The sequence below is a fragment of the Rattus norvegicus genome, chromosome 9 (genome assembly GCF_021556685.1).
Source record: "Rattus norvegicus strain SHRSP/BbbUtx chromosome 9, alternate assembly SHRSP_T2T, whole genome shotgun sequence".
NCBI lineage: Eukaryota > Metazoa > Chordata > Mammalia > Rodentia > Muridae > Rattus > Rattus norvegicus.
This window is the reverse complement of record NC_141542.1, coordinates 60057533-60129188: the sequence shown is the minus strand read 5'-3', so window position 1 is coordinate 60129188 and position 71656 is coordinate 60057533. Positions and strand designations below refer to the sequence as shown.

Here is a 71656-nt window from a genome sequence, read left to right as displayed (position 1 = left end):
TTAAAGACTGGGGGAGGCCCTAGAACCTAAATTGTCCGTGCGGCCCCTCTCAAGTCCCAGGAGCTTTCGCTTTCAGTGGGTGACCCTCTTCCTGCGAAGGGGTGGAAAGTGAACTTGGTCAGGCATTTGTTCGAACTAGCGAGGCAGTTATTTTCTGTTTACATTGAGTTTCTTCTTTACTTCTCAAGCACGCACAACGGCCAGCGTCTTCAGGTCTATCACACACACACACACACACACACACACACACACACACACACACACACACACACACACACATCTCATCTCATCTAGAGAAATTAAAACCTAGATCTATAGTGTTTATTCTTAGTGTAAAAAAAAAAAGCAGAGAAGATGATGTGTGAGACAGATGTCTTCTTCACTCTGCCTTCTACTGGGAAAAGTTGGCTGAGAGGGAGTAGCTTCCCTTTATGGGTTCTGAACCACCTGTATTTTGCCACAAAACTAAGTTGGGTCACTAATAAAACACCAGTTACATGGAGCAATGAAACCAATTATAACTTTATTACTATGATTATAGTTGAGAACTTTAAACTCAGACAATACAATCGTTATCTTTTAAAATCGGCTAAGATTTTTTTTACACCATCCCTCCCCCTTCCACTCCCCACCCCGGGTCCCCAGGAAGTGAGACTGGAGATGGTATTTCGGGAGTTCGTATGCGTCCATCCGTGCTCAATGCTGTATTTGTTTCTTTTTAGTGAAGTTTGTTGTTCTTTCTGGTACCTAATGGTACCTTGATTCCTGATTCTGTCAAATTATGGAGAGCGCAATTGAAGATGCCAGTTACAACCGCCTTGGTTTGGATATGGAATTGGGGCAAGCACCCCCTTCCAGTACTCTTGTAATGCTGAAAACCTATTTAAAAGAACAAATTGTTTTAACTTCTATTACAGGTGGGGTAATGGCTTTGGGGGTGAGAGGAACAAATGAAACTCAACAGCAAAGGAGAAAATGGAGAATTGGCGCCACAGTTTACGTGCTCTTTTTGCTTGTGGGTTGGCATGGCGTTGGTGAGTCATTCCTAAGACCGTGGCTGTCTGAAGAGGGGAAAGTATCAGAGTTTCATCAGTCTAGAAGCTACCTCCAGGAGGCCATCTGCCACTTCCCTCTCTCTTGGCCAGCCTCTTGCTATCCCCAAGTGGAAGTCCCGTGCTCAGTTGTGTGTGGGGGGTTTGGAGAAAAGGAGGAAATTAAATTGCTGTTCGAGTCCACAGTAAGAACAGCGGAACAACTCACAAAGGCTCCTTTACCTCTAGGAAACAGGCGAGCCAAGCAGTGGGGCAGTTGGAAGGGACCAGTTATTTTATATGTCACCTCTGCTCACAGTCCTGGCTTTCTAGAGCATTGGAGACTTCAGGGTAATGAGAATGAAGTCTGTCTTGCTCAAGACATCTACCCAGCTGCTCAGCTCCTGGGTGGAAGTCCACAGCACCAACGCGCATCTCCTTCTGATTTACCTGCCAGGCTGGTGTGGACATAGATGGCTAGGCTGTGTGGCCCACACTTGACCTGCTTGGGATTAGCAGCCCCTCTGCTCAGCAGCCTTAAAGCTTTTGATTATTTCTGAGCACTGGGTGGCCTCTTCCCTTATGAGAAGCCCACGGACCTCCTCCCCACTTCTATTATGTCAGAGTTAATTGCCCTACAGTGGGGTGTCTCTCATGGTGGGATGGCCAAGAAGTACAGCAGGGAAGGACAGTGTCCTCCACAGGTAAGGTGTTGACATGGAATTCTCTTTCTGTTTGATAGCCAAAGGGTCCTGAAACTGAAACTTCCTTTGAATGGGATGGGGCTCCGGCAATTTTTCTTCAGTGGTTCCCTAGGGACAGTCCTTTTTTGCCCTGGCCTAGGCTGTTGGCGCCCTGTGTGAGGTCCTGAAACTAAAACTAATGTTGCTTTCACTGGGTAGCTCACCCCAGTGGCACAGCTTAATAGGAGAGCTTCCAGGTCAGCAGCAAATGTCCTCTTGTTGCTAAGTATCCTAAGAACAAATCCCCTGTTGATGCTATGAAAGACTGAACATGAAGCTAAGACAGGACTCCTCACAGCTCTAGAGCTTTCTTACCCAGTCCATGGTAGAGTAGAGCAGGGCTTGGGAAGAGATGGGGGGAGGGGGGGAGGCGGACAATCACTTTCTCTTTGAGAAATCTTGTAGCTTTAGACAAACTAGAAAGCAGTAATATCCAGAGGACAGGAAGAGGGAGTGATGCTGACCCCAGGCCTGAGGGCTCTGTGGTCTAATCCACTTGTACTGAGAGTTCTAGGATTCCACAAGAAAGGAAAGGTCAGAGCTCCCCAAAATAACCAGGAAAACTGATCCTTATATCTGCCCCTGTCCCAAAGAGGTCCACCACAGCACTGGGGGCTGAAGGATCTGCCTTTCAGGGTACCTGGTTTGAGAATCTGAGGGTTTTTTTTTTCAACGTATAATTTGCCCTGGAAATAGATAAGGAGGAAGCATCCTTCCTTCCCTCAGAGATAGGAAACCTACTCACTACTAGGCTATCCTCCTCGCCATCCTCATAGGTAGCCTTTACTTAGTGTTCAGTGTGCCAGGTAAGCTAGGGGAGAAGCTGACCTGTTCCCCCAGAAATCTCAGTATATGAAAACGAATATTTTCTAAGAAAACTTTCTATGACTTTAAAGATTTCCATTGCTAGAGCCCATCCACTTTTATCTGAGTTTCTTGTAAACCAGCAAAGCTAGCTTCCCCTCCTTTTCTTCTTTGTGGTGTGAGGTTGCATATTGTGGGGAGGGGAGGTGGCTTATTTGATGTTGGTTGAAGCCAGTTCCTCTGACCCTGTCCTCACCACCGGGCTCTTTGTAAGGAACCGCTGTTGGAAATTACACATTTAAGATCCTTAGTTTTCTCTCTCCCCCCCTGCTATTCTAGAGAAATCAACAAGACATAGACACATTAAGTCACATGAAGTAGACTGGCCTGATCATCCACAATGCATCCCATTTGCACTTGGATATAACTAGGGGTGAGGTGGGTGAGGTGCTCTGTTACCCATTGCCTCCTGAAACCTACCAAGTCTGTCTGACTGGCAGGAATTTCTAGAAGTTTCTACAGAAGCCATCCCTCAGGTACATGAAGTAGACTGGCCTGATCATCCACAATGCATCCCATTTGCACTTGGATATAACTAGGGGTGAGGTGGGTGAGGTGCTCTGTTACCCATTGCCTCCTGAAACCTACCAAGTCTGTCTGACTGGCAGGAATTTCTAGAAGTTTCTACAGAAGCCATCCCTCAGGTATCCCAGAGCAGTTTAATCCTGTGAGAAGAAGGAAAAGCAGGTGAGGAGTCTGGAGGGCTAGCATAAGAAACAGGGGCTCCTCTCTGTACCTCAGCAGAGCTGGGGGGCTCAGGCCAGGAGGTCTGTGGCAGTCTCTTTGGGCTTCTTTTTGGTTGAATGGTAACACCGTGCATCAGAGGGACAGTCACTGACTGTATTTCACATACGGTTGTATCCTCCTCTCTCACCTTTCCTGTGAGGAGTGAAATCTGTGGAATTTTTGTACCTGCCCCTGACCTTGAGCACCAGCTCTGAGCTTTGTGTTCTCTGCTTGTGCACTGAGCTCCACTTTGTATTTCCCAAAGTAATGCTTCTACCGCTGACTTGAAGGGGAGTAGGGGAGCTGCACCTGGAGCTCGCTCTGCTCTGTGGAGATGTAGAGTGACTTGTTATTGTTTCTTTTTCTCTCATCTGTCTTATCTAGCTCCTGCCAGCTGCTCAGTGCTAACACGGTGGGCAAGTAACAGGATCAATGGCATGGGAATCCTACCTAGACTCTGTGGGTCCCACTTTATGGTATGGAGAGGTATCTTTTCCACAGCAGCCTGCTCTTTCCATAGGAAGGCTATACTGATGCAGACACCTGTCTAACCTAAGGAACCCCCTCCGTTTGTGAGCCTTCCACTTCCTCAGCAGGGAGGCCTGCTTCTCCAAGTCGGCCTGTAACCCTCAACCTTACCAAGTGAGTCAAGGGTAAGTCATGTTTCTCAGCAAGGCATGGGCCTAGGCCTTGCTGAGCTGCCTGGGAGATCAGCTATAAACAAGTCTCTAAGGACCCAGGCACAATCATGCACCCGAGTCCCTAGAGGCTTGTGGGATAGCAGGGCCCTAGGCTGAGACCCTAGCTAGCCACTCACATACCATGGACATCTTCCTCTCTGGCTCTCAGAATAATCTTGTCTATATCCTGATAGCTAGAGACATGCCTGCTAGGGGTGTGTGTGTGTGTGTGTGTGTGTGTGTGTGTGTGTGTGTGTGTGTGTTTTAAGAGACTTGATAGTAGGGTTGCAGGAAGCCTTTGTTACAGCTTTGTTAGAGCAAGCATTTAGCAGCTCTTACAGATCCTACCCCTGCAGAGGAAAATCTGCCTGGGGTCCATCGCTCTGCTACAGATATCTTCCTACCAAATGCTCACTCTTTAAAGTCTCTCTGCCAGGTCTGGGCACATAAACACAGTTCATATGGCCTTTGGGGCCAGGCTCCCTCTGCCCATCCCTAAAATGTAAGCATTCTGAAAGCGACCTCCTGTTGTTGCTGCATATGATGGCCCCATAGCCTGGTCAAGAAGTAAGCTTCCCTAGCATGGCAGGGGTAACACGCACAGGGTTCCAAAGGGAGAAAGACACTTGACCTTCCCTGGCAAGGATCATGACAGCTGGGGCTGGTGGAGGATGCCAAGTTCTGTACTACCTGGCTTGTACTTTCCAAATGACAGCCAGGTTGCAGGATTTGTGGCTACAATTGCTTTTCACTCAATGCCCATGCTAAGTGTAAATCCTCCTTAGCCAAGGTATAGCTTTAAGTGGGATCCCTGAAGGGCGCTCTGGCACTTAGAGGGTAGAAAAGCAACTGTTTATGTACACACCGGCTCACATGGACGGTATACCATAAAGCTACCCATACCCCAAGCCTTCCTATTTTCATTTTTCTTCCTGTCTCTTTTCCAGGCCTTTCTACCTGCACACATAGTCACTTGGAGAAAATGGAGTGTATATAACTCCCCTCAGATGGTCTATCTGTAAGGTAAGGCATTCACATAAGGATCTCTCCCCAAGTCCCCACCTATCTGTCCCCAGTCACCTGTCTTGGTTTTCTGGCAGGGGTCTGTGGAGACGCAAATTAAGTGGAGGTTTCCTTCTCTAAGGGCTTTGTTTCCCTCTGATGCCCCAGCTCATACTGCAGAACAAAGGGAAGAGGTTAGTGATTTCTCTTTCAGTCTCCTGGTCCCTAATTTCCACCTCTCCTCCACAGGGTTCCTCTTTGAGACTGCAGGGAAGCCTGGGGTGCAGGTGGGGTCAGGTCCAAAACACTATACTACTGCTGACCTTGCCAGCCCCTTCTCCTTGAGAAGCTGAGAACCCATTTTAGATGCTAGCCACTGTGCCTTTGAGTACTTTGGTCACTTCCACTTCCAAAGGCTGCATAGTTGAGGCTGATAGCTTCACATACCTCTCTGGTTAAAAAACATTGAAGACAAGGTCTGGTGATACCTCAAAGAGGTAAAGCACTCAAAGGACATCCCCCCACACCAACCGCCCCCCACACACACCTCAAGCTTATCAGCATACATTGCCTTTGCAAGGCCCTGTATTCTCATCACCGCAGAAAACAAACAAAAACAAACAAACAAACAAAAACCACACGGGTCAGCTATTAAATAGCTCTTGGAAGAGGTTAAAGGTCTTTCCCTTGGGGCTGAGAAATTTTTAAGCCCTTTTGGGTAGATCCTCAGGGGATAGAAATTAAACTTGCTGGTGCAATTTTAAAATTTGAAATAGCTCTCCTCTTAAAACTGTTCGTTGAAATGGTTTTTAGATAACATTTTGTTTGCTCACCATTGTGAGTCTAGAGAGTCTCCAGGCCAAGCCACTGGGCCTTTTGTGCTAGTTTTGGGGTACCCAATCCACTTTCTGATTAGATCTGTTGAATTTGTCTTTAACTCTGCGGGTGGTTTTTCCAGATTTGAAAAATGTAAATGAAAAGTTAACTCCTTCCCTGCCAGCCTATTACAGGAAGGTTCCCCTCCCCTCGCCCCCCAGAATGCCAACTTGGCTTCTACTCATAAAAGTAGGCACTGTGTCTGACCTGGGCAGAAAGAGGAGATTTGACACTTTTCATTTCAGGGCTGACACGGGAGTCTTTGGAAAGCCAGTATCTATTTTGTTTCAGTGTGCAGAGTTCTAGCCAATGACTTGGAAGGGGGCGGGCACCTTCTGCTATGAGCCAGTCCGTGAGGGCATAACTCATTCCCGAGTTCTCTTTCCCAAGAATATCTCTTGTTCTTTAAAATAATAGTAATAAAAAAATCAGAATAAGAATTGAAAGATGTTTGTGCTTTCCTCGTGCAGTGTGTGCCCTATCACTCCGTAGCTATGCCCTTTGTAACTTGTCCAGTGTTAGAAATTTAGAGAGGCCCAGCCACAGTTCAGGTGTGTTCTGTGCTTTCCTTCCTAGACACAGAGTCTCATGGAGAATTTACACTCTGCCTCCCCTGGCCCATTCTCACCTGCGGGGGGCAGGGTTACTGGGAGGAAAGTTAAAATGTAAAAAGATCAGCCTGGTGCCCCAAGTAAGTGACTTGACACAGTCACACCTGCTTTCTGGTCCCCTAGGAAGAAGACAATCCAAGCAGGTCATTCCACAGACAGCCTCCCAAACTCAGAGAGTCCCCCAAACTTGACAAAGACCCTATTCCATTCTTAGCCAATTCCAGTTATTTAAATTTCCCTTGTGTTCCCATGGAAAGCATATGTACAGAGTTATGTTACCCCACTGTCCTTTCCACTGATGGCTAACACACAAGGGAAGAATCAAAGAGGGGGGAAAAAGGCCTCTCTCCGTGTATTTTCGAAGATTATTTCATAGTGTTTAATGTGGCCACAGAAAGAAACTGGTCAGGTACCCACTACTTTTTCAAGGAAAAGGTAAACTGTCCTCTTCTTTTTAAAAAAGCCAACGTTTCCTAAGCAGAAGGAAAATCACAGAGGTCCATTAGTGACTTACATACAGAATGTGGCTTGTTTGGGAAAACTGTATTTGTAAACAAATAACTCTGTGTTTCTCCACCATCTATCTATCTATATATTTGAAAGGGGAAGAGGGAGGTGTATCACCTCCTGAACACCTCCTAGAAGAGAGGCTACCTCACTTTCTTTTTAGTTCCCTTAAACCAGCTGAATCCAGTCAGTTTTGAGGTTCTCTATTCTTACATACTAGGATGACTTGGGGATTTGCCACTTCTCCAGTTTCCAGTTTGCAAAATTTTAAGGGCCACAGGGGGCTGATTCTCTGGGAATGTTACCAGAACCTTTGTTGGGGGGGGGGTCACACTTGCCATCGTTTTATCTGAAGCTAAGCCCCTCCACATTTTGTGAGCTTTAGAAGCAAAGCCACCTCTCTGGTGGGACATTGGGTACACACTTGCTGGATGGACTTTTCTGTCAGCGCCTAAGCCTGCGGACCACGTCGGGTATGGCTCTGTAAGCCTGGGGCTCCACAGTGTAGGAGCTGACACCCCAGCAGCGCTGCAGGTGAACTGACAACAGACTGATCGCCTCCGCATCCTTGTGGCCCCCAAGAGAAGCCAAGGCCTGGTCCAAGTGTCCAGGGCTATTCAAGAACACCACGCCGAGAAAGGCCTGCAAAGACCTGGATAATCCAAAACTCCACCACAAAGCCTGTGGCCCTGACCCTCTCTGCGCCACAGTCCTAGCTGCCAAGACTTCCATACACTCACAAAACAACACGACCTGCCTGCACAAGGTCATTCTCTCGGCTGCTTCACCCTCTGCTTTTGGACTGTTGCAGATGAACCAAAGCATCGCCCTTCATGCTCCGCATCCTTTGGGCGAGGCGCGAAGTGAAGTTTGCTCCTTGGATACAATAAATCTCAGGCTCTAGTCCCAGGCCTGGGCCACAGTCTTTGAAGACCCAGGGGGTCAAGAGTCTTGCTTAGTCTTTACTTTGTCCTGGGCCCCAGGCTTCTGGGCTACAGAGCAGTAGGGAGGGGGTATTTCTGAGAAACCCGGGGTCAGCGAGGCTCTGAATTCAACCCTCTATATTCCACAGTCAGTCAGTCGAGAGGGAGGCAGATGCAAGTCCCCACAATAGAAAAATCCAAGAACAACAGGCATTTCTATTTTACTCTTCGCATGCCTGACCCAAAATATGATAGACCTCTAAACTTAAGGCCCCCAGAGCCTTCAACAACTCCAACCATTCAAGGAAACTTCCAGAACTTTTCTCGTCCGTCCGTATTCTTTTTCTCAGGCCGCCTCTAGTCAGTGGGGCCTGTAGATTAGTTTCTCAGCTGCCACAGTCTTTAAGGTGCCCAAGGCCTGATGATCTCCAGAATAGAAATAATAGTACCGAGTTGGGAAGAACTAGGGAAAAGAGTGGGAATGTTGATGAAAGGAGACATTTCAAAAGGTTTCAGTTGACAATTATCAGTAACCCCGACAGACAACTCCATTTTAAAAAAAAAAGGAAAGAAAAGAAAAGGAAAATTTACTACTGTTCCCGAAAGCCGTTATTTTTTTTTTTTTTTACATCGCTTTTAGGAAGATAGATGAACAAAACATCACGTTTCAAGCCATTTTGATCTGTAATTAAATGGCAGGACCGGTTTGTATTATCCTACAGCTTTTACAGAAGTTGCAGTGATCCAAAGTCGGGTTGCTGTGTCAGAGTGGCATTTTTATTAATGAGAATACAAAAAGCTTGCATATTCTTAGCCCGGCTTGAATTTAGTTGCTAAGCAACCGGTGTATGGTAATTCATCCGCGAAATTTAAATCTTTGAGAAAGGATCCTGCGTTTTGCTGAATGGTCTCCACGAGGAAAACAACTTGTGGGACCCGCAGCAGCTGCCACCGTTCAGCTACTGGGGCCTTGCTGGGCTGAGCCTGAACCCGGCCGCCCCGCGGCCACTGCCACCACCCCACCTCGGTGCCCAGCGCTATCCTCCCTCTGGGAGAGAAGCAGGCTTTTAGCTGCCAGCTGCCTTGGTCCCTCCGGCACCTGGTCTCAGGTGCTCCCTGGTTTTCACCTTCACCTGAGGCAAGCCCTCACCTGACCAAGTGTCCCTAGGGCTTCCCAGTCCAGACTAGACTATGATTTTCCCCATCCCTTACCCTCACGCGAACACACACACACACACACACACACACACACACACACACACACACACACACACAGGGAAAGAGGCGGCCAGGAGAATGCCAGTTGCCCTCTTCCCAGACCCCTCTGAGGTCACTTCCAGAGCCCACTCTTCCTCGAGGAAAAGCGGGCTCATCAAGAACGCAGCCCACAGCCCACCAGAAGGCCAGGCTGCCGCTGCTGGCCGGCAGTGACATCATAGGCTCCTGCTCGCCAAGCTCGCGCCCACATTTTAGGATACAGGAACAAACACGGATGTGAAATCAAGAATGAAAGACAGAGTAATCTAATTAATAGGCCATGAGCCAGGCTAACAAAATCAAAGAATCTGATTACACAAGTACCCCTCTTGCTATCTCCGCCTCCCCCCACCCCCGCTCTTCCAGACTCCTAGCTAATTCCTTTCCTAGGCTGGAAAGTTCAGGAGGTAAACACAGGGCCCTCTGATTTCCTTATTGAAATCAAGATCAAGCCTATCCTGGGGCTCCCGCAGCCAGGAGGTCACATGGGTGACCTTCAGGCCCTGGGACTAGGAGCCCCGAGGAATTGAAATGGCCATCCAAGCAAAGCAACTGAACGCAAGGCGAGCTGGCTGGTCCGGGGAAGCAGGGGGCCCTCAGCTCTCTCACGCACCACTGCTAACAACAACACCTGCACTGATTACTTCTGTCCTCTGCGGCGGGACCTGGAGAAGGGGGGCTTCCAGTCTCAGTGCTTTAAAAGGGTTTAAACATTTTGTTGTTGTTGTTGTTGCTGTTAAACCTAGCACTGCTCTTTTCCACTGTATCACCTGAAAGATGTCACCGAAAGACTCAATTCTCAGGGGCCCTTCCCTTCTTCCCCAGCACAGAAACACAAGCACAGCCAGGTATGGGTTTTTTGCATTGAAGCATCTGCTGTAAGATCCATAGAGCTGGTCCTGTGCATTTCAGGAAAGAACAGGGTATTTTTTTTTAAAAAAATCTTTCCATCTTAACGGTGAGAAACAGCAGGACCGCATCCTAAGTAACTAGTTTCAGGTCTATATCTAGTGCAGGTACCTGTTGCATTTATTTTACAGTTGATTAATTACCCTGGAACTTGAGCAAACTAAACTCCATGTGGAGAGACTATTTCTTCCTTCAATTTAGTTCCATAAGTTACAAGTTATTGTAGGCTCTTGCTATATTTACATACAAATTGGTGCATATTTGCTCATCTCTTTAAATGCATTTTGTATAGATATATAAAAGTGTCATTTTTGATTTAGCTTGAAGAGGTTGATCATTTATTATAAAAATAAACGAATAAATACAACAATATATTGTTGCTTCCAACAGGATAAATACTTTACAAATATATAATTTAAAAAACAAATTTAATTGTTAAAATTATTTAAAATATTACACTTATTGATAAAACTATGAATAGTATATACTGCATTTGATATAAGAACCAATTATTCTCTGAATGTTGAAAACCATTCATACAAAACCAGATCATGAGCATGGTAATGAGCAAACACTGGAGGCCAGGAGGAAGCAGAGGGAATCTCTAAGATCAATAATGGAGAGTTCTAGTGAGAGAGAGAGAGAGAGAGAGAGAGAGAGAGAGAGAGAGAGAGAGAGAAATAACCCTTGGCTAACACTAAGGAGGAAAAACGCAGAGCGACAACAGCGAAGTGACTAATATTTTAAATACACCTTGAATTATTTATTGTACAGACTTGTCAGGGGAAGGTGGTTGGGTGGATGGGGTGATCAAGGCTTGGAAAGTGGTTTAAGAGCCACACTCTACTGTAAACTATAAATGGGCCTAGTTTGAAAGTGGCCAAGCTGATGGACCAGAACTTTGTCACTTTCCTTTGGGTTGGAGGGGGAGGACGGGGTGGGCTGAAATGGAAGAAACAGATGGGCAGTTTATGAAGCACAAGGCATTTGTGCTTCGTAAGAACACAATGACCAAATTCATTTAAAAGGACCTGGTGATATACAACAATATTTTCATTATTTACATGTGTGACAACATGAGCCTTAGCACAAAACCTCTCATATCTTCTCCCACTGCGTTTCACCCATGAATTTCATTTTGTAAATACATTCAAAGGATTGACTTTAAAACAAAAAGTGCAAGTCTCAGCTCACTTTACAAAACACACAGTGACAAGCAAAACTGCCTTGGTTTGCCCAGCTTCTTCCATCAAAACTTACTCTGCTACCCATAAATCAGGGTTTCTTCCAAAGGTTGCTTTTTAATAGAAAGACAGTGTAAAATCTAACATTAGCTCTTTTGTCATGAGCTAAATCAAGTAAGCAGATACCTCCTGGTATTTAAAACAGACCCATTCCCTACCTAATACCTAGTAGGCACCACTATCCAGCATGAAAGCAAAGCAAAACAAAACACGCAAGCAAGCAAGCAAGCAAACAAACAAAAAACCACAAAAATAAAATAATAAAAAACCCATCCCCTAAGAACACAAGCAAACAAACAAAAACTATAAAAACAAAAACAAAAACAAAACAAAACCCACCAAGATTCCTCTCACACGCCAGTGGTGTATACCATTCATTTACAGACAACCTGGCTCATTCCTAGCTTCCAGTGAGGCCTTCTTGGCTTACCTGCAGCGTCCCTCAAACAACCACCACCACAACAAAACACAGCAACAAACAAACAAAAAGATAATGACTCTCATCCTACCCCAACTCCAGGAAAAGTGATAACAATAACAGAAGAAACAGAGAACGAGAGCAAAGAGAAAAAGAAAATGTGGATTTTTCCCCTTCACTTCTCTCTGCTTAATAAATATGGCCTGTTTCAGACTTCTTGAATCAGAATGCTAGTGATTTTTACTACAAGTTGGTGTCTAAAATAATGCAACCCAAACACATGTAGCTGGGCTTGATTTGTGCTCTTGGGTCTGTCTGGGAGAAATAATTATTCCATGTCCTCAGTTTCCCAGAATTTTTTTAACCCTGGAATCAAATCTATATTTGGGGAGGGGGGAACCTTTGAAGGTAACAAAATTAGGCAAAAGGTGAATGGTAGCTGAGATTGGGGAAAACTCCTATGTCGAATCATTCTTTGTCCACCTCAGTACTTTAAAAAACATACATACAATACAAGGACTCAACCAATCAGAGCCTTTCTCCTTTTTAGCACTTACAGGCTGAGGTGTTGTATTTCCCTCTTGTAAATATGGATGCATTAACTTGATAAATGTGACCGTCCTGCAGGGTCTTAGCTAAAAAGTGACCTAGATAGCTAAAGCCTCAGCATCTGTAAAAAAGGTGAAGAATTATACTTCTGAAGGATCAAACCACAGAACTGGGCAGCCTCCAGTTTGAGCTGGGAACAGTCTCAGGACAGAGCAAAGCAGGGCTCAGCACCGTCCTCTTTCAGGAAAGAACTATAAGAAAGAAAAAGCAAATGTAGGCTTAATAATTGAACTTTAATCACACGTAGGCATGGATGGGGAGTCACTGATATCAAAATACTTCATAAATTTATAAACTACCCTTCGCAACTATTGATCCACAAAGGGGGAAAGAAAGAAAAGCAAGCAAGAAAGAAAAGAAAGGAAGAAAGAAACAACAACAACAACAACAACAACAACAACAACAACAACAAAAACAATCCAGGGATATATTGGAAGGCAGAGAGATAAAAAAAGAGAGGCTGACCTAAGAGGAACTGTATTTACTGAAAGGTGGGCATATTTTCACTGGTGATGTAGCAAAACACAGGTACTTTCAAGAAAATGACTAGTATTTATAGATCACTCAGCAAAAGCACTAGAGACACCCATTGAAACTGAGGGTAAGGAGAATATTGTGAAATTTATGGACCAACAAGGAGTGAATAACCACTATTGCTAAAAGCACAGATATTTTAGCAACCCTATCCTGTTCTGGAGGTTTCAAACATACCTTTCCGTGGGGAAGATCCGCTCTCTTAATGCTATGACTTAAGGATCTGCATTAGTAAAAAAATATTTTCTAGAGAACTCTTTTCTTCCCACACAGTGTTTATGCATCAGACACAGACCATTTCATTCTAACAAATTTATTTTCTCAATCAGCTCTTACGGAATCACTACTCAAATTAAATTACAATCAAATGATCACATCAAAAGATACCCTTATTACCTAACAACTGTCCATATTTTCATTTCATTTTGATTTGTGCTCGTCTGAAAAAAACACGTAATACAAGATCTGGGGAAAAATAAATTACCGTTTTGCAGCAGTTCATAAGTATTTTGAATAAAATATTAAAAGAAGTCATTTAATGAAAATATAAAGCAAATATTTTTAGATCAACAACGGATCTAACGATTCTATATTGCCGTCATTTGAAAAGTCTGTTTATTAAAACCTACCAAAAACACTGCTTGGAAATGGCAGTATTACATAATCACATCCGCAGCACCCATTCAATCAAAGTTGGCAACGGATCGAGGGCAGAAGTCAAGGGAAGTGCGCGGTTGGTGCTGTCTTTCCACACCCTTTTATCGGAGTCAGTCCAGAAATAAAAAATAAAAAATGTTAATAAAAAAAATATTAGCGGCGGAATCTTTAGGCATGGTCCACCCCGAGCGGCAGTCGGCAAAGCCCGGGTTCAGTGGCGTGGGGGAGACCTGGCCCTTCTGGGCGGTCTCAAAGGCTGGGCCCTGGCCCCGCTGTTGTGCCCTCTCCGCTGGCGGATTGCGGCTGGACATACCTACCCTTCAGCCTCGCCCAGCCTTGGCTCTTTCGCGATGCTTTTATTCCCAAGTTTACGGCAAGGATGCTTTCTTTTGGCTTTCCTGTTCAGTCTGTTAACTTCAGAAGCTGTGAATCTTCCCTCCCCCCCCAGACTCTGTTTCTCCTTCCTTCCCATTTCTTAGTTGATTTATTTGTTCCCCAAAGACTTGAATATGGCCAAGAAAAACACTGTCGAGGAGCAGAGTCAGACCTGCAGGAAACCTGGTGCGTCTTTCTTTTCAGGTCGCTCCCAGTAAAGAAAGTTTCCATGGATCTTTTAGGCAGCCCTTTTGGAAGAAGTGGAAGAACGGGGAGGGGGTCTCTCTTATCTCAGAGGCAGGTGTTCTCCACTGTCGCCGAGCAGGACATCTCGGTGTGGACAGTACCTCAAGTGTGTAGTTTTGGTGCGTTAGGCATCTTCACCCTTCTTTCAAAACAGGAACAAAACACCACCACAGTATAAACGAGATGTCCTTGTTCCTCCCTTTTCCTCTTCCGGTTTTGTTTGTTATATATGCATATAAAACAGTCTTGGTATTTATTATGCTTAAAAATTTGTTTTTGGTCCCTCCTTCCTTGGACTTCAGAAAGAGTCTCATCAGTCTCCAGCTGTTCTCCCCCCTCCTAGGGCCATGGCACGCCTGTCTTTGGGCGGAGGGGAGGAGGCCTGGTCACCCTGGCACTGGCCAGGTGTTGGGTCTGCGCGGCGGCAGCGGCGGCGGCGGCGGCGGCGGCGGTGGCGGCAGCAGCGGCAGCAGCGGCGGCGGTGGTTCTCGGCGGCGGCTCAGAGACGGCAGCGGCGGTGACCGTGGCGGTGCTGACAGCGGCTGCGGAGGTGGTGGCGGCGGCCCACTTCGCGCTGCGCCCCGGCATTCACTGCACGCTGGTCTGCAGCCCGTGGTGCGGTGGCGGTGTGTCAGCGCTCACGGTCCCCACCTGCGAGTAGACATCGTCCGGCGTCTGCTGCTGGATGCCAGGGGGCGTCATGCGTTTTTCCTTTTGGCGTCGGTTGCAGAACCAGACCCGCACGACCTCCTTTTCCAGCTGCAGGCTGTCGGCCAAGTTGGTGATCTCCTGCGCCGAGGGTTTAGGGCACTTGAGGAAGTGGCTCTCCAGCGCGCCTTTGACGCTAACCTCGATGGAGGTCCGCTTCTTGCGCTTGCGGCCCTGTGCTGCGATCTTGTCAATGCTGGTGGGGCTGCCGGTGCTCGAGTCGGCCTCCTCCAGCCACTTGTTCAGCAGCGGCTTGAGCTTGCACATGTTCTTGAAACTGAGCTGCAGGGCCTCGAAGCGGCAGATGGTGGTCTGCGAGAACACATTGCCATACAGAGTGCCCAGAGCCAGCCCCACGTCCGCCTGGGTGAAGCCCAGCTTGATGCGCCGCTGCTTGAACTGCTTAGCGAACTGCTCCAGGTCGTCAGACGTCGGCGTGTCCTCGTCCGAGTGCGGGTCGTGGCTGTTGAGTCCTGGCCCCGCTCCGCCGCCACCGTGATGTGGGGGTCCCTGCGCGTGGTGCGGGTGCGGCGGGTGCGGGTGCGCGTGGTGGTGATGGTGGTGATGATGCTCCGCCAGCTCGGGCGTGTCCCCGCGCACTAACCCCGGGTGAACCAGGCTTTGGGCTCCACCGCCCGCTCCGCCGCCGCCACCGCCTGGCCCCGGGGGCGCGCTCAGCATGCCGTTCACCGTGAAGCCTCCGGGCTGCGAGTACAGCAGACTCTGCGGCGGCGGCTGCTGGCCGCCCGCCATGGACGGGAGGTGAGCGGCGGCAGCGGCGGCGGCGGCGGCAGCGGCAGCGGCGGCTGCGGCCCCCCAGCCTCCAGGGTGTCCCTGGTGAGGGGGCGGTGGCGGGGGCCCGAGGTGCGGCGGTCCGCGGTGGTGCAGCGCTGTGCCGGCGTGCAGGTCTTCGCGTCCAGCGCCTCCCTTCACGTCGGGGCCCTGCGGCGGCGGCGGCGGCGGCTGTGGTGGCTGCTGGGGGCTGCCGGCCATGCCCACCGCGCTGCCCGACCACGGAGAGCTGGCTTCCACGGCGGCGGCGGCAGCAGCGGCGGCAGCGGCGGCAGCGTGGGGCAGGGCGGTGACCCACTGGTGCGCGTGGCTCAGCATATGGCCGCCGTTGCTGGCGGCCATGGCCCCCTGCATGAAGTCACTCTGGACCATCTTGACGGAGGACGGATCCCCCCGGTAGGCGCCCGAGGTCACGGCGGCGCTTCCCGGCTGCATGCCGCCGCCGCCGCCCCCCGCCCCGCCGCCGCCACCGCCGCCGCCCCCTCCGCCGCCGCCCGCCCCGGCCGCGTCCGAGTGCACAATGGATCCGGCCGCGAGCAGGCTGTTCCCCGGCAGGTAGGGGTTAGAAGCCGCCGTGGCCATGCCGCTCCGCTCCCGCCACCCCACCGCCGCCACCACCGCCGCCGCCGCAGCAGCAGCCGCGGCCGCCGCCGCCGCCGCCGCCGCGCCCCCCCGCCTCCCGCCTCCTCCCCCCGCTCCTCCTCCCCCGCCCCGGGTCCCCGCCGGCCCCGCCGCCTTCTCCGCCGCCTCCTCCTCCGCCGCCTCCGCCCCCGCCGCCGCCGCCGCCGCGGCCCGGGGCTGCAGCTGCAAGGCCGCTTGGCAAGGCGCGGGGGTCGCTGACTGGCCTCGGTCAGCAGCAGCAGCCGCCGCAGCAGGAGCAGTGCCCTGGGGAGGGGGGATCGCTTCTCCGGGCGAGCTCCGTGGCCAGCCCCTTCAGGGGGGGTCGTGGTCTCCCCCCTGGCCGGGAGCAATCGGCTGACTCCAGCGAGGCTCTCCCACTGGGGCGGGGACCCGTACTTCGGGCGCTCTCTCCGGGAGCAGGGGCTCCGCTGCTGCTCCTGTCCTCGGGCGGGTGCGGACTCTGCCCGGGCACAGGGCTCTGTCCACCTGCTAAGCGAAGGTTTTACCGGAGACAACAAAGGACGAAGCGGTTCCTTTCTTCCTTGGCCAAATTGTGGGTGGCCAGAAATCCGGCCTTTCCTTGTTGGTCCGCTGTCTTCCCCGTTCTTCAGCAACACATCTTACTGTTTCTCCTTACTATAGTAAAACTTTTCCGGTTCTTACAGGCGTGGTGATGCTGGCGGCTCGCGTCTGCGAAGTGGGGAGGCTGGCTCCTGCTCTCCCCCTCTGGTTCTCTCCTTTCAAGTTTTGTTTTGTCCTAGGAAAACTTCTTGCGATGGTGCATTTCTCTGAAGTTGTTATTGCAGGAGCTCTCGGATGTTTCTGAAACAAGCGTCCCTTTTCATTTTCCTCGCAACACTCACAGTCTGGTGCGACATCTTTCCTTTTGGGTAGAAATTAGGAAACAAATATAACAAGGCAAAAATTGAACAGGAAAAAAATGTCGAATTGTTCTTTTACCTTGCTGCTGAAGGTTGGGGTTGATGTTTTATTTTTTCCCCGGCAGTTGTCTGGAGAAGGAGGAGGAAGAAGAGTGCATTGGTGGAGGTGGAGATGTGTATGTACGTACAGGGGATCCTTGATACACAACCAACTCCTGTGGGCACGTTGTACCGCTCCTAGAGTACCCGACGGCGGGCGCGGGAGCAGGAGTGCCGGGGCAGAGTTGCAGCGGGAGCTAGCTCTGCGCCCAGGTTCTCTCTGTTTCTCTCTCTCTCTCTCTCTCTCTCTCTCTCTCTCTCTCTCTCTCTCTCTCTCTCTCTCTCTCTCTCTCTCTCTCTCTCTCTCTCTCTCTCTCTCTCTCTCTCTCTCTCTCTCTCTCTCGAGCGCCCGCTCCCGCTAGGATCTGACAGTTCGCTCTCTGTCCCTCCCTCTCAGAGCAGGGACTGTCGAATGTTTACCCTCCGCCGCAAGCGCGCACCCACCACCACACTTTCCCAAATACAAGGAAGTCGAGCACCAGGGCCCCTGCTGATTGGTTACCCGCTGAGTGATTGGCAGGCCTGGAATGACTGGCTTAGGACGCCTGGCCCCCCTTCCGGCCGTTCCGATTGGTTGCTTTTTAATTTAGGCAGAGCGTCGTAGAAGCTGGAAATCTGTCGTCCCCCCCCAGCCTCCCTCCTCCGCGCCACTTTCCCCTCCACGCCCCTCCCCCGCCGCCCCCTCCGTTGCCCCCCCCCCCGCTCCACCCCATCGCCACATCTTAACTCTTAGTGTCCGGCCCAAACGTCTGCGTTCCCTTGGCGGCTCCCTGCGTTCGCGATTGGTCTGGGGGGTTGGGGGAGAAATGGAAGAGAAAAGGAGGGGGCGGGGAGAAGGGGAACCAAAAGGAAAATGAAGAGGGGAAAAATCATGAAAAATAGCAGTCTACCCATTCTACCTAGTCTGCGTTGTGTCGCACCCCCACCCCACGCGAGAGATTTGTAAAGCGCGCGCCGCGGATGTACGGTTCAAGCTAATACCTATAGACAGATGTGTCCCCACTGGTTTCAAAGTTTCCTCTTCCCTTCACGTGTGGGCCCCCATCTCCGTCCTGTGGGAGGTGGGAAAGGAAGGCTTGCCTGGCGCAGAGCTCCTGTGGCCAAGCTTCTTGGAAATTCGCCACTGCAACTTTGTGCAGCCGCGGCGCGCCGGCGGCGACCTTCTTTGTTTAAGTTCTCGGATGCCATCATCTGGGAAACCTGCAGCCCTGTACCAGCGCGGGGCCCGCGCGTGCGAGACGGACCGCTTGCTGCGGCTGCTCGCTCCCCCCTCCCTCCTTCTCCCTCCTTTCCTCCCTCCCACCCACCCTCCTCTGGGATTCTTGCAAGTATCATGCGTGCCCTTGTGAGTTTGGAGGGTGCCGGTCAACGAAGCCACGCGAGGTATTTGAAAGGCAATCAGCCCGACCGTCCCCCTAGATTCATCGTAAGTGTATTCGATCCCAATGCCTTTAGAAAGCAGTGTCTGCCTCAGCTCGCCTAGAGGGCCGAGGGCCGCTAGCTGTCCCCCCCCCACCCCACCCCCGCGCGCCTCCTTCACTGCTGACTCGTGTGTGTGTGTGTGTGTGTGTGTGTGTATGTGTGTGTGTGTGTGTGTGTGTGTGTGTGTGTGTTCATTGGTGGGGTTTTTACTCGCTTGCTATTCTTGGGCATGGGGGCGCTTTATTTTCCTTTTTCTTTGGGTCTCAGGTTTGCGAGGTGGCTCTGACCGCTGGCGACAAGTGCTTTCTCAGCCGCAACCCAGCTGAAAGAGTTAAGGGGCCGGGAGGAGGAGTGCGCCTGGTAGGCGGGAGAAGAGGGGGTGGGGTGGGGTGTGTATGGGGGGGGGGAAGCGGCCAAGCGGAAACGCCGCACAGAGGAACCTCAGCGAACCAAGAAAAAAGAGAAAGTGGCAACGAAAACAAGGGCAAATTAAATCCTCCTTGGGGATTTCCAATGAACTAACCCAATTCGGACATTCAATAAATACACGACTCTTAATGAGTGTGCGTGTGCTTGCACCCCGCACCCTCAGCTGCAGGGCACCGGCCTGCAGTCTGCAGTCCCCAGCCCGAGCTGCAGCCGAGAACGTAACCCGGCTGCCGGTGTGCTCCGAATATAAAGAACTGGTCTGCCTTCTCCCCGATGCATAATTTCTCTAGCGAGCTCACTTAGGTGAACTCAGTTACAGAGGGAGCTCTCCAGCTCAGCAGCAGCCTCGCAGCCTCTGCGTGATCTGGAGATTAACTGTAGATGCGGAGCATTTATGTAGGATCGGGTCCAGCTCCTGCTTGCCGGGGTGAAAAGATACCATCGTAGGAACAGATCTAAAAGGCAGCAGTAACCAAAGCCCCAAACAGAACGGATTCCCCCCTCCCTTCTAAAAGGTTCCTTTTTATATTTATATATGCGTATATGTATATATAAAAGATGGAACACAGATTTCATTGAATAAATCTGAGATCTCCAGGTGCAGACGTTTGAATAGTCGGTGCCAGCACCCCGTGTTTTCCTTTCCTGCCGATTTTGCTTGGATCCGGCTCAAAAACCGAAAGAGTCTCGTGGTTTTGTTTACACTGAATGGGGAGGATAGGAACAGAGCCATGGGGCCGCCTTTCATTAATATACAGTGAGGATTTTGTCTAAATTACTGCTATGAGTTTCACAGTACACGCTTTCAAAAGCCGTCTCAGGTGGCCTGATGAAACGGGATAGCGCCCCTGCAAACAGATCCACTTTCTCTCTTTGCAAGGAGGGTGTGCACGTTCGGGAAGCCCCCCCCAAACACTGTGCTCCTCAATAACAGAAACGCACTTCTGTTCCCAGGTCTGTCCCCTTCTCCCCCCCCCCTACTTAGTTCACAAATCGCTCCCCAGCTTCCCCCCCCAAACCCGGACTCCCGCCCCACCCCATCCGCCCCCTCCCTCTGCGGAGTGTGATTGTTTTGTCTGGAAAAAAAAAATCCAAAGTATATAACAAGGGGAGAACAGTTAGTGCTGATTTTCATTTGCATACATTTTCATATATTTTGGTGAAAATAATAGACGAGTGAGAACCAGGCTTAGAGGAGTCAGTGTAAAGCGAAGGCTAAGGAAGCCTCGGCTCTGGAGAGTAAAGAACATGCCTTCTCCTCTGCCCCTCCAGGCACCTTATTTAAAAAAAAAATTAAAAAAACAAACAAACAAACAAAAAAACCAACCACCACCTTTTATTTAAAAGTCTAACCTTGGGAATTTGCTGGGTAAGTGTTTTTTGTTGTTGTTTTGTTTGCCTTTTCATTTTCTTTCTCTGCTTCCTCCTTTTCCTTCCTTTCTGGTGTATTTATTCGTGTTCTTGAAGCTTTGGAAGCTTTATTTTTATTGCTTGGGAGGAGAGGGGAAGGGAAAGTGTGTCGGAGGGAGTGAGTAAAACAGGTCTGACGTTGCTAAAATAATACATAAAAAGGTGGACTGATTCCAATGGCCCTCACAGCAAGAGCTTTACCCTTCTGAGAGAGAGAGAGAGAGAGAGAGAGAGAGAGAGAGAGAGAGAGAGAGAGAGAGAGAGAGATCTATTAATTTTAATTGTTGATCATGGGAGGGGTAAACCCTAGAAAAGAGTTGCTTACTAAATATGCACTATATAAGTGTTTCTTATTTGGAATCCCCCCCCCCCCCAGAGGATCAGGGCTGAAAGAGGGAGAAGCCTGGCCTGTCGATGGTGGGGGTAACTGATCTGTGAATCTGCCCAGATTAGGGCAGGGAGCTATAGGATCGAGTGAGGAGGGGAGGGGGCTGGCAACCAGAGGGCAGAGGGCTGGAGATGAGGAAGCAATGAGGGAGAAGAGGCAGGAAGTCAATGTCTCCCCCCCCCCCCCCCCCCCCCGTTAAAGCTGCAACTGGGGAGCAGGCAGTGGGCTGCAGCTCTTGGCTCAGTAGTGAAAACCCATCAGAAAGAAGGTGATCAATCAAAACTAACCAGGACATCCCGCTCTCCACTCCCCAAGGACACTGGAGCTTCAGCATAGAGTACCAGATTTTCCATGTTCTCTATTTGTGACAGTCAGCTCTATCCCTCCTTATCACTTTCCCCCCGTTTTTTAAAATTCAGAGGTGTACTTACTTAAATAAATATGGCTGAAAGAAATAGCTATGTTAAGTCCAGGCCAGTGTGATTATCTCACTTTAGTGAAATAGTCAGGGGATGATTTTTAAAAGCTTCTTGGATTTGTTCTTTTGAAGAAAGCCACATTGGGAGGGGGTGTGTGTGTCAAATGTCTGAAATTATGCTGCACTTTTGTATACAGAACACCTTGCAATTTTGAATTGGTAATTTATTTGGAAACAGTTGATGCTAAATCAATGCAGTGGTTTGTAATGGGGGAGGAAGAGGTGTCAGTTGGGGAGGGGCTCAGAATCACCAGGTTTCCTCCCCTTGTTTACAGCCTTGCCTCTGACTGGGGTTAACTCCGTGTGCTCCATTGGACCAGATGCCATATAGAGCTGCTCCCTGAAGATCATTTGTTTCCTTGATGGGGAACATTTCTGAGCAGAGCATATTGGTTGCCATAGAGAAAGAAATAAAAGGAAGAACACTCGTCACATTAAGCTATATGTTTGTGCACTGGGCTTTAGATAAAAGGACCTTGATTCAGCCAAAGAGGAGAAGCCAAACTAGAGATTTCTAGGACCACTAAAACTAGCTTTATTTTGTTTTGGACTTTTACAGTTGAAACATATAAGCTAATTTTATTGGTTGTTGTTAATTTTATATGACACGGTTTACTGAACAAAATAAACTTTGCTTAGCACTACACTATTGACTAGTCAGCAGGGGGCGCACTGACTCGACTTAGCAGGAGCTGAGGAAAATGTAGCCAGTTCAAAAGCAAATCTGTCTTTCCAAACTTGCCAGAAGAACAAACACCCTTACCTTTCCTGTGTATGTTCAAGGGAAGAAAGGAAATGATTGGACAACACAGGATTTTAAAATACCAGGACAGTGATCTCTCCCACGCTAGCGTGGTCTGCAAATGATCCAGGAAGTCAGAGAGTGTTGAAACTGTTTCTCCCTGGAAAGTATGGCTAGGGCTCTTTATGAGAGAGAGAGAGAGAGAGAGAGAGAGAGAGAGAGAGAGAGAGAGAGAGAGAGAGAGAGAGAGAGAGAGAGAGAGAGAGAGAGAGAGAGAGAGAGAGAGAGAGAGAGAGAGAGAGAGAGAGAGGAGAGAAAACATTGAGAACAGTAGAACAGTTAAAGAATTTCTGTTATGGTTACAGTATAGGTTACTTAGGAAACTATCAGGCTGATGATGACAGATATTTTTTAGAATTGAACTAGAAAGCAAAATGAATTCTGAAGCAGTATATGTAAAAATGATGGTTCTTTCGGCAGGATATAATCTCACAATTGGGTATAACAGGGTCTTGAGGATATAGGAGGTGCTGGGATCTTTCAGTCCATTTGATACCTAGTAGCTATTTTCATTCCCACTGTTCTTCAAAGGATTTAACAGTTAGCCTTGAAAGGCTTTGTAGAGAAAAGAAAATGCAATCTAGACAGAGGGTAGAGGTAACCGTGGACTTGAACCTTTTTAAGGACAGATAAAGTGGAATTTTAGTGGAGCATAAAGTTTCTGCCTCCAAGATGTTTTTTTTTTTTTTTCCTTTTGTGTATGGGTGCTGCCAATGAAAACCGTAACAAAGAGCCAAAAAGTTCTGTAGCAAAGTAGGAGGCTACCTAAAACAGCAAAGAGCAAATCCTAGTTGGTTTTGAGGATTTAGTCAGTTTGTCTCCAACAATTTTCCCAAGGAGATTTAGAGAGTTACTAAGAAAGACAAGGCTTGAGTGACTAGGGCGTGAAGCTGGCTTCCACAGTGCAGCTGAAGGCACCTGTGAATAAGAGTCACAAAGCCTGACCTTTCTGATAGCTTCGCTGCTCCTCTAGGGGTGGGGGCTGTTGCCACTGGCTTCATTTCAACACTGCTCCAAGCCAACCAGGCTTCAGCCTTAAGTTTTTCTTTGAAACTAATTTTAGCAGGTCAGGGTTGGATTGAAGGGCGAGCTCATCTAGGTTTGAAAGATTATAGGAATCATGCAAGCAAGAGAGACTCACTCAGATACACTTGAACCATTTGATTTCACCTGGACCTTACACTTAGTCAGGAAATGCACTGTCAGGTTTGTGCTAATAAAACCGAGTGGAGAATTGGGGAAATTGTAATTTGAGCACAAACACTGCTTTCTTCCTCAGCACTGCGTTGCAGACAAAAGACTTCTAGGAGTCCACAGAATGGGACAAGACCCAAAACCTAGCTTGCTTTGCACGCCCAGGGTTGTTCAAAGCATTCAGAATGTACTAGTAGAAAAAGACACTTTTTAAAAATTCATTCATATCGCAAAACATTGGCGAAGGCCTCCCTATTCTTCACATAGCACATTCTCCCATTCTCCTGTGTTATAGTTCCTGGGAGCTATGGTTGTCTAAGCAGCTGCTCCCCCCCCCCCCTTTTCTTTCTCAAAAAACATACTCAAAAGAACAGGGAAGTGGAGGGAACCCTCGTGATTTCTATAGATTTAGATACCTTTCAGTAAAAGAAGCAGAATATAAGAATTTGGGGGTAAAGCAACAAGTTAATTTGAGGTGAGCTGCTACTTTACAGGGACCACGTTAGAATTCTGCGATGTCTTGAGGGTGGGAATAATCAAGGTGGGTATAAATTAAGATCCAAAGTTCTGGGCAAAAGCTACAGACTTAATTGTTGAGGATGGTGAAATTGCTTTTGCCAAATGAGAGAATGCAGAAAATTACCTGAGTCAGATGTGCCCAAGATGAAACGGGCACCCCCTCACTGGCTTCCATTTGGTAATGATAAGGCAGTCCAATAAAGCACAGCACAAAAGCAGTTTCTCTTAGCATTTACACATTAAAATAAATGTTCAACCTACCTACAGTCTGTACTGTATGGCTTATACAAAAGAGGGGGGGGCTCTGCAGCACCGGCTTTTGGTTAGAAAAGGGGCTTTACCTAGTGGACAGTGAACGAGCCATTTCTTGGTATTGCTATGGTTTTGGAGTGTGTATTGCCCCTGCTTTGTGTCCTTTTAATAGCTGGTCTATATGATCTGAAGGAAGGGAGTGAGCACTTAGGTTTTTTGGGGAACAGTTTGAAGGAGTAATTATGAATTCAAAGACACTATGATTCCTTAAAGTAAGTTCCCTTCTTCTTAAACTAGAGGGCATTTCTAATTGTGGAAAATAAACTGAGAAAGCACAGTAACTTGGTAATCCTGTATGTGCTTTTGAAGCAACCCATTTCCAACTGTTTGCTCACTCTAGCTGTGTGCATGGACCTGTCAAGGCTGGTAATGCTCTCTTCCAATTGCTGGAGAAGCTGCAACTAATGGATTATTCTTGGCTGCCCTTCACCACCCTTCCTGTGCTCCCCGACATCATGGTCTCTTTCAAATTTCAACTCCTAGCACTAGGTAACACAGAGCCCAGCTGATAGACTAGAGGTGATGGTGAAAATATGATTCATTTGCAACAAACGTGGATATGTCCTAGCTAGAAAAATATTTCAAGGTAAATTTGGTGTGTGTGTGGATGTGTGTGTGTCATAAAAACAAACAACAATCAAACAAACAAACCAAACAATAGCCCAGTAATATGAACTGAGCTTTACCAGAGGTGTCTGGTAAATTATATTCGTGCACCAGTCCTGGTCCTAAGAGATTGGAGTTACTCTTTGCTTGAGGTCTTCCCCCACCAAGCATCGCCTCTAAGTGTTACAGCATCTTCTCTGAGGCCCAACCAACAAACGGTGCTGGGATGGAGAAGAAAGCTGGTGTAGCATCTTAGAGAGCAATTCTTGTACTTTTGTGCCTTTTTCTTGTTGTTGTTTTGTTTTGACATTTGACCTTAGCTACTGTCCGAGGAGCCTGGTGTAGATCGGGCATTTCGTGCTGATGGTTGCTGCTCTTTTCACATCTGCCAAACAGTGCTTCCTGGCTTCTTTTCTCCTCTGCTACTGGAGCCCTCCTTTCACTGTTCTGCTCCTTCCCTGGGGCCCTCTCCAACTCAGTGCCTGCCTGGGACAGCCCTACTTTATGGTGTTTTCAAGAAAATGTAGTCGTTGCTATCCACTTTAGAAAGCACAGTGGCAAGTGTATTCGCAGAGAGTTGATGCTTCTGATATCCCACAGTTTGCAAGAATATAATTTCAGCCACTAAACTACTTAACGGAAGTCTAGGTGTTAGAATGATGTGACCTTGCTCACAATGGCTTCCTGTGTGTCCAGTATTGCTTTTTCATATTTGCCTTTCTGCCTAAATTTTCTGCAAGGACCCTGGTTAGTAAAGCCCGAGGAGGAAAGGATCCCTGGCTCAGAGCGACAGTTGATAAACATCAAACAATTTAGTATTAAACCAGGGCACACACACACACACACACACACACACACACACACACACACACACAAAATCACCCAGAAGTCGCGGCATATACTCTGTCAAATGCCGAGGAGGACTGTTTTTCTCTCATTTTTATCCCACAAAACCGATCAAGTAAAATTTTGCTTGGAGTACACAGCATTCAAAGTACCCCAAATTAAAAAATTGTACGATTTTATTGGTAGGGTCTTGGCAGCAATTCCCATCCAGGGTTAGAATGCACGATTAGAACTCCCCCCCCCCCCAGGAGACTTGGGTTCCCATTTTCATATGGAATGGGGTTTCCATTCCACGGTGTGTGTGTGTGTGTGTGTGTGTGTGTGTGTGTGTGTGTGTGGTGTCTTTCTCTCCTCCCCGACTCGACTCTACCATTTATGTGATTTGTGGGAGCCGACAGGGACATTTGCCGAATTCGGCAGGAATCTGTTGGGCCTCAGGGCTAAGTCTGTCTTTCTTCGAACTCGTTCTAAGGGCATTTTATTTTATTTAGAGTGCAGTTTGCATAATAAAATTAAAAGGCTCCCATTACCTCCCCCTTTCTGCCAGCGACTGCCCAGAAAGGTCTTTTAGAATGTTATTTGAACATAGAGCTGTCTGCAGAATCCGGTTAACAGTGCTTTTCCATGGGAAAGAAAAAAAGGGGAAAAAAGCTAACCCTCAAAGCGAGAAGGTAAAAGGAGTGAGGTGGAGAGAAAAGCTGGTTGAGATGGAGGAGACTTGAGCGGGCATGAGAGAACAGCAAGGCTGCTGAGGTGGCAGGACCAGATAGATAAGAGCTGAGTCACCCAACAGGTCTTTGGGCACACAAGAAAAAAACAAAACAAAAAAAAAAACCCCAAAAAACCACAGACGCCCAGAAAAATCTGGGTGCAAATTGTACCCATCTTTGGGGCCTCCTTCTCGCCCGGCCATAGGAGCGCTGCCTTGGAGCTTGGCACCGCCTGCCTGCCTTTGTCACCCGTTCTGAGCGCGGCCACGAGCTCCCGCGGCGGGCTTTGTTCCCGCGGAGCGGGGCAGGACCCCTAGCACCGCCGCGCGTCCCCGACCGCCCCTGAGCTGGGGACCGTGGGGGTGGGGAACGCGCTACAGAAAGGGGGACCTGAGAAGCTCCGGTGGGCAGGGCGTTTGAGCCCGGGATTTCGTTTCTTTGCTCCCTTCGTAATTGAGCTGTTCTCCCGTCGCGGAGGGGGTCTTGGTTGAGCAGGAGGCAAGAGAGCTGCAAAGGGGGCGCCCGTTTTCAGCCCATAGCTGGGCAAAGAACTATCCGCGCTTCTGTCCACCGATTTGTATGGTATGCATGCATGCATGCATGTATGCATGCAAGGATGGATGGATGCATGGTTGGATGACGGATGAGGATGAGGAAAACCGTTGAATTGGGTCCCAGGGTCTGGGCTTCTGATTCGGGTTTTGAGGACTTCAGGGCGTCTCAGGTTGGTGTGGTTGGTTAACACGGAAAACCTGTTCTCTAGGTGCTTTGGGGCCGCGGGTGGGCGCTGTGGATATACCCTTGGGGTCAAGGAGCTGCACAACCACAGCGTGCAGATCTCTGCAGTGGAGGCCTGTGGCGAGGGACAAAGAAGTAGATACTGGGAGCGAGCAGAGGAGAGGCGCGTACTGGAATCTACGCACTCTTTCGCACACCGAGGCTCGGGCCCTACCCCAAGAGCCCTCCCTCCCCCCCTCCACCTAAGTACCTAGGGCTTTGCGTCTGTAAAGTTCGGCTACCACAGAGCCCTCTCTCTTTCCCTCCTTTCCACGCTGCTTTTAGCTACTTGGGTGTGAGCGAGTGTCACCCTCTTCCCAGACATCCCCAAAGGTGTGGGCAGATTGCAAGAGTTGCGCCTCTGTTATTGTTTGTCAAACAGGCCCTTTCTCTTGGGAGAGGGTCGAGGGGCGTGAGGCGGATCCTGGGCCAGGATTACATTAATCAAAGCATTATTTCCCCAGAGAAGTCGAGCACAAATGAGAATAAATCCTAATAAAATTGGATCGCAGAAAAACGGAACGCTTTGAGTAGTCTGTGCTGCCTGATGAAATTCTCATATTTATAAGATGGGGTGTCTCTAAAAATTTTTCTGCACACCTCTGGCCTTGGCTTGGCTTGGGAAAGGCACCGAGAAGGGAGGGATGTCACTCTCTCAAGCTCAGTTGAACTTAGGCAGTGAGAAGGGGACAGAGCTACTAGGGTTTGGAGTGTCGCAAAATCTGCTCTCAGTTTTAATCAGACACTTTCCTCCGGTTCTGTTCACTAGTCCTTGCAGAAGTCCAGGGTCCAATCAAGTCTCGATCGATGTCCTTGTGAGGTCCTGAACTTGTTCCTTTGGGAACGTGGCTCTCGCTTTTCAAGTGATCAAGGCTGTAGGGTGGGCAAAACCCCGTGGTTGAAGGCACGTGGTTTACAGGGCATTTCCTCCTCCAGCCTAAAGCCCAGCCTGTTTGCGGGGTTCCGAAGAGAGTGCCAGTCACCCCGCGTGTGTCAAGCGAAAGAGCTTGCGTGTCCGCGAGATTTCAAATACTTTCTGGCCATCCCTAGGAAGCAAGGTTCATACTTCATCTTTCTGTTCCCCACCCACCCCCGCCACACACACACACACAAGTGGTAGAAAACTTTTCTCGCTTTGCGAGGCTCTCCTAGGGAAAAGACATCCCTCGTCCCCCAATACGCAGAGGAGATGTGACCCTGCAGAATCACTTGGTCAGCAGGCTATCTCTCCCTGCATCCCGCACCCAGGCACCTTTTAGCTACTGAGCATAGAAAACAAACAAACAAAAAAGGATTGAGAACTGTGACGTCTTCTGGTCCTAGATGGTGACTAATGTGACCGTAACATATCCCGACCCCTTCGGAAGGAGCTAGCCCTAGTGCTCTGGGGATGGCGGGTAGCCCCGCGGGCGCCACCGTGAGGGCGCCCTCTGCAGGCGGGCTCGGAGAGGGCTCGCGCTTGTGCCCAGCTGCGTTGGGTCCCTCAACTGCCCGCGTGCCAGCCAGGTTCCCCCACGCGCGCGCGCACAGCCCCAACTCAGGCGGTGCGATCAGTCACTTAGTGCCCTCCCCAAGGCGAGTTCCCAGCGGCTGCAGGAAAGAGCTACCAAAAATGCACCCCCCACCCCAGATCCTTGTTGTCCCCTCCCGCCACTGCTCGCCCCTGCAGCCACCTGCCCGTCACGTCTCTTCGGGGCCTCGGCCCACGGGCTCCAGAGCCCGCAGTGCCTCTCTACTTCCTTGAGGGGGCTGCGCCAGGAAGGGCAGGGCCGTCGCCCTTAAAGGGGGACGTCGCCCCACGGTCTGGCCAGAGACACCATTGGGAATAGTGTGCGTGAGCGCGTGTGTGCGTGTGCTAAGGCGTGTGCGTGTGAGTGAGGCGCGCGCGCAGGACAGCGCGGGGCAGGGCAGGGCTTGGAAAGGCAGGACAGGAGGCGCAGCAGGATGCTCAATGCTAGTTGTTTTCCTCCTGTGTGGGTACCTATAGTGCAGAGCTTAGAGTCCTCTGTCTGCCCCAGGCTTGTTCTCTATCCACTGTGCGTCCCTCTCTCTTTTGGTTAGGTCATCTCTGCAGATCCCCAGAGATCTTCCTTGTGGTACCTCATGGTCCAGGGCTATTATGGACAGCCGGCTCCACGTGAGCCAAAGTAAAGCCTAAAGGGACAATACTAGCTAACAGGCAGCATCATCAGACGGCTTGGTTTTGCTTTAGCCTAAGGCCCACGCACTCAGAAGCTGCGTTTCAGGGAGTTTAGGGTAGTGGTTTTCTCTTGCTTTGGTCTTAAGGACTATGACTAAAAGGTTTTTTGTTTTTGTTTTTTTGGAGGAATAGGGAGGAGGGCTTCAGCCTACAATCGTGGTCTGTCTTGCACCGTTTCAACTTCCTGGCTCCTTTCCAGTAATGGGAAATTTTAGGAGGAAGTAAAGACACCTACCTCTTTTCAGTTGTGAAATAATGACTTCCTATTCTTCTAGGCTGCGATTTCCATAATTTCATACAAAATAGGGGCTGTCAATTATCTCTCCACGAGAAAAAGGTGGACTAGTTGAAGGAAAGTTGGGACAAAATAAATTCCTCTCTCTTAAATCATTAACCAGGAACTTTTCCCCTCTCCTGTGTCCAGTCCAGTTTGTTCACTTCTCAAGGGGAGACCGGACAGGATATTTATAAACACATGAAAGGTTTTCTTCTCCTCTGGGCTGTGAACCTAAGTGCTTTTTTATAACACTAGATTTCTGAAGATCATAGAGAGAAAACCTCCTGATGCTTGCTTACACTTCCCCTCTACTGTACATTTGCCTCGATGATTTCTAATCATTCAGAACTATCTTTGGTATTTTTCAGTATGAGTAAGATTCCCTTTCTTCCGTTCTTGAGCTGCTGCTGCTGTTAGCCACAGAAGTTTGGTCCATTGTACATGGGCACATTCTATGTAAATGTATTCAGTGGGGTTGTGGATAGACCTTGTTACATGCATAAACATGTATGCTTGTGCCCTTGTATATTTATGTCATGAGTAAATATGGTATACACATATTTCTTAGACCTCATAATGTTAGACGATGCTACACAGTTCTTTGAGACATTCCTGTCCTGGAGAAAGCCTCTGACTTACTGGAACAGACACTAACCTAACTTAAGAGGCCATCCTCAGCCAGCATCTTGATACAATGTCAGTCAGTCCTTTTCATGAGATAATTTGGAGGCAGCCACATTTTAACAAAGCATGGTAACCGTGGGATGCTAGTGTTTCGGTGGATGAGCTTTTGTTGGTGAAATCAAAGTTAAGTTTTTCCTTGAATTATTTATCAGGACCTGTGCCCACAGGCTTTCCTAGGAGAAGGTAGGTGCAAAGGGGGACCGTTCCACTTTTAATTATTTAAAGCAGATGTTAACATAATATTTTAAAACTGGCCTTTTGGAAAACAGGAAATAATCATGTCTGTCAACACCCACCTTTGGGACTGTGAAAAACAAAACCCAAAATGCAATTTAATGACTTCCATTAAAAAAAAAAGTACGCAGTTAACAGTTAACTAAAATATTGCTTGGCACTCCTTCGAAGCTCCTCCTCCTCTTAAGTATAGTACAGTTTGGTAATATACTCTGCGTATTTACACATGATGTAAATATACATATGCACAAGGGTAGATGTTTATGTACAGAACATAACAAAATATATACATACCCCAACTGAATATATTTGCATAGAACGTGCCCATGTGCAGTATTCTGAAGTTCTATGATTAACAATGCGTTAAACAGTAGCAACTCAGAGAAGGAGGAACTGAGTGCATGATACTGAAACAGTTCAAAATTTCCTTTCAAATGAGGACTGGGCTTTTGGTAGCTGACACCCCAGAAAAGAGGAGATTCTTAGTACCGTTCTAAGCACAGCCCCTTTAAAAGAGTCATGTACTTAAATAATGTGTTTCGTGTAAAAGAAAAATGACAACATACTTCGAAAACTCACATTTGAAATATAAATATTCCATCTGAAGCATTGTAACCTTTGTTCTTTCCCCCCCATAGATTAAATGCTATTTTCTTAGACCAAAAGTTAGATCCTAATACACTGGGGGAAAAAAAGCATCAATTTTATTTTATTTTCCTCATTTTAAAGGCATTTATTGTTATGGGCCTCTCTGTGCATTAAAAGGTGATCTGTAGGCAAACACAGTTAGAGAAGCAAGTTTGAAGCATGTATTTGCCTTTGAAATGGTTTGCATGGATGGGGTGTCATGCTACGTACCTGGTTCTTTTAAGTAATATCTTGAATCTTGAGTTTTTGGAAGCTTCTTTTCGTTGTTGTTGCTGTTAAAGATTACCGTCAAAATGAATAAATTGACAGTTGTTGGCAGGAGTCCAAATGCTCGTTTGTGTTAACCAAATGTAAAGAAATGTAGGACCTGACTTTTCTCTTTCAAGAGGTATCGGTTCTAGTTGAACAAATGAAATTGATAAAGTTTTTGAAGCTTCCTGAAGACCATGATCAGGAACTTTTTCATGAATTTCACTTACGCAGCTACCATAAGATAATCTTGACTTTTCGAGCCTACGTAAAAGTACATCTGCCTTGGAAAGTGTACACATCCATAATGACACTGATTCCGCAATACAGTTCATTGCTGTTTATTTTGAACAGTGCTTAAAAGTTTACGGTTCATCAGGGGCCTCCAAATATCAGTGACAAATGTGTGAAATAAAAATTGGTTTAACTTTATAGTTTTTCAGTGTTATTTTCTTAATACCTTTAAAAGTCCAACATTAAAATGATGGCCACAACACAATTCAAAAATTAAAAAAAAATAAAAACAAAGATCGAGAAGAAGTAAAAAAATTTCTGTAGTCGGAAGTTTAAGATGAGTTGCCTAATTTTTTTTTTTTGATAAAATTTTCTGTCTGCTGCTGTGGTGTAATCTAAGGACACAGGGATATGTACTAACTTAAGACAGTGAAATGTTCATTCAAAAATTCATCTGAAGACTCATTCACCACGACATGGGAAAATAACCTTTTCTGTCAATTTAATTAATGAAGTGGGTAAAGAAATAGTTAGGCAAGCTCAAATTACACATGTAGAGAGATTTGTAAGAATAAAGGCTTTGGCATTCATGGTCTAAAAACAGACAGAACTATAATGTAGCAAATAAGAAACCCCCAGAATGTAGGCACCAAGATTCCATTTCATTAAAAAAATTGGCAGTTAAAAGAAATGAAGGAAAAAATGCTTATTAAATCAGGGTAACTATAAAATGTTGACAGATCTCAAGTTTTATATCCAACTAGGCTCGTAGAAAACTGCAGGGTGTTGGTGGAATATAAGTTATTCTGTCAAACCATTTTTTAATAAAGAAATATCTTCTCAATGCCTTCAAATTTAAACTTAAATTCATAGACTAATCTCTCCTTCTCTCTTCCCTCCCTCCCTCCCTCCCTCCCTCCCTCCCTCCCTCCCTCCCTCCCTCCCTCCCTCCCCATTTTCTCTTCTATAGCTGTCTACTCTGCTCCATGCCAAGACTCTAAGTAGCTGGGTAAGATATAGAGTAGGGGCTCTGAGAAACCTGGGGAGGTATGAGGACTCAACCTCCGTCCTTCCAAAACAATGGTAGACCATCAGTTATCTGTGGCCTCTCAGAGTCTACTTTTTTTCCTCATCCAAGGAACAGCATCTTTTAATACATGATCAGGCCATGTCTGAAGAAGGAGAATAAATTGGAGAATTGAGTTAATTATTCACAGAATTCAGGTATTTCTGCCTACCCTTCCTCTTTGCTACTGAAAAGAAATAGTGAAAATTGAACAATCTAAATTAGCTATTCTAAGTAGATTTGGAAGATTTGGAATAAGTCTGTCAGCCATCTCGGGATTCTTCTTTCTAGCAATGTCGGCAGAGACAGACATACGCCCCTGTACAGAACTGACATCATTGTGTCTGTGGACATTCACCCCATGTTTACATAAAGGGAGTTGAGGGGCCCGGCTTACCGGACTTTACCATGGATACCCACTGAATTGTTAGGTAACTGGTCACCTTCCTACTTTGACTCAGAGAGTCATGTAAAGGGCCCAACTGGGAACACAAAGGTCATTTATATTAAGCCGTGAATTATGTTAGTGTCTTACATGTAATGAGTTAAGGTCTTAGTCTTCTTGGATGATCCGACTTGGAGACATTTAGTTGCTCAATAAGCCTTCTGAGCTTTCCTTGCAGGGGCAGTTTTCTTTGGTGGATTTAAAGGTGCAGCCCCCTTACTCTATCCAGAGGACAAAGTTGAGAGCAGGAGAAAGGACAAGGTTAATTATTGTGGGTGGCAATGGGCTGGAGACCGTTTAATGTAGGCAGTAGGGTAGCATGGTGTTGAACCGATACGGGTTTGACTAAAGAACATTAGTAGACATTAATTACAGGCAGTTTCTTTTTTTAAAATGGTATCTAGTTGAGGATATCGTTAAAGGAAAGAGCACCTGGACTTTCTGTTGATAAACTTTGCTTTCATTCTGAAAAATTACTGGCAAATCCTGTCCCTCTGCTTTGCAGGCCCCTAATTAAACACGCTGAATACTGTTCAGCTACACACACTGCGAGCGTTAATAAAACTGTGTGCTAGGGGAGAAGAAAACCCAGCAGATTTCATTTATTTTATTTTATTTTATTTTTGTTACAGTTTCAGGAAAGAGGAGCTGTGTGGATCATGAACCGGTAATACTGTCTGTTTATTTATAAAGTTATTTTTATTATGCTAACGGGCCTTGTGTTAACCCAGGGGGAAAAAAAGGCAATACTCCTTTGAAATTTTTAATGACTCTTATTTTTGGTTACACATAAGCATAGAAAAATACTTACCAGATTACCTATGTGCCTGCAGAGAAATTAAACATATAGAAAGGGATTAGTAAATAAGGGGGGATCATGTAACAAGTAGGTCTTTATTAGCCACCTCATTTCCCCCTTTGAGTTTTAAAATTGTATGCACTATGAAGTTATTATGGAAGAAACGCTGTTCCTCATCCCAGACCCTTTTCCTAAAGTGCGCCATCCGCGGAAGGTTTAAGGTAACAGAATGACGCACATATTGTCAGGGATGTCTTCGTCTAAGTATTTACAAAAAATAAATAAATACAAATTAATAAAAGGAAGGCATATTTACTTTGCTTTCTTTCCTTCTCATTTGAGAGGTAGGGCCGGATTCTGCCCATTGGCTGTTGGTCTCTGTGGTGAGGTAGCCATGTAATTTCTTTATCTTTCACCTGCAAATTACACACATTATTTTTCAGCTCAAAATAAGCATTCCCAATGAGTTGCATTCAGTAAATGTCTTTCACAGCATTAGTACAGAACTGAGGTACAAAAGAATATTAATCTAATACATTCCAAAATTCAAATACTTGTGATTAATAAGCATTATTATCTATAAATAAGGCCCTAATGATACTTTGGCAGTGTTGTAAACACAAGAATGAGAGGCAATTATTGTCATTATTGTTCGGCAAGCACTTCCCATGAATACCAAATGGGTATGGCTGTCCAGCTACTTGGCAAGTAAGGTCCCTGTAAAGAAACAGATGTTGGCCAATCAGGACTGGCCACTATCAGCTGCCTTTAGCCTTAGCCTTAAAGAAAGGAAGAAAGAAGGGAAGAAAGAAAGAAAGAAAGAAAGAAAGAAGAAGGAAGGAAGGGAAGAAAGGAAAGCTCAAACTCAAACATTAAAAACCATTGTGCTGTGATTTTTTTCAAGACCCCTCTTTATTATTAACAAAAATCCATCTTGAAAATAATGCTGCTGCCCACTCCTGGCGTTGGAGAGCTACAGACAGCAGCAGACATTGTGCTATATGGTAGCAAGAGTCTCATTCGTGAAATTCCCAGGCCCTACGTGATGAGAGTTCTTCGAGTAAAATCAACTGTGAACAGGAAGGAAGATGCATCAACTAAGAAATCCCTCAGGGAAAAAGTGACCAGACTGACTCTTTTCTCCTCCCCCAGGACACTCAAAGCTCCACATTTTACTAAATGCTTTCCACCAGGCTTTTCTGACTCTTGTGAGGGTTGGGAGTAGCTGCAGTTTGACTTAGCCTCATAGATGTCTCTTCAGAGGGTCTGGCCTGTATATCAGCTCTGTACTCCGAGCCTTGGACATCAACCCAGGACCAGGTGTATCAAGAACTGACTTTTTGCTTGCAGTTTAATGACACTGGGTAACAGCCAAATCGATTTTTGTAGGCATCGAAGTAAGTTTTGTATACATTTTTCCCTGTGAAGGATCAGTGCGTTAACCACTGGTTATGGTTTGTTTTCTCTTCCTAAATCCTCACCTGAGCCTTATGTTTTAAAGGTGGTACAGTTCTGAGTGGCAGACCTTGGGGAAACATTGACTTGGTATCTCAGGACGTTGCCTTTGGGTCAATTCAGGCAAGGCAAGGACTGGCTGTGGTGGGCTTGGTAGGAGATGCTGTGAAGACCAACCTCTTCGCTGACTATTGTCAGCTATCAATTTTAGCATGAGAGCGTTCTTAGGGAGAGCACTTGGTGGGAGGAATAGCAACCAGCTGGATGTGAGATTTTTCAGTTTAAACTCCTTTTCCCAATAGATGTCTCTTTAGCATCACTTTAAATTGGATAGGATTTTCCTTTTGTGCCTGCTGGGAATCGAAAACAAGCTAAGGCCATTGTTTTCACAATGAACAGAGAGAGGGCAGCCGCAGGATCTTTCAACATAGGGGAATCTTCACTTGGCTCTGTCTAGAATTGCCCTTCTTACCCTCCATCTGCGTTTTGCCAAGGGGGTCAGGTTACCATGCCCATGAGCACATGCCAAAGCCATGTGGCAGAAGGCAGTTGTGTGGGTCTTTATCTGGATCCCGTTCCCTTTCTCTCCCCTTCTTTTGCATGCTGAATTTCTCTGCATGGAATGGAGGGCACCTTAACCCACCAGGACTGAGCATTCTTTGATCAATTCCTTTTAGGGGAGACAAGAACAGTTGAATTCTTCTGGATAAATTCCTCTCTTTTGTGAGCAGGGTGACTCCAAGAATTTCCATCACCATAAAGCCAATATGGATGGTGGCGTTAATAATGTTAAACTATTTTGCTAAGAACTTCTAACGAATCAGATACGGAAGTTTAAACCTTGTATGTATCCCTCTTCTCAGACTCTCCTCGGTGTGGACTCTGTTTGGGGATTGATAGAGGCATCAGCTGAAGGACAGAGGGATACACCACCCGGCAAGGTCATGTTATGGGGACACCATGGTTTTGAAGTTGTATCTTGCCTGCTAAAGACAATGTCTTTCTATGACGATGGTTTACTATTTTCCAAATTTCTGTGTATGTGGGTGGGGCTTGGATGCCTCCATTCTCTGTCCATCCTGGCATCTTGGAGCTCTCCGGACACTGCCCCTTCAGGATACCTCTGTGTTACTTTATGAGATGGTTCTGTGACATTTGGTGGGTTCAGTCTCCTCAGCTCATTTTGTATCAGAACAAAGGTGGCAAATGTTCCTAAGGTCTCACAGACCTTCATAGTTCATTTTCTCTGTACTCCAGCCCTTTGGGAAAATGAGGGCAGAAGATGGGCTCCCTAATTAACTTGGCACAGTTCTTCTGTGGATACTGCATTTACATGAAGCACGGTAGGTTAAGCTAAGCATCTTTGCAAGTGCATGGTTGTATCTATACTCTCTTGTGTTTACTGCCTAGTCAGAACAGTTTTGGCTTCTGTGTTTCCCCAAACCCTGAGAAAGAAAGCCACTTACTGATGGAAAGCAACACCCCTACCCAGGACATTGGCTACTGGTACAGGAGCTTTGACCCTGTTGTGGGGGGTCACCGGGGCTTGCCGATGGCACTGCATTGAACACCAGTTTGAATAGTGAGCACCTATTACACAAAGGAGCACTGTCCAGGCATCCTAGGAGTCATGACACTGCCTGGGAGGCAGTGACAGTGTTTCAGATCCACCCAGTATCCATGGAGGGTGGACTCTGAGCCAGCCTTGCCTACAGTCCCTCTCTAGAGGGAATATGGACTATGGGCTGCTGCTAGAAAAAAGAAAATCTGTATTTTCACCTGGAGCTGGAGAGGACACATGTGCAGGTTTGGAAACAAGTGTCCTCCACTCATGGTGACAGGGATATGCAGTATGTGAAAACTTCAATGGTAACTTTGCTTTACATGAGACTTTCACTGCTGTCACTGGGCTCAGAAGGGCAAAATGTATTTGTTAAGATCAAAGTGAAAAGTTACTTGGATTTCAGAGAATGACGGTTCACTACTTGGTCCATCATTTAAATATTATTTCTCCAAGAAGAATTCGAGGCAGTGTACGGTGAAGAAATGAAGTGGGTGAGAGTTTGTAGCTGTTGAAATGTGGCAGAGAAGTGCCTTGTTCTCTCTAGAGATGCTCGAGCCTCGTGGAATATAGGACTTGCTCTTTCCTTAACAAAAAGAAAAAATAACTTTTACAGCGAGTCATCATTCTTCGTAACTATTATTTACAAAAGGACGAAAACCCAAAGTGTTTTCAAGGTGGCTGCTGTGGGACATGAAAACATTTCTTAACTACTTTGATGTATATATATAAAATCAAAAATGTTCAGAGAAGAGTTTACTGGACCCTTGCTTAGTCTCAATGCAAAAGCTCATTTTTAGTCAGATAAATTTTGTAACAGAGAAAGCGTTACAAAATTCTTTGAAAATCATTAATGCTGACCACTGACATTTTACTTCCAGTACTTAATTCCCATAAGACACTTCGATAGTTTGGAAAACAGAGATCACACTTGTTTCAGAAAATGAATACGTGATACATGCTTTACTTCTGTTTTTGTTTGTTTCATTGTGCAGATCAGAGGCAGCTACAGTAAAGAGCGAGGGGGGAAGCTCCTTATATTCAGGGACTATGGGTTCCTACACTTTCTCTCACAGTGGCTTAGGCTGTGGTCGCCTCAGTGTAACACTTTCTGGGTTCAGCTTTTCTTATCCATTAAATCTAGGTGTGGAGTGGAGCTGATTTTGTGTTTGTAATTTTCTGTCATCTAGAGAACCCATTAATGTAGGCATGGCTCTTTTTATATGTGGTTAGATTTTAACTGGTAGGGAACTTGTGGGTAAAGAATCCAGACGATTTTGCTGTGTAGCATAAATCAATAAGTGGAAATGTATCCATCGACAACATTTGTATTTCTCCCTATTACAAAGCCCTGCTATCTCTTTGAATACAATACACTTTTATGCCCCATTAAAGCATGCTTGACATAGCTTTCAACTACTTGCAAATGCTGAGAACTTGAAAAACATAACATTTACAAAAGATACATCTGGTGCATATTTATATGACTTGGAATAAGGAGTCATTTAAATACTGCTAAGCCATTTCCATATTAGGAGAAAAGATATTCCAGGTCCATATGTGAAATCACTAGCGAAATATGTGTAGGTTTCAATTTCTCCTGCATTTTCTTTTCCTTGACACATGTTAAAAATATGGAAATATTGATTAGGGATTAAATCATCTTTTTGAGTTGCTGGAATTGCTTTCCCTCAGAATTTTATAGATCACACAATTAGGACTAGAGTATATTACAGAGTTGGTAAGTTTTGAAAAAGAAAAGCTGCTTACTCTGGGGCAGAATTTCTTAACTTGGGGGTCATGCATCTGTTAAGCATTAAGAGATGAGGTATAGGGGCTCAGAGAAACCCCTGAGTTGATACACAATTGAGTGCATGCATACAAGTGTGTGTGAGTGTGTATGTGTGTGAGTGTGTGTGTATGTGTATGTGTGTGTGAGTGTGTGTGTATGTGAGTGTGTATGTGTGTGAGTGTGTGTGTATGTGTATGTGTATGTGTATGTGTATGTGAGTGTGTGTATGTGTGTCTGTGAGTGTGTATGTGTGTGAGTATGTGTGTGAGTGTGTGTGTGAGTGTGTATGTATGTGTATGTGAGTGTGTGTGTATGTGTATGTGTGTGTGAGTGTGTGTATGTGTGTCTGTGAGTGTGTATGTGTGTGAGTGTGTGTATGTGTATGTGAGTGTGTGTGTGAGTGTTTTAGTGTGTGTGTATGTGTGAGTGTGTGTATGTGTATGTGAGTGTGTGTGTGAGTGTTTTAGTGTGTGTGTATGTGTGTCTGTGAGTGTGTATGTGTGTATGTGTGTGAGTGTGTATGTATGTGTATGTGAGTATGTGTGTGAGTGTTTGAGTGTGTGTATGTGTGTGCATGTATGTGATTTATTCTTTTGCAGAGAATGCTTTACTTCTGTCAGTAGCTAGGAGAGGTTCTTTACTAGTGGAAAAACTTTAATTCTAGAAAACCTCAGGAATTGGCTTTTGTAAGGAGTAGGTAAGCCCTGCCTACTCTCTGTGAGCCTCCTTTATGTAAAGAAAAGATAGTTTGATGACCTCAGGTGTCCTTTCCAGCTTGGGCATTTGCATTCCTTCTTGGGCTGTTCCTGGGAAGGTTCCATGTGGAGCGCAGGTGATGTCATTCAGTTGAATAGTGTACAGTCACTGTAGAGACGTGTTTGGGAGAGAAGACATCTAAAATTGTACAACTCCTCTACAGTGCCCATGTGGCGCAGCAAGCGTGACAGCCCCCTCCCCTCCAGCTCTCACACGCACTTTAACTCACGTTGCGGGTTCCGTTTTCAGCTGGAAGAAGTGAGGAATCAAGGTTAAGGGTGTTATGTTCTCTACCGCATAGAACAAATAAGGACGACGTAAATGGAAGATTTGAAATCTCCTTGTCAATTTCCTATCTGTTGTCAGTCTGAATGATTTCCAAATCAGAAGAACGCATGGGGATCTGTTTTCCCATCAGTTCTGAGCCTAAGGAATTTGAAGATGGAGTTCTGGGCCAGGAAATGGTCCTGTTTTGAATTCAGAGGCTCTGGGGCTGTGCACAGATGCCAGGCTTTTGATAGATTCCGAAAGATTCCACATGGTATTTCTGACCTCAGAGGTCAGAAAGAATTCCTCATTCCTCGGAGGGGCACTCAGAGAATGACAGAAGTGGCCTGGGAGTTTTGTTATTCCTTCGAGAGAGCTGCTCATGCCTCTGCAGGCTTCGGTGACATGGTCAGCTAGATGCACCCACTCTCCTCACATAGAATGTTCTTCCAGTGGGCGTGAACAGCCTTAGTCTAGAGGCTGTTTCTGAATTTCTATATATTTGGCACAGTGCCACTTCAACTTCTAGAAGGCTCTGGAATCTTCTCACCTCACATTTAATTATTGTGTTGTCATGTAGACCCGATTTCAGAGATAGTGGGACCCCATTGTGCAGCAGTCTTGAGAGGGTCACTTGAAAGATTCCCTTAGGTTGTTTTAGAGCCTTTGTGGTATGTCAGATCCATGTTTTGGCTGAGTGAATGGATTAGACTTACATGCATTCTGCACTCCAATTGCCAACCTTCCCTTTGTCTTTTCCTAACTAAACCTCTGTTTTACATTTTGGAGAGATCAAACCTCAGTGTAACAACGGGTAATGTTCAGGTTCTCTGGAAGATGATTTGTCAGAAAGACAGACAGTCACAGGGATAGGTAGACAGACAGATACACACACAGACATAGATAAATAGATGATAGATAGAGGATAGCTAGTTAGATGATGGATGGATAGATGGATGGATGGATAGATGGATGGATAGATGGATGGATAGATAGATAGATAGATAGAGAGATAGATAGATAGATTTCAGGATTGTAATACAGACTATGGGCATACGTCAATGGTATTGTCCTTACCTGGTATAGGTATGTGAGGTCCTGGTTTTCATCCCCATCACCCTCATTCCCCTAAAATTAAACACTAAATTTTAAGCAATGACTGAAACAGAACAGAGATGTTATATATACCCCCACCATCCATGGCTATGATTTTTCTTGCCTCCTGAAGCAATGTCAAAACCAGAAACATACCTTGCCAGAATTTTCCCTCTTAGCACTTTGCTAGTTGACACCCTGCGCTATCTTCTCTGATAGAACGATACCCGGACTCTGAGCCCACAGCAAGGTTTCAATTTGGACAATTTGGTTATGTTGTGACCCAGGGCCTGGAACTTACTGTGTAGACTGAGCTAGCCTGAAACTCACAGATGTCTCTACCTTCCTCTGCCTCCGGAATGCCGCCATTAAAGTCGCGAGCCACCACACCCCGCAAAGAGCTATTTTTATTATTTTCTGTTTATACGTAGGTATTGTATATACATTGGGCGTGAGTGTGTCTGTGTGTGTCTGTGTCTGTGCGTCTGTGAGAATGCCACATGAATGTGGAGAACAGGAGAGGGCACTGGATTCCCTGGAACTAGAGCTACAAGTAGCTGTGAGCAGTAGGGCCTGGTGCTGGCAGCTGAGCACTGGGCCTCCGGAGGAGGATGTCTAACTGCTGAACCATCTCTCCAGCATGAGGCTAGTCAGTTTTCAAAGGAGTGGAGACTACATTGCCCATTTTTTCTCTTTTTAATTTTTATTAGATATATTTCTTTATTTACATTTCACATATTGTCCATTTTTGATGCTATTTTGTCTCCACGGGTGGAGATCTGACATGACTGCCCACAGTTGGGAGATCTGATTCCTTTTGTTCCTTTGGAGCCTGCCAGGGCCTAGCTGAGTTCCTGGCCAGCCTACAGATGCATTGTGGTTCGGGGATTTGTATTCCGTTTTCTACCTAGGACAATCCATATTGAAAACTCTCTGTCTGTTGTTGATAAAGCCATCAAAGAAGGCAGAGTGATATCCGTTTGTGCTAGCTGGTACACGGCTGTGCTGCCCGCTGCAGACTCCAGCATGCCTCTTGGCAGACAGGCATATGTCTGGTTAATACCACTTCAGTATCATAAGGACTTTGTGGGAAGTAGCACAGAGATGTAGGAACCTGAATAGAGAAAGTACTCTGTAAATCAGAAGTGGGCGCCATTCGCAGCGCCTCAGCATTGATCTGCAGCCAACGTGGAAGATGGTCCGAAAGAGACCATGGAGGAGAGAAAACCGACGAGATGGCGGATGCGCTTGTGTGGTGTTTTGGGAAATGCTTCCCAGCCCTTTGGCTGCCGCCGCCATGCTTGTTCTCATTGTTCTGATTTTGAAACACTGTTTCCTCTTCTTGTTCGGGCGGGGTACTACTGATCAGAACTTAGGTGTGGAGCACCAGCTCAGAGAGGTTTATAGGCTCGCATAGGAGGAAGGAGATCCTTCAATTTGGTCACTGAGCCTGGGAAAATATCAGGGAGTATTTTCTTACGTCTTACAAAAGCGTTTCACCGTTTATGTGAATTCTTGAGCAGTTATGTGAAGAAAATAGGAAACAGTTTATCTATAGATGCCATACCACTGTTTTATTCAATGAAAACCGAAGATCAGAATTCTAGATTCTTCTCTAGCATCACACAGATGATCCAGGACGGTTTTGGTTATCAGTATTTCTACTTTGGGGCTAGAAAACGTTATCATTCTAACTATAAAAACAGCATTTTGTCCCTTCCTTCCTTCCTTCCTTCCTTCCTTCCTTAAACTGGTTGTTCTCAATATTATTTAAGGTGCAAATTTTCTCTTTCTGGGCTGCTATGAACCAGCAAGAGTTTGTCAGTGACAAGGATTGGTACAGTCGACAGGGAAGTGTTCTTTTTCAGAGGTGCAATTCACTGCAGGAAAAGGTGTGGCACATGAAATTATCTCTCAAACTTTCGGATGTATGGGTTTGGAGTATAGAAGGGAATGTCTATATTGCAGGTACAAGTCTGAAGAACAGCCATGTGGTCTAACTCCTATGAGGAAGTGGCACACATTGTTTAATTCTGAGAGAAGTACGTTGTGTATCCTATGCTTAAATGGCCGGCCCATTTTTGTTAAAAGTTATTGATACATTCAGCTAAAACTTCTAGTGAGATGGTGGGGGGAGGGTTAACTCAGGAAACAGATTCGGAAGGGCTAAATTTTGAGACAAGAGTTGCAGGGTTCCAGCAGCTATGTCAAAATCAAAGAACAGCATGGAGAAATGTAGGCAGGGCCCCCATGCCTTTTGCAAAGTCATGGAACAGATTGGGAACATATTCTGTAAGGATTTGAGATGAATGTGAGCCGTGAGGGGTAGGGAAATAAATGGAAAGACTTTAATAAAAATCTGGAGGTTTACAAAAAATCTCCCCTTTTATTTATTTAGCAATCTACATGTGTTTTGAATAATAAAAGGCTTTCCTTTCTCTGAGTTTTGCTGGGCTTTGACAAGAGCTAATGTGTTTATCAGCACTGGCTCAAATGATACAGCCAGTGTTGAGTCTTCCCTTGCCTCTGATGTTCATTTCAGTGTATTTTCTAAGTAGTCAGTACCTACCGACTCCTTTGTGCAGAATTATTTCGGATTGGTAGAGACCTCCCAATTTCTTCCTCCTCCTTGGTGGTGGTTTGAATGCTAAGTTACCTATAGTCTGGACATTTGAATATCTGGTCCCCCTTTGCTGGATGTTTGTGCAGATGTAGGATATAGATCTTTGCTGAAGGAAATGTGTCACTTGGGCTGAGCTTTGAGGTTTACAAGCCTTTTGCCTTTCCAAGTTGGCTCTCTCTGTTTCCTGTTTGTGGTTCACTATATGAACTCTCCGCTGTTCCTGTTGCCATGTCTGGTGCCTGCTGCCATGTTTGCCTGTGGTGATGGTGACAGATTGATCCTTCCTGAACTTCAAACCCCAGACCAGCAACCCTTCCTTTTATAGGTTGCTTTTTGTGGTGCTTTTAAGGAAGGAGGAGAAACATAGCTGATATACTGCTCAAATACTTCTCTCTCCTCAAAAGCAATCTACTCTTCTGATACTATTCTTCCCGCCACCCTTGTTTCCTTTCTTCTCCATGATTTTGCTGGAATTTCTGCCTGTGCCTCATGGTCTATTTCCCTCTCCATATCCTTGAAAATCTTTTGACTATCGTTAGCCAGGACCTTCTTCTGTTTCTGTTCTCTTTGCTCTTATTGATGTACTATCTTGCTCTTTTCATGGTGGTTTATTTTGAAAATTCTAAGCTACTGATAAAGTCAAGCCTACATACACCACTGGACCGATGCCTCTCATACAGTTTGTGTTAACTTGTCAATTGGATTCAATCATAAGAGACTTGTCTGTGGTTGCCCAGGTGACTTTCTCTTCCTCACGGCCATAGACACTGTTTTTCTTTCTCCCCTTCTTTCTTAAAATCCTACTTTATTTGGCAAACTCGAACGCATGTTCAGGGGCTCTCAGCGGAGATTTCTGCCCTGCCGACAGTGATAGAAAGTTTGGTTCCTTCTTAACACTTACGTTGACGGCTGTGGAGGCTCACATGCAATGTGTACTTCAGGATGTGTCTGTGTTGGAGACTTAGTCCCAAGTTGGTGGTCTCCTGAAATGTCATTGAATCGTGAGAGCTCTGAAGTCACTATATTGAGTGTTCTACTAATGGGTGAGGCCAGGTAGGAAGGAGTAGGTCATAGGGATGCATACTTGAAAGATGTATCTTGTCTTTGACACCTCCCCCTTCTTCTTCTCCTCCCCTTCTTCTTTTCCTCCCCTTCCTCTTCTTCCCCCTTTCGTCTTATTCTCCTCTTCATCTTCTTCCTCTTCCTCCTCTTCCTCTGTTCCTCTTCCTCTTTCCCTCTTCCTCTTCTCCTCTTCCTCCTCTTTTTCTTCTTCTTCCTCTTCCTCCTCCTCCTTCCTTCTCTTCTTTTTGTCCCACCTCTGCCTGGCTCATCCTGTCTATCATGAGCCAAACAGCTTTGAGTTCTGTTCTGTCCTTCCACTCTGATGTTTCTGACTTTGGCCTGGAACTTGTGAGAATGTGAGTCAAACGAATGGTCAATCCCTTGTTTACCTTCGGTATTCTGTCGTAGGATGAAACCTAACAGGATAATGGCTCTACAGCCATTGTGGTTTTTAAATCAAACCTGCCTAGGAGTGTGCATGTTGTGTTGATAATTCAGGCTCTACAAGCACCGCTGTTTATATGCCCCTGGGTGAACCAATGAATTCTCTACTTCACTCTGCATTCTCAGACATAATAGAACCCAACTCAAAGGTTTTTTTTCTTCCTTTCTTTCAGGATTTTGTATTGGGTATATAAGTTTTTTTTTCCGTTCTTGCTCAGGTACAAGCTAGACACGGTAGAGGCTGGGAATGAAAAGTGTGTCCAAGCACATACGCGCCATTCACTTTATAGTGTTTTTGACAATGTCCCTGAACACTGTTGAAGACCTGATGCCTCTTTGTAGGAAGCCGGGACATTTCCTTTGGCCGTGGCAATCATGTGATTCATTTGGGAAGGAAGACGATGATCATTAAGAAGCCACATGGATCCGATGAAGGCAGTGACCACTGAGAGGTCAGCTCCATTGTGGAAAATTGGAGCTATTCAGCCTTGTAGAAAACAGGAGGTATGTGCTTATTTTCCAAGTTCAGAGAAAAAGAAAACCATCTCTTTTCTCCCCTCCCTGTTGTTCTTGGCAAGACTCAGTAAGTCTTCAACTCACAAATAAGGCCGGGCCAGGTCTTCAAAGAGCCTCTGTGCTTTGCATGCACTAAGGTTTTCAAACCCAGCTTCAGCTCTGTTGGGGATGGAGCTTGTGGGGAGGATGGGAGGTCAGGCCCAGATGGGACTTTCTCATCTGCTGCTCCAATTCACATACTGTAAAGTACTAGCTTCAATCTGGTTTTCTGGAAAAAAAATCTGTTAAAGGTGGCTGACACTTTGAGCAGTGTGTGTTTAAATGGGCAGCTCTGGAAGTGACGAGGGGGGTCTGCTTGCTTCATAGGGAGGAGATGATGCTTTATTGTTTAAAGTCAAGCACAGCTAGAAGAGATCCCTAAATTCAGATAGAATTACTGGTGTGTGTGTGTGTGTGTGTGTGTTAAAATGGTTTTCTTCATCCCTACCAGTTGTGATACCACCCCCTCTCATTTTGTAGGAACTTTCACTCTGAACTAGATCTTTGGAAAGGAATGAAAGTCTCAGAGTCTTTGTTTACTGTAGGGAGAAGTGTAGATTTCTTCTTTTCTTTATGACCACAAGTGACTGCTGTCTGTTAAGATGTGGAAAGCTGTGGTTTACCACCCAAATCTCAGTGGCTTCATATATCATGACTTTCTCTCACTCTCTCTTTAAGTCTACTGTGGATCAGACAGAGGTCGGCTTGTCATTGAGATTTAGATATCTGGAGTGATGGGAGCTCCTTCTTTACCTGCTTCTTTCACCACAGGGAGAAGGAACTCAGTGAATATTATCCTGGCTCCCAATAATTCTGCCCACTGATGACAACTGCCCCTTCTGCTCAAATTTCCTGAGTCAACATGGCCACTCCTAACTTGGACACGACTGTAGACATTCTGTGTTACAATGAGCCTAGAAGAAAAAAGAGACATGTAAGTGAACTGTGCCATGATTCTCCCCTTATCCACAAAATATCACTAGGTGTTCTCTTTATTATTATAACGAGTGCTGTAAGTCTGAACCTCAACTCCCCCAAACTGTCCTGACATTGCTGGAAGAGTGTTGTCACATGGCTCTACATGACTTCCCATGAACTGAACTCCTCTATCCTCTATACTCGTGGAACTATGAAATGCTTTCAGTGATAATGATTATGATGAAAGTAATATCTAGAATAAAAAACATGCACGAAGAACAATATGTCTTGAAATATTGACTTTTTTCTGCTTTGTTTTTTATTCTTTTAAAACTGTCCTTCAAATCATAATCAATAATAACATTATTGGTGTTAGAGAAATGGCTCAGAAATTAAGAGCATTTACTCTTCCAGAGGATCCAAGCTTTGTTCCCAGCACTCACATTGAGTGGTTCACAATTGTCTGTAACTCCAAATCTCTTTCCTGGCTTTCATTGGTATCTACATTCATAGTCAGAGACTCAGACATAAACATAGAGATAGACCCAGACACACAGACACAGACAGACATAGACACAGACATAGAGATGGACACAGAGATAGAGAGACAGAAATAGGTACAAACAGACAGACATAAAAACATATACAAGGCACATACACAGAGACACAGACAGACACAGACACAGGCATATCACTAAAAGTAAAACAAATCTTAAAAAAGAACAACATAGCTGTGATTACCTTAACATCTGATGAATAGGAATTAAGCCCCTGAAAGCACAGAAAGGGGGCTTTCTGAAGCTGAAGTCTTCTTCAGTTTATCTTTTTGGGTTTTGTAGGTCACGAGGACGCTTCTCTACTAGTGATAAAGTTGTGTTGTCACGGTTACAAATATCACCATGCTCACCATGACCACTACCACACAATCATCATCTCCATTACAATTACTACAACCCATACAACATTATCACCACCACCACCACCACTGTTACTATTAACACTGTCCCCATTACAGCTGATGTCATACTGTTACCACCACCATCATGATCACCAACACTAACACCTCCAACTACCATCACCAACAGCACTATTACTCTTAACCGCCAGCACAAGTACCACTAATTCCAACACAATTGCCATCGTCAGCATCATCAACTACCACAACTATTACAATCTTCGGTATCCTTACCACCACCACCACCATCATCATCATCATCACCGCCATTACTGCTTCCAGTACATATCACCGTCACCACCATCTCTCTTACGTTAAAGAAAGAAGACAAGGCTCAAAATGATACTTGATTACCTGACTGCCCAGAAAGAGGGTTAGCATCTTTTCAACGCTATGCTGCCCTGCTCATGTGGTTTTCTTGCATCAGACTCCTAACTATTTGGAATCACAGGCATGCGCTACCCTATTTAGTTTCACTGCAGTGCTTTGTATGACTCCCTTGCTCCCATCTCAGTGAGGCTGGAGGTCTCCTGTAGAAGGTGGGAGATTCCCATCTCCTACTTAGCAGATCAATGTCCTTCTGCGGCCCTGGCTGTGGTAAGGACAGTGGTGCCTTCATCTTCTTCCTTTCTAAGGAAGGTTCATTTATTTTATTATATATGTGAGTCCACTGTCACTGTCCAGAAGACTTCGGATCCCATTCCAGATGGTTGTGAGCCACCATGTGGTTGCTGAGAATTGAACTCAGGACCTCTAGAAGAACAGTCTGTGCTCTTAACCACTGAGCTATCTCTCCAGCCCTGACCCTTATGGTTGTAACAGCCCATTGTAAAACTCTCGAGCTTTGGTGCCTATAAACATCCTGACTCACTTAGGGAATGATAGCAAGTAGAAAGATTCTTAGCTGAAGCCTAACGCTTAAGAGATTTACCCTTCCCCCTTCAAATATTAATAAGATAACAGTGTTATTAAATTGCCAATCATGTTGAATGTTTGTGACGAATCCCATGTTTCCACCCCATGTAATACATTTTATTATTTTTTCTCTTGGGGATTTGAACTCTGAATGTTTGCTTCTTTGTGGTCCAATTAATCACTAAATAGAACTCTCCCCATCTCTCATCCTTCACCATACAGTATCACTGTATGAAAAGAGACAAATCCTGCAAAACGAAAGGCAGAACACTACCTTGCTGATGAAAGAGAATAGGAAGTAATTAGGACTCGGCGCATTGAAACACTGGGCACTCACCGTCCTTTCTTCATTTTGTTACAAAATAAAAATAAAAAAATAAAACTTGGTCTTCAAAGCAAGATGGGGGGAGCGCTTACCAAACCCCAAAAGTAAGCCACTGATGAGTGCATTGGTGTGGTTTCAGGAAATAGCGAGAGGAAATGAAAACTATTTATTTAACTGAACCAGCCATCCCCCTGCAGATTACAGCGACTGTGCCCAGGACTGTAGGACGGATACAACCCAGCAGGTGAGTTTCCGTTTATTTGCTTCTGACTGTCAGCTTGAACTTGAGTTGTTGAAAACTGTTGCTCACCGGATACTTTAAGAGAGTTTCTTGACTATAAAGTGAGGCTGTCTCAGATTGTATTTTCAGATAAAAAGTACTTAGCTCGATTATTTGAATAGGCAGATAATATTTTTATACATTTTTTGAATTTCCTTCAAACCTTTAGGTTGGTTAAGAGTTTGGGTACATTGTAGAGAGAGAAAGATCATCTATTTTGGTCACGCTAATTTGGAAAGTTTCACTGTGCTGTTTTAGAATGCATTTCATAAGAAAACATTTTTTTATAGGAATTAATTTGGAAATCAGGGCTAGCTATTTTCATTTTAGGCTTCTACTTCTTAGCTCTGTGAATCAGAGCATGCTATTCAAGCTGGGTTGTGTTGGGTTTAATCGTAAGTCTTTTCCATGAGGATGTAGAATGTAGTATATATTTAACTTTAGTTGTTGAGGCTTTATAAAGCCTGGGATATTTGAACTGCAACAGATTACACCCAAATGGGGATCTTTGCTCAAGTGAGGCAAATAGTAGATATGATGTTACCATTTACTTCTTGGTTTCTGTGGTGCTGAGATCAAACACAGGGTCTCACACTAAGCAGATGAGTACTCTGTTGTAGCTACAGCCACGGCCCTAACTTATACTTGAATGAGTTCCTCAGTGCTGTTTCAACCTTGAGCTAAATAACTTTATGTGTATTTCTGGTGCACAGCAGTCCTTTTCTGTAGTAATCATAATTGTCATCATTTTAACCGGTGACAAAATTGACAGCTGACACAGGAGACTTAACATTCCTATGAACCTCTAATGGTCAAGACTGAACTCAGAATGCTCCAACAATGCCAGGTTGGGAGTTAACAAATGTAGGAGGCATCTGTCACAACTGACAGTAGCCTGGTTATGCATGTCAAGGTGTTTTTATGTAGACACCCAGGGCTCGCTCTACCATTGAATTGCATACTCAGCCAGGCCAGAGTTGTTAAATCATTGCTTTAAATTCCTAGGACAGAAGGTCTGATATGCATGTGTGAGGCTTGAAAACCTCTCCAGAGACCAGTGGGGTTTCCAGCTAGCTTCCCATAGAAAAGCTAGTGTGGATACACTCCAATGGCCATTCCCATGATGCCTTCACAGAGGTTGCTCTGCAAAATTACAAAGTCTAGGCTAGAGCCCATCTTTATTAATGTTTTTAAACAGTTGCTCTGGCTTCTTCCTAAGACGTATCAAGTTCAAAGTCACAGTAAGGGTGGGAGCAGCTAAAGTTGAAATGGCTTGAATGTTTAATGTAGCCTTAGAGCGGAAATTGTTCCCCGAGTTGGGAAGCAGGCAGAATATTCATAGGAATTTGAGTACAGGATACTATCAGCCTCAGAACGATATTCCATACCAACTTACTGTTTTTAACACCAGCCTTTCAAGGCTGATTAAGAGAGAAGGAAGAGAGAGGAGTAGATTAAGCTTCTCCAGTCTTGGAACAGGTCTGTAACACTGCTCTTCCCTTTTTCTTGAGGGAGGGAGGATCGTCTCTTCAGGACTTAAGCATTTTGGTGGCAGCGATGGGGTGCAGATCTCTAGCTTTTGGAAAACCATTTTCTTTTTTTTTTTTTTTTGGAGCTGGGGACCGAACCCAGGGCCTTGCGCTTCCTAGGTAAGCGCTCTACCACTGAGCTAAATCCCCAGCCCCTGGAAAACCATTTTCAACTCAGCATGGAACCTGTTTGTTCTGTGTTGTGCTTGGAACAGAGGAATCTAGAAACAAGAACTTGGGCAGTGTTTTTGCAGTTACACGGTTAACACCATTTGCTTTGTTCCTGTGATGTAGACAGTGATTAAAAAAAATAAAACCATAAAGGTATAGACTATGGTGGACATCATTTCAAGATTATAGAATTATATCTTAAAATTAAAGGGTTCAAAAACTGATGACCTAAATCTTTCCCCAAGAATTAACAAATCTCTCATTTCACCCCGTAGGAATGCTCCTCATCTGTAGTTAATCTTAGAATTAACATGGAGCAAATTACTGCCGTGGTGCCTTCAGTAGGGAGTGTGCCTGGTGGCTCAGTTGATTAGAACCCTGTGCTAATGAGGTCACAGGTTCAGTCCCCAGGAGACAAATTCACCTCACTCTGGTCTTCCTTCTGAACCCCCAGCCTGGTCTCTGAGTGGACAAGTGGCCTTGTGGGTAGGAATACGCACTTTTATGTGTGTGCGTGTGTGTGGTTTATGGGAAAAATAACTCTAGCAGATGCATTAAATTAATTTGGAACATGTCAGTGATCATTTAGGGTAACAAAATGGTACCCTAGAGACTGCAAAGACTTCTTGAAGCCAGGTGTCTCATTTCCTGGGTGTGCGCTGGGGAAATTGACTGATATGTATTGGAGGAGAGAGCTATCTAGAGCTAGGAGGTTGGGGGTTTATTTAAGCTGCAGGCTCAGAATGGTGTTTAGGAGAACAGGCTGAGTTACTCACTGATAACTTATGCAAAAGATGGGTCACTGTGTTTTCTATTTAATATGTGTACTCATGCAACCTGTGGGATGGTTCCTCTCCCCGTCAGGTGTCCCTCACCATTTACCTCTGGCCTGCCAGGAGTAAGTGGCTCTCATTTATGCATTTTTTCCATTTTTCACTTCTAAGCCTACCTCAGTCATCGTCTTGTAGGTCCTGTTGCAAGGCTAAGTCTCACCCAATTATGATGAATGCATTGCTATTCTCTGAGGCCATTTGCTGGATTTCAAGTGACTTCCTGCCCTCACCAATCATTCCCAGAGGTTCTCCATGGAGTGGTTTCCCGAAGTCTTTGTTTTGAGATGAGGAGTCATTCACTGTATCGCTGAGCGTGTCACTGAATTCCTCCAACTACTGTACTCAGGACATTCTCTCACTTCATCCTCTGCTTCCCTAGAAGCTGGTACCCTAAATCTACAGCACCACATTTGGCTTAAAAACAAAACAAAACAAAAACAAAAACAAAAACAAAAAACAAAAAAGTTTTTAGCAATGGTGCCGTCCCATTTAGCAGAACATATTGTGTGCAGTGTGCATAGCCTCCATTTTATATGCTATTGTGAGGATGAGTTCTGCTTGAACCTACTGAGAAAAGCATAAACATGGGATCTGGTAGGATAAGAATAGAAGGTACCCACTGAGAACTAAGATACACCTTGCCACACAATGGTTAGAGAAAGATACATGAAGTGAAATGAGAAAGGGTGCCTGGTGGAAAGACTGACTTTGGGAGCTTCAAGGGAAAGAGGTAAGATGAGAGACAGCACTGGGACTGGCAAGAGGACAGTAGATCCGACAGGAAGGGATGGATATAAGACAGGAAGCTAAGAGTCTGGGAGGTATACAAGGCAGGCTATTCCTCAGAACCAAGTGAGAAAGACAGAAAGAAAATAAGAAGAAAGGGAAGGAAGGAAGGAAGGGAGGGAGGGAGGAAAAAAGGAAGGGAGGAAAAGCATGGCATCTCTCAATATCTAGTCAATCCCAGCATGATACAGGCAGTAGGAATGCTCATGGGCAGAAAGGTGGGGTTGGGGTAGAGCACAGTGATAAAAAGTGCTTAGCAGGAATGAGGCCCCGTGTTTCATCTCAGGACACAAATGAACGTCTCATCAAATGCCACAATAACATCATCATATCATCACCATCATCTCATCTCATTATCATCATCACCACCACCACCACCACCACCACCACCACCACCACCGGCAGTAGCAGAAGTGGAGTCACTGAAGGCAAGCTTGGTCCTCTAGCCAAAACATACTGGCATTTTCTAGAAAGTGCTTACCTGAGAAAGGTATGGAAAATAGAGGGGTATTAAAGATATGGTTCCATGTTCACATTCTCTTACCATCATGACCTTATTCACATGAAATGGCCTGACATAGGTTACAGTGCAGGTAACCTATGTGCTACATATTCTGTGTACTATACCATGATGTAGGTATGTGCTATATGCATGAACTTGGTGATCTCTAGAGCAAGATGATGTGGTAGGGCGGGGAGACATGCTTATCTTTGCTTTTTTTTTCTTCACCATTTAGAGCATTGTAACAATCCGTAGTACTTTTCTGATCTGAAAATAAAGGAAAAAATTAAAGAATATAAAGGATTTAAATCATTTCCCATCATTCGCTCTCAAGTAGAAATCAGGTAATGGAACTAAGGTCTGGGCTATCACACAGCCCCTGCTAACTAGGAGTGGAGTCCTATAAAACAACACGAGAGTCACACCTGCTCCACAGAGCGTCGAGCTTACAGCCACCTCACACATAGATAGCATGGGGACAATAGACAGCATGGGACATTGTATGTCCTCAGCAGGCAGGATGTACTGATATGTAGGCTATGAGACAGGAGCAAACAGTTCTTTTAGACCATATGTGTGGATGTATGCCCAGGGGTGGGCGGAGGGGCGTGGAGGAAGTTAACCACAGGCAAAGAACTTGAGCTTGGGGGAGAGGGGCATTGGAGAATTTTCTTCTGATTCAGCTCGAGGGTGACCAACAGTAGTGGATGAAATAAAGTGGCCAGGGACTGTGTTGTTTTATCTCAGATGTACTGTTTTAAAGCAACCCTCTTGGGTTTTTAAAAATTTGATTCAATTAGAGATAAGTTCTTGCTATAAGTTACCTTGGCTGGGACTGACAGACTTTTTGCTTCAGCATCTGCAACAGCTGGGACAATAGCATTCATTACTCAGGTAAGGCACAACTCATTTCCTAGAGACCAAGAGGAGCAGTACAGAGATGATTGCTCTTCTCCTGAATTAAGGGGATGGATGGTTCACAAGGGACCAACAGAGAGAGCGTCTTCGCTCATGACAGAGACAGCCCCGAAGGGAATCTCTTGGAGTGTGCTTGGGAAAATCTGCATCTCGAAACCACAGCAGATCTTTCTGAGTCAGTGTTGGGGAGGAGGGGGCTATCAGGACACAGGGAGATCCAGGAAGTGGGAGGGATGGGTGTTGGCTCTGGATGCCACACAGAGAGGGGACAAGTGACCTTCTACATGGGTTCTGCTCAAGAGTTTGAGTTTCATCCAGGGAACAAAGGTGTGCTTAGGAATCCACTTGTGTTTTACTTTATTTTCAAACTTCAACATGAACATCTGTTGACAGAGAGATCCCTGCATTTTGGGTCATTCCCATGGGTAGACCCAAGCACAGCAATGAGAGCAGTGTAGTGTTTCACCCTGTACCTGAAGGTAGCAGGAAGAGGCATGGGTAAGGTTTCCCTGAATGGCCCTTAATGAAGTATTTTCACAAATAGAACTGCCTCATGCCCTTCACCACCCGGCATACTAGCCCAGGTAGGTATTCACATTTCTTCAGGTTGTTTATTGAAGTATGAAAGACTCAGCCAGAACACATGGTCACGAGCACTCCTGAACCTCATGTCTCAGTTCTGATAAGTTCTCTCAGAGCTGAGTCCTGGGGAAAAGCTCTTAGGGGCACACTAGGAACTGTTTGGGCTCCTTCCATTGGCTTCAGAGGACCTGACTTGTGAGAAAGTCTATAGTGAACAGGAAGCCATGTGTGAATGGCTATGACCTCTCTCCCATTACCACTGGGAGGGAGCCAGCTTGGGGTGGTAAATGCTCACTGGACAGACAGGAGGTCACTTTCTAATCTTTCTCCACAGCCTGCATATCCACAGCAGACTTTATCAGGATTCCAAAGTTCTGATGTTGGGCCACAGGCCAAGCGGATCAATGGGAGTTTCACCCCATCCCCCTACTCCAACACAAGTGTGAAGATGTGATGATTTTGGATTGAGTTGCCTCTCCATAGATAACCATCCTCTTGGAAGCTTCAGTGTCTCGTGCCTCTTGTCTAAGTAACTGCTGTGGTCCCAAGAATCGCTTCTGAAGTTCTGAAGTGTGTCAGTAGTTTGGGCACATATATGCCATGCAGACTAGCTAGTGTAGATATCCAGTTATGTCTGTTTTTCCTGGCAGGTTAGAGGAGCCTCTGGGGCAACCTACTTTTTCAGTTTGAGCATCCAAGTGTAGAGTGTAGTATCCTTTGTCTGAGCTCAAATTAGAAGAGCACAGTCCAAGGGTCTGCCTCTCTGTCAGAATGCTAGGCTATGAACTTGGCATTTGAAATCACCTGTGAATTTGAGGCAGACAGGCAAGTGTTGGTTGTGGTACTGGGCAGAATGGGTTCCTCTCTCTGCACTTCCTCCCTTAAGACTTTGGAGTAGAGTTCTCTTAAACCCATCTTTCACATGGGGTTGATATCATCAACCCTGTATTTAATGGAGGGTTAAACAGATGCTCTGGTACTCGTCCCAAGGCCCCTTTACTCTTGATAACAGGGTTAGTCTTTCTCCAAGTAGAACATTCTCCAGGTAGTGTCCTACCCATTTGCTGTTAACAGAACATGCAGAGGGATATGAAATTCCTCTGTTCAATATTTGTTGTCTTCTCACCGTAAAATGGAGAAAAGGAAACTTATAGCACCACAAAACATCGTGCTTTAAAAAGTCTTCGCTGGGCAACGAATGCAAAGAATATTCTTATTAATGCATGTTCTTATAAATGAAGCATCGCTCATCAAATATTTATGCGTGGCAGTCACAGAAGCCAGCACAGTGGTTAGCAGGCCTAGGGACATTTCCCATGTGTAGCATGGGATGGCAAAGGTAGGGGAGATCCTTCAGTTTTGTGTCATGGTTTTGGGCTCCAACATGAGCAGTATGTGGTGTAGTTTCTGCTCTGGAACCTGTCAGCACTCTCATGTTGCTGATCCTTGTAGGAGACTCCCCTTGAAGTCCATGGGGGTTCTTTGAACAGAAGACATGCAAATAAGAATCAGGCCTGATGTAATCTTGGTATTAGGGACTACTCAACCAAATATTAGCTTTTTAGCTCAGAAACTAGGTTTTGATCATGAGATAAAAGAATTCTTCCTTCCCCTCCGTAAGGCACACGGTATACCAACAGGCAAAGCATCACCATGTGCACACCCAGGAGAGGATAAGTCTGCTAATTACTGAAGAGACCTAATTAAGCCTCAGATAGACACTGTCGTGCTTCATTTTTTACCTTAAACATATGAATAGGATAGACAATCCCGATTCCAGGGCTAGTTGCTAAATGAAAAACAAAACAACCCCCACCCCCAACAATGTTACTCTCTGGAAATATCACTCATCTGATGTGGTAATTTAGAAAAATATATCTATTAGAGATAGTTAGAGATATATGTATGTTTTTTGGTTGGAAAAGCTTCACCGATGAAGCACAAAGCTGCAAATTGTAGACAGGTTAAGTAAATTAAATCACTCACTGTCGTTTTTTCCCCCCTCTTCTTTCTTCAATGGCTTTAAAAGTTAAAGGTAATTTGCAAAGAAAATGCTCAGTTTGAATTGGTTTGTAATATCTGTTAATGATCTTGGAAAAAAATTCACGTACTCACAGTTCTCTCCCCAAGGGAACTCCAGCGTGCTATCGGGAAAAATTTCCAAAGTCTGAAATGTCATTAGCTAGTGATTTTCTTGAAGTAAAAAGCCCAGAAAAAAATTTATAGAAGGTATACAAGTGCACAGGACAATCACTCTGATGAATAATGTCGGTGTTTTTCATAATGTTTCATATCTAAAAATGCAGCAATTGAAAGCCAGGCTTCTAAGCTCCAGAGCTGCTTGAGTTAGCTTGGTGTAGTCATCCCTTCTGTTTATTTCACACATATATTGAGCTCTTCCGTATATTTATAGATTGTTGTTGTAAAAACAGTCGTGTTAGGAACAATTTTGATTATGTTCCTTGCATTTACCTTTTGGAAACACAAGGTGTAGCCTAAATACAGACCTACAGGTGCTGCCTCCCCAGGTTAAAACAATAGCCTGCTTTAGAGTGTTCAGGCAGGTGCCTGGAGTAGAGGTGGGAACACCAGGCAGATTGGAGGGCTGTTCTGTATTAGGTAACAGTACTGTGAAACACTATAGTAAGGGGGAAATATCCCCTTGACCCCCGGCTGCTGGTGGGCTTTTGCCTGTGTGCACAAGAGGCTTTGGAATGCATTGCTATATCCATGTAACTGCAGATTCCATCCTGACTTCTGGAGCCAGTATGGGGGAGGAGCTGGATCTTACTAACTGTTGCTATGCTGTTCCCCCACTCTGGCTTGTCCACCTATACTTTGTATACATTGCAGGAGAAAGTGCTTTGTACATAGTCTCTATTTGTTGCTTTTTAAACCCATTTTGTGTACTGAGACTAGAAACATGGGAGCCTCTAGCAAGCCCTACAGGATTGTTCTTAGTTTTTGTTTAAGTATAACATTTTTATTAATCCGAGAATTCCATATACACATGCAATGTATTTTTGATCATATTTGTCCCACACGTTTTGCCTAACTCCTCCCACATCTGTCCACCCCTCTCAACTTCAAGTTCTGTTTTAAAAAAATAACCAACTGATTTCAATTTGTGCTGTTTATATGCTTATGGGGATGGTTCCGTCCATTGGATGTTGGTTGGAATATGGTTGACCTATATGGGATCACAGTGTTAAAGAAAGCTGACTCTTCTTCCCTTTGAAGCTGCAAACATTCGATAGACCCATGCTAGACTGGGACTGGCTTGATCTCACGCAGACGACCACTGTGCTGTGAGTTTATGTGTGTAGGGGTCCTGGTCATGTCATGTCCACTATCATTGTTTTGCTGTGGTTCCTTTTGACCTTGAGCTCTTAAAAGAGTCCTCTCCCCCTTTTTGTATGATGGTCTCTAAGCCTTTAGGAAAGGTTGTGATACAGATGTGACCACTCCACTGATGCTGACTAATTGTGTTTCTGTGTTAACTGTCATTATAGTATCCTTATTTCTTTTACACTGTATCTTTAGTTCTCTTTCTCTCTCTTCTTAGTTCACTGTAAGATATTCTCTCCCTCTAAGTCTAGCTGGACTAAATCCATTCTTCCTGTTTTCTATCTATTACACACACACACACACACACACACACACACACACACACACACACACACACACGTTGAGTGACATCATGAAGCAAAAAGAACATTTGGAATGTTTAAATTAGGGCTTCGTTGGAGTTCCACATATGGAAGATGTGAAGAGCACAAATGTGGCACTCCGTGCATCAATCCGGCGTTAACACAGCCTCTAACCACACCCACCCATGACAGGAAAAGTAAGATCAGTGACTGATATTCCCAATTGCTCCTATGATGCAATGCTAGCTTCTTCTTTCCCGAAGGTATCCACATTCCTAATTTTTGACACCATGGATTTGTTTTTCCTCTCTCTCTCTCTCTCTCTCTCTCTCTCTCTCTCTCTCTCTCTCTCAGCTCATATAAGAGGAACCACACAGGAGATATTCATTTAAAAATTATTTTGCTATGCTAGATATTCTCAACATGGAATAGATACTCATTTATTCTGTCTTTCTTCTCTCAGCATTATGTTGGCTACAAATTGTAGTACCTATTTTGTTCACAAAATACCGCATATTGCAAAAGTGTATCCATTTTATTTTCCTGAATGTTTCAGTTATTTTGAGTTCTAGATGATTTCAGAGAGCTCCCCTGTAGGAGTTCCCGAGTGCATCTTGCTGAGTGTGTGCATACGTTATGTTTAGTCTAAATTTACACTGAACAAGAGATTGCTAAATCGTAGGGCAGAGCTGTTCAATGTTAGAACATAATGCTGAGCATGCATACCTTTCCAAAGCGACTGTGTCAGTCTTGAGCAGTGAACATGGTTGCTTTGAGACTCTGTTCATGCTTACTAGTCATTCTGGCAGCATGCAGTAGGCTGGCACTGTAAATTTGTCTACTGGGCATTTGTTGTCCTTTCTGAGAATTCTTCTTAAGTTGTGCTCTCTCTCTCTCTCTCTCTCTCTCTCTCTCTCTCTCTCTCTCTCTCTCTCTGTTTGTGTGCACATGTTACCACATACATGTGGTAACTAGAGGAGAACATGGGGTGTCCCTATTTATAGATCTCTGTCTCATTTTTTTAAGATGAGGTGTTTCACTAAGCCTCAAGCTCACTCTTTTTGTCTAGGTTGTCTGGTCAATGCCTCCTGGAATCCACCTGACCTTGACCGTACTGTATTGGGGCACAGGAGGCTGTGTTTAGCCCTTATGTGAGTGCTGAGGATTTGAAATCAGGTTTTCATGCTCAAGAGGCAAGAGCACTTATTGATGGAGCCATTGCTTCAGTCCAGACTGCTTATTTTAATGTTGAATTTTCATCTTTTTTTGGTGATTTGTAGGAGATATGCATGTAATTTACATATGGATCTCTTATGGTTTCAAGTTTCAAGTGTTGAGAATGTCATGAGCTTTCTGAACTTGACTCTTCACTTTCTTTATGGTTTCTGAGGATGGGTTCATTTCTTTATGGTTGGTACTTTTTGATAACTGGAGAGAGTTTTTCCTTATCCCCAGGCTATAAAAACATCTTAATGATGTTTTCTAGTAAGTTTGCTATTTCACTCTTTATATTTAAATCCAGAGTCTACATGGCCTCCATTCTCCTCTCTTTGCCTCTTTTCATCCTTTTTCCAATTTCTGTATTTTACCTGCCCCATATTTCTTTCTTGTAACCAGGACTGAACCCCAAAGATTCTGTGAATGCCAAATGTTCTACACCACGGAGTTGTATTCCTGGTGGATGTCACTGATCAAGTTAGCCCTTCTGTTGTGTCTGCTTCTGTACTGATCACAGGAAAGACCTTTTCCGCCAGTGCTCCGTGTTGCCATTTTTTTACTGTAAGTTAAATACTCCCGTCATGCACAATGGTGGTGTGTCCTTTCCTCTTTATTCATCCAGTGCAACAAATTGTTCAGCAGGGTTCTCTCATACTTTTAAGTGACAATTTCATACATGCACATACACAACAGCTTTTAGTCCAAATGCTCCATTCCTGCCCTCTTCCACGGCAACTCTTCTTCTACCCAACATGGCCCCTGCCTGCTTTCCTATCTATTTTTCCAATGGTTTTTGAATGTTAACCAATCTTGTATTTTGGATTAAACCCAACTTGGATGTGAAGGTCTTATTTTACATCCCGTTGCATGTGTTTTCTTCATTTTGGCAATGTGCACTCTCATAACGATGTCTGTGAATTAAGTGTGACTACAGTTTTCGGTAATGTCCTTGTCCATCACGTCATCAAATTCAGCTTGTAAAGCGAGAGAAGAGATTATTTTCTTTAGATTTCTGTTAAAGGGAACATGCCGGAAGTCTAGGGAATACACCGGAAGTCTAATTTAGCAGAGCAACCTAACAGCGTTTCTTGAGAGCTCGCCACAGCTTTCTCTCCTTTCAGTCTTCTGTGTGTTTTAACTTAGACTTGAAGTGGGAGACTGGCTTCTGTATGAATTTTTGCATAGGAAAGTAGATGTAACCGAACTGTTTGCTGAGTTTCCAAACGCCATTCAACAGTGTATGTATTCTTGTGTGTGAAGCTGAGGTTAGTTACTCTGTTTTGATTTTAGAAGCCATGAGCCATGGCCATGTAGATTTAAAAGAAAACCTACGACAGGTTTTCTACGACAGGAGAAGTCCCCGGGACAAGAGATGAACAATCAGTTCTTACTTCTGCCCATCATTCATCTGTGAGACTAGATAGATAGAAGAGACAAAACACGGTCCTCATGGTGAATCTTCAAAGCTAGTTTTATCTGTGACTTTGACCCTTCAGGCACTGATCCTGAGAAATAATTTTTACTTGAAAAACATGCTCCAGTCCTATGCCATGTAGGACCCTCTTTTCTTGGTTGGTGTTATCCTCGTGGAGGGCAAACCTGTTATCACCAATAGCCTGGACTCTGAACTGGTCAGCTGACCATATTAACCCCTTGCTGATAACCTTGAGCTGGTTTTGTATTGCTTTGCAAGGTGAATGTGGGCTTGGCACAGGGTCATTGGCACAGGGTCACCTATGACCTGTAATTTTAGTTTTTGTAGGCTGCTGAAGCACATTCAACCCCTAGATTAGAGAATTTCTTGTTTTATGCTGCTGCCGATCTAACCAGAACCTTCTGCCTGCCAGGCAAGTATTCTGTCTCAGCCTCACTCTTGGCTCTGGACTGGATAGTTTATAAATACAGGAAGTGTACTCACTGCTCCTAGTTTTAGAAGTGGGGAAAGTCTAAGGTGCCAACAGCTGCAGTGTCCAGTTAGAGCCTTATAAATGGTGTCTTGGCTGCATTCTTGCATGGTGGAAGACTCAGAGAGCCAGGTTGTGCATTTTTTGTTTGCTTTCAAATGAGGGCACTATTCTCATTCATGAAGGTGGAGAACCCATGATTTTATCATTACCCAAAGGCCCCACCTCTTAACAATGTCACACTCTGTATCGGCAATAATTTTTATTCACACAACCTACAGTAACCTGGAGAGAGAGAACTGAATACTGAAGTACCACTGCAATCATATTGGAGTTTGAATATATCTGTGAGAGATTATTTCAATTGATTTCTGTGGGACAGTTCAGCCTACTGTGGCCTGCCCTGTCCCTAGTCCCTAGGGAGATGGGCCTTGGCTGTGTAAGAAAGCCATCCAAACATGACCCCGAGAAGCAGCGCAGTAAGCAGCATTCTTCCATGGTTTCTGCTTCAGTTCCTGCTTGGCTTCCCTCAGTGATGGACTGTGACCTTCACATGTAAGGTGAAGTAAACTCTTTCTTCCCCTAAGTTGCTTTTGGTCATGGTATTATTAATTTTATTTTTAATTTATTTATTTCCATTTTGTGTGCACTAGTGTTTTGCCTGCATGTATGTCTGTGTGATTGTGTCAGATTTAAGAGTTATTACAGTTGTGAGCAGCCGGGTGGGTGCTGGGATTTGAACCTGGGGCCTCTGGAAGAGCAGTTAGTGCCCTCAACTGCTGAGTCATCTCCTCAGCCCCAGTCATGATGTGATGTTTATTACAGCAACAGAAAACAAACTTGAACAGCCACCTCATGGTTTGCAGCAAGAGGTTAACACGATCAGGTTTCCATTTACGAGTGACCAGCTGAATGCCTGAGAAAGAATGGACGGGCATACAGACAGTGTACCAGGATAAAGCAGGAACACGAGAAGACACCAATATTCAAACTACAGCACCTGGTTGTGCCTTGGCTCTCCAGCTTGCTTTCTTGGCTACTCTAGTCTTTGGTCCTTCACTCTTGTTCTAGTCTGGCTTTGTCTACTGCTAGCTGTCTGTGGACTAGGGTTCTAAGTGTCTTGGCTTCTGTTCATGCTGGTCTTCCTACCTACAACAAACCATCTATGTGTTTTTCAATTCTTTAATAATAATTGTAGGCTGGATCGTCTTGTCTCCATCCAGCCGGGGCCTCTGGCTCTTCTGTCCATCATTTGTCTTTGAGACTAGATAGACGTGGGGCTGCTTGTGTCAGAGTGCTGGCCCCAGCGATCTGGCTGGATCTGGGATTCTCTCTCTCTCTCTCTCTCTCTCTCTCTCTCTCTCTCTCTCTCTCTCTTTCTCTCTCTCTCTCTCTCTCTCTCTCTCTCTCTCTGTGTGTGTGTGTGTGTGTGTGCATGTGTGTGTGTGGTGGGGGTAGGTGGTCAACTAACATTTATAGGTACACACAGCTCAAGCCACAGCAGCCAGCTGACAGCCCTAGGTTTCATTTTGCTTTTCTGTATAAGACTGGGATGGAAGTAAGAGGTCAAAGTGCACAATCAGTATGAAGGTTGGAGGCCAAGGCTGGAGGGATTCTGTCATTCTGCATCTCAGTGCTCTCCCTGTGTAACAAAGTGCAGTCCAGTTATTAAAATATTCTTATGATGGATGCCACCTTTTATTGAATAGATTAGCAACAGGGATCTTCTGTGAAGGTTGATTTCTCCTGAGCAATTTAAAAAATTCAAACAAAAAAAAAAGAGAGTCCTGCTTAAAAGGCAAATTGAACAAGATCCTGCCCCTGTCTCTTATTAATAAAAGAGTTTACACAGAAACTCTTTAAGAGGGTGTGCGAGGGATTCACAAGGATCATTAAAGTCTACTAGACATTCACTTTCACTGTGTAAAATTGGCCGTGTCCTCAAGATGGTATCACATAAAAATGGGCTTTCTGAGGCTCTTCTCTGTGAATGAGCCCTGGCTGCACAGTGGGGCATTCATTTTATTTGGCCCATTTATTGCGAGTACATTCTAAATTTGGCCTTAATTATTTTTCCTTTCACAAAAAAATATTTTGTGGGATCTTTTTGAACCCTGACTACTTCCTTCTTGCCCCTTAAAACAGAAGCCAGGAGTGTTATTTTTGTTCTCTTCTAATTAAAATAATTGCTTGGTTCCTTTTAACTAGCTTCATGCAGTTATTAGCCTAATACATGGATGGGTGCCATGGGGTGCTTGAGGAACAACATGAAAGGTGATCACGCAGCTTCACATGAGAAAGAGTCCGTGGTGCCAGGGAGAATGATTTTCTTTCAGCCGGCATTTCAGAAGGGCCTTTTCGTAAACCTGCCCTCCCACACCCGCATTGAAGACTGTTCAATGAAAGAATAGCTCTGTCTCTTTCTGAAGGTGTACAGCCAACACAGTTCGATGTGAAGAGGACCACTTGATATGCTGAGCACAGCACAAAGACCTGGGTCTGGCTTTAATCTCTACTCCTGCTTTGTCTTTCAGAATAACTGCCATGGAAGAAGGATGCCCCTCCTGCCAATTGGCACTTATCAATGACATCGAGGGAGAGGGACAGAGTGCCTAGGTATGAGCCTTCATCAAGTGTTATGAAGGCTCTACTCCAACAGAAAGTGCTCATGTGAAGAAATGATGCTTTTGACAAGACTTTCCTCTGATCTGGTGCTATCCAGGGGTTGGCAAACAGGCTCCCTGGGCCTCATTCCTGTTGGGTATTCTTGTGAATAAAGTTCTATCAGACACAGAGCTACCCACTGTTTTCTGTATTGTTTACAGTGTTAGTGTATTTACAGGACACCAAATGGCTGCAGTAGAGACTGTATGGTCTTAAGAAACCTCATGGCTCTGTACAGAGGAAGTTTAGGTCCTGATGTCTAATATTTAGTTCAGTATGTATCTACTAAACACCACTGAAGAGATACATGTGTAACAATTTTCCTTTGCTTCCCTAGACCCCTGCAGCCTGCTCTGCCACTGGAGATGATATCCTGGGCTGAGCACATGTTTTTACAACAGCAATAACTTAACAAAACTGCTCATGGCCCTTGGTGATTCACCCATTTTATGAGTAGAAGTGGCATGTGAAGGAAAGGAAGCAAAGGTTTAGGGGGAGAAGTCAGGGTCAGAGATAAGGTTCTACCATGGTTAGTTAGCTTAGTGGCAGATGAAGATAATGGCCGGCACTTCCTCTGTAACCTAGGAGAGCTAGACACGTTAGCACCTTGTGGATGGATGATGTCTTTACCTAATGATGTCTGTACTTTAGGGTCGATATTGTATAGTTATGCTTCTGGACTAAAAGACGGATATCTTTGCTGGGCATGGTGACAAGCATCTGAAATCCAAGCATTCTAGGTATCCATATTTTTGACCAGTTTACACTACAAGTTGTGATGCTATCTTAAAATATGGATGTGCATAGTCCCCAGCTGGTTGAATCCATACAGTAAAACCAGGTATTTTCTAAATGATAAGCTATTGTATTGGTGGTTAATTATAACATCTATAATAATATTATCTATAGAAACATGTTATCATCTCTCTTGGGTATGTGAGGATTAAGGTAACATGGCAGGTAGGCCTGAAAGGGCAGACTTTTGGCTTTATGTTGCTGTTCTTTCTAATATTCTGTATGTTTGTTTACATCATGTGTCTTTTAGAAATGTTCTGTACCAAGTGGGGCTGCTCAGCGGTAGAACACTTTGTCTAGTGAAATTTCCTTGGTTTGATTCCAAGTACCGGAAATGCCCCTCCCCCAACTCCACTACAGTTCCTTCAACCCTTCAGTTGCTTTGTTCAGAGATATTCATTCATTGTCATAATTTGAGAGCTAGCTGTGATTTAGGAAACATGGAAGTTTTCAGGTTTTCTGCTGCTATGTAAGAAAGAGCTGGAACACTCCACACATCATTTTGATCTTGTGCTCATGTCTAGAACCTTCTAGAAGTAGAGGTTTGCCTGTGGAACTTTCCTGGCTGGAATTGCCTTTTCTCTGTGCATGAGAGAATATTGAGACTTGAGGGAGGGGGTTCTCTGTGCAGGGGAGAGCACTGAGACCTGAGAGGACTCCTCTGTCTGCTGGAATTTGACTTGGGTTGTGCTCCCAAGGCACCTGCAAAAAAAAAAGGGTCCCATGTGTGGCAGTGTCAGGAGGTAGTGGAACCTTTTCAGAGCTGGAGCCCAATGAAAAGTCTGCCAAACACTGAGGGTATACCACCGAGGAGGAGAGTGTAGGGTTTTCCTCCTCCTACGGCTCCCGCTATGACACGAAGAATTCTGCTTCGTTCTGTAACCTCCACCAGAATGTGCTACCTCACAGGGGCTGGCCTGTCCTTTTCTCTTTCAAAGTTGATCATCTCAGATGTTTTGCTGACGGCAACATTACACAAAGTGTTGTCTGGACCCTTTGTCCACATTGCGCGCCTGTTCCCACTTCTTTATGTTCAAGCCCAAAGAGGAAAAGAAACAGCGTTGAAATTCCCGGAGCTCATTGGTCTAGGCTGTGAACAGACAGAGATAACACAGGGTTGGGAGATGGAAAGTACGCTGTCCAAGGGAATCTCTCTAAGAGAAAGATCCAATATGAGCTGTCCAGCTCACTCACCCCTGTTAGCCATGGCTGTGCCAGAGGTAGGTGCCCTCTGCTAGGCTCCTAAACACAAGTTCCACTCACTTGCTCTTACAGTCTTGGAAATGGTAGTCGAGTATTCAGAAGACGCCTCCACTAAGGTACGCACAGTCCTCGTGTTGGTAGAAGAGGTGTATGCAACTGATGGTTTCTATTGTTTCGGTATTGGTTCTTTAAAGAAGAGAAGTTTGGTGCTGTTTCTCTCAGGTTCAGAGTGATTGGCTACCTGCCCATTCTTTTCAGAACCTAAAAGCTATTCAGAGTTTCTGAAGCAAAGGAACGAACAAAGTTGTCTGGTGGGGAAAAAAATCAAACTTCCAGAATCTTTGATTGCACAAGTATCACCTCTGAGGGGTGTAGCAGAAAGTTCTACCATATTCCCCCATTTGCCCTTCTCTCCACGTATAGGCAGGCACAACTGCACAGCTTGCATATTCTGAGATTTGTCCATCTTTCTTCCCAGACATGCTCAAGACCCAGGACATTGCCCACTGGAGAAGTGCAGGTTGCTTTCTCACACCGAAAGCAAATTCATAGCCACACTTAGTGACTCATCAGTGAGTTCCTCTGCAGTGAACTTGGACACACTCCTCAATCTAAGTTTCTCTTAGCAGAGTGAATTTCCTTTGGTCTCAACTCCTGTCTTATTGCTGCTGTAAGTCTTCATGACCAAAGCAACTTTTAAAAGGAAGCATTTAATTTGGGGTTCACGGTTCCAGAGGGCAGTACAGTCTCTGACCGTTGTGGCAGGGAGCATGGCAGCCAGCAGGTAGGCATGGTGTTGGAGCAGTAGCTGAGAGCTCACATCTTATCTACAAGCATGAGGCAGTGACAGTTAAATGGGAATTGCATGGACTTTTGAAACCTCAAAGCTTACCTCAAGTAACTACCTCTAAAGAGGCCCTGTAGTGGTTTGAATATGCTTGGCCTAGGGAGTGGCACTATTAGGAGGTGTGGCCTTGTCAGAGCAAGTCTGTCACTGTGGGCATGGGCTTTAAGGCCCATGTCCTAACTGCCTGGAAGCCAGTCTTCTGTTTGCCTTCTGAACAAGATGTTTAACTCTTAGCTCCTCCTGCACCAGGCCTGTCTGAGTTTTGCCATCTTTCTGCCTTGATGATAATGGTCTGAACCTCTGAACCTGTAAACTGGCCCCGATTCAGTGTTGTTCTTATAAGAGTTGCTTTAGTCATGGTGTCTGGTCACAGCAGTGAGACCCTAACTAAGACAGGTCACGACTCCTAATTCCTCCAAACAGTTCTACTAACTGAGGACGAAGTACTCAAAGTTATGAGCCTATAGGGGCCATTCTCATTAGAACACTTGTATAACACAGTTTCATGCAACACTGAGGTCTGTGGTCAGTTCCTACAGGCTGATACCAGTCAGCTGTGCCCGGTGTGTCCTGAGCCTGGTTCCTTACTGCTCTTAGCTTTTACCTTAAAAGCCAAGATGAAGGAGATCTGCCCAGGTGGAAGCGTCTCTCTTTGTGTCTCTGACAGGCAGCATAGCACAGATTTGGATTTGATTCCTGTTTCATGAAGCCTCAGTATTTTCTATAAGAAGCACTATCACGATGCAAGAAAGACCCTGCGTGGACAGGCACTTTATGCCAACTGCCTTGATTCTTAGCAATCCTGTGAGGTATGCACGATGGTCTTCATGTGTAGATAGGAAAATGGAGAATGGTTTCAAACACCTTTCCTAGGGAAAGCATTTAGCTTCTTGAACATTTTTTTCCACTTGAGGCTACTTTATAACCAAATAAAGTTTTGCATGTCCATGGGCACATCTATCTGCCTGTCAATCTATCTATCTATCTATCTATCTACTATCTATCTATCTATCTATCTATCTATCTATCTATCTATCTATCAATCATCTATGATATTTATATATTTATTTCTATTATATCTATTTCTATTACACAGAAATCAAATATTGTTAATAAATCATAAAGAAACAGAATTTTACCATTTGTTAAGTGTGAAAACAAATTTGCATTCTAATAAGTTGGAAGGATTAAATTACATAAAGAATCACATCTCAGCTGAATATCTGATTGTTCAGGATGGTGGAGCAGTCTTGGTGTCTCTCAACATTTACTGGTATTTTTATTTCATAATTGTCAATGCCAAGTATGCCATCAAACACAAATACGTGGCACAAAATGAAAGAAGTATGTTCAGGGTCATTTCAGAAATTGTAAATTTAATCCCCACCTCATAACTACATTTGTTTACTGATTTTGATGAATTCACAATCCAAAGATACATTAGTTTGATTCTTGCTGAAGGAATGCAGTAGAAAAACACTAAATCTTTATTCTCCATATTTAAATCATTACCTTTCTGTAACAGAAAACTTGACATAATCAGTTAAAAAAAATGGTTGTTCAACTCACCATACATGAGATCTTAGGAGAGTTACTACATGACTTCCTACTCATCCATGAAAGACTTAGAAAGCAGGACCCATGCTGCACAGTGTGTGAGGGGCAAAGCCCCCTTGAGCCGGGACTGACATATGAGCAGACAACACAGGTGTAGGCATCAGTTTCCTAAGTGATACTGTAGCTTTGGGAATTCCAGGCACTCCACTCAGCAATCCCACTGCTTCCTAGGAAATAACAGTTACTTCAGGATTCTCCCCACCCCCAACAAAGCTACACGATCAGGGATGATTTGAAGGCTTGCAGCCAGGAACATGTTGTCTTGCATGATTTGCTTGTGTAGCCTTGAAACTTTGTGGAGTCACCTTTTGCATTTGTTTTTGGGGAGGATGATCTTGGTTCTAATTCTTTCTCCATATACTTTTTTGGAAGGTCCTTTATCTGTCACCCCTTTGTCCCTCTCCAAGAGTAAGGAACCCCTGCTACATAATCAGGTCTTCTAAAATTTGGTGAGAATGTGGCAGGGCTGAATTCCGCATTGGAAAGTTGAATAAACTTAGATCTTTCAAGACAAATGTTAAATTTCCTCTTTCGTTTCTTTCCCTAACTTTAAAGGTTTACCTATCCATGAAGAGGGAGCCTGAGGTGGGTCCTGCTTTACTCTCCCTGCTGCGTTCCTGTGCTGGCTAGTTTGATGTTAACTAGACACAAGCTAGGGTCATTTTGGATGAGAAAAACCTCAATTAAGGAAATAGCCCCTACCAGGGGAGGAGCCTGTGTTGCTTTTTTGTTTTTGGATTGATGATGAATGTGGGAATGTCGATCCCATTGTGGGTAGTGTTGATCCTGGATGGGTGGTCCTTGGTACTATAAGAAAGCAGGCAAAGCAAGGCATTGTGGGCAAGCGAGTGAGCAGTACTCCTTCATGGCCTAGGAAGCAGTACCTCCCTTCATGCCTTCTGTATCACTTCGTGCTTCCAGGTTCCTGCCCTGATTTCCCTGGACGATGGACTACAAGCTGTAAGGTAAGGAAAAACCTTTCCTCAACAAGTTGATTTTGCTTATGGAGTTTCATTATAGCGATAGGAGTCCTAACGAAGACACTCCCCAGGGAAAGGTCTCTGATGATGGCTTGCTTCACTTAGTCAGAGATGTATACAGAGAACACCTTCCCTTTATTCAGTACCTTAGGATCATATTGCTGGGGACAGAGATGAATGTTGTGTACTTATCTGTTTAAACTGTCTGTTATTTTAAATCTATTTCATAGAGACTTTTTCCTCCACTAGACACCTTGTGACACAACATATTAAACATTTTATCCATACCAGAAACTTTCTCTGCTGTGCTTCTCTCTCTCTCTCTCTCTCTCTCTCTCTCTCTCTCTCTCTCTCTCTCTCTGTGCACTAACTCCATGTGACTGATAGATATTCCACAATTATGAAACGATTGTAGTGTTTAGAAAAACAAGGTTGGGTATATATCTTATTCACCAGTTTTCTAACAGAACCAACTTATGTCAAACACTAAAAGTTCAAATTGCCTGGTGATGAAAAAGCACACCTAGGAAAGGCTCCCCTTCGGTGGGAGAGGAGGCAGGAGGATCTTAAGGTTAGCATAGGCTACACTGTAAGATCCTGTCTTAAAAGGCAAAAAAAAAAAAAAAAAAAAAAGAACAAAAACCTAACCCAACCAAACCAAAACACTCTCACTCCTCCAAAATCAAGGACACACTTTACTTGTCAAAGCCATTCTGTCTGAGGGGCAGACTTTCTTGCTGGGAATAGTTCAACAAGCTTCACTTCCAATCCTGTTCCTTCCTGGTTTTGCCTTTTCATAGATAGGACTGCAAATGTCTCAGCACTGGCCAGATGCCATCGTTAGAACCTCCATTAATCGTTGGGTTCTTTGCCCCCATTTTGCCCAAAGAATAAGGCCTCCCTAGAATTACACAAAAATCAATGGCAGAGTTAATTGGAACCTGGGTCTCTGAATGTTTCTCTCTTTCTTAAGTGATGGCTTGGTTTCTGAACAGTGAGGGTAGACTCATTGAACAGCTTTAATTGAGGGATGAGTGGATTGGTGAGAGGGGAAGTGGAGGTAGATCATTCTCCAGAAGACAGGGACAGTGTTTACATTAAGGGTTTCATTTCCTTTTAAGTCTCACACTGGGGCTTAGGGAATATCAGCGGATGAGAAGAATGACCAGGGCATTTCCACAGCACAGTTCCTTGCTCTATTGTCTTCCTTAAAGACTGACAAGGCTCTGAAAGCAGTAGACCTGGCTCCTTCCTCCCAGGGGGCCAGAGGGCTCAGAAGGAAAAAGGGCAGCAGGGCTGAAGGCAATGATCACTAGCAGGTACTCGGCTTCTTATTTTAATAATGTCTGATTCTTTCTAGCCACAGTGATATTCATGTGGCAGACACCTGAGCCTCTCATTTAGCTTCGTGAGACACGCTTTACATTGACAACTGTTTATAAAACCAACGAAACACTACTTCACAGGATTCCCCTATCCATGCGCCAAGGCAAGTGGGACAGGCATGCTTACCTTTCAAGAACTGTGCAGAAATTAAAAGACTCTGGTGGCTCGTGGATGATCCCATGCAGCTGAGCCGGAGGTGGAGGTTGGGGTTAGGGGCCTTCAGAGGCTTAGAGGGAGAAATAGGGGTTGTAAAGTCACAAGCTTACCTCGCTGGAGCTCTTGACAGCAGGAAGGCAAAGCCTATCTTCAGCCAGTTGGGGCTCACTATGAGGACCCTGTGGCACAGTTGTCTTGCTGGACTCACATCCAGACACTGGGTGCTGCTGTTCTGCATGTTCTAACTCCCCTTCGTATCTGTAGCTTCTAAGAAATCCAGACAAAGGACCCCGAAGGGCATCTGGTCAAGCTTTGTGTGAGGAGAAAACTTATCCTCCAATTCCCGAAGCCCCGAAGTCAGGGATTTGATTATGCTTATCATGATCTCAGCTTCCACCGCTCCAAAATGTGATTAGTTTTCTAATTAGTTAATGTCATTACCTGTCATCAAATCCAGACAACACTGATCTTGAAAAAGCTCCCGTGGTAAAAAAGGCCCGCATCTTTCCTCTGTTGACATCTTTCCATGGTTGAGCACAGTTTGTTGAACGATCTTGGCAACTGTTGCCTTACTCTTAGTCCTGGAGACTGGGGAAGTTTTATGAAAGCCGTACTTACCGTAATCTTACATTAAAGGTGGTTTAAAATGCCATAGTCCTCCAACTTTTCTTCATTCCAGCTAAAAAAAAGTATACATGGACTCTCACTGCAGGCATTTTAGCCTATTCTATTTTTTTTTTGTATGTGTCTTGGCTACATTGCAAATTACGAATCAGTTTACCATAGGGAAATACCCCTATAAGGAATAGTTTTACATTGTAAAAATGTTGCCTCTCTTTTATTTCGTAGCCACTGTCAAATATCGGGCAA

The 71656-nt window shown here is 45.1% G+C and overlaps 1 protein-coding gene and 2 long non-coding RNA genes across 3 annotated transcripts; 1 reads left to right on the top strand and 2 right to left on the bottom strand.

Moving 5' to 3' along the window:
* Positions 1–13231: 13231 nt before the first annotated feature.
* On the bottom strand, positions 13232–16360 carry Pou3f3 (POU class 3 homeobox 3). The gene is given in 1 exon segment (NM_138837.2): positions 13232–16360. A coding segment is annotated over 1 exon segment (1494 nt). The 5' UTR covers positions 16295–16360; the 3' UTR covers positions 13232–14800.
* Positions 16361–17129: 769 nt separating this feature from the next.
* LOC148003704 (uncharacterized) lies at positions 17130–18384 on the bottom strand. The gene is made up of 4 exons (XR_015629126.1): positions 18295–18384; positions 18041–18100; positions 17294–17343; positions 17130–17216 (listed from the first exon to the last, which is right to left on the bottom strand). It is a non-coding gene; the product is annotated as an uncharacterized LOC148003704 (long non-coding RNA).
* A 274-nt stretch (positions 18385–18658) lies between these two features.
* Positions 18659–63933, top strand: Pantr1 (POU3F3 adjacent non-coding transcript 1). The gene is given in 5 exon segments (NR_132639.2): positions 18659–18739; positions 45440–45601; positions 46424–46586; positions 48905–49009; positions 63673–63933. It is a non-coding gene; the product is annotated as a POU3F3 adjacent non-coding transcript 1 (long non-coding RNA).
* Positions 63934–71656: the final 7723 nt, after the last annotated feature.